The sequence below is a fragment of the Lynx canadensis genome, chromosome C2 (genome assembly GCF_007474595.2).
Source record: "Lynx canadensis isolate LIC74 chromosome C2, mLynCan4.pri.v2, whole genome shotgun sequence".
Lineage (NCBI taxonomy): Eukaryota > Metazoa > Chordata > Mammalia > Carnivora > Felidae > Lynx > Lynx canadensis.
In genome coordinates, this window is record NC_044311.2 from 71,402,401 (window position 1) to 71,471,971 (window position 69,571).

A 69,571-nucleotide genomic window follows, 5' to 3' on the forward strand; every position below is an offset into this window, starting at 1 on the left:
GACAGAAGTAGGATACCAGGGCCCAGCCATTAGACCCATTCTCAAGGCAGCACTAGAATACTAAAACTAAGGAGGAGAAACTGAGGCAGCTTACTGTGTTCTGAAACTGGCCGCTCAAGCACCAGGACTCACTCCCAGGGTCATCAAGCTCCTGGAGTCCAAGTTGGCAGCAAAGAAACCTGAGTCCCGGAGGCACTCTGAGAGAAGATGTAAAGGCTAGGCCGCTAGACCACCATAAAAGCTAGATCCAGCTAGACCTTTGAATCCCAGGGCTAGAGGAAGGAGCTCCACCAGATAGGGACAGGCATAGGAGTAAGGGGGATGGTTATTGCCTAGGGCTCATCAGTAGTGGCTCAAGAACTGACTTGAGAAGAGGGATGTACCTGAGAGGCTGGGGATCATCTCCACCTGTGAGCAATATCTTAATTAATGGCAGCAGCATCCACCCCATCAGTCACCCAAGCTGGAAGGGTGAGTCATCTCCTCTCCTTCATCACCACCTCCACCTCCACCCACCATCAGTGAGTCATTCCAGTCTGCTGCTAACTCCTCTGAACTATCTCTTGAATCTATGCCCTGCTCATTCATACTGGACCTGCTTTTGTTGAGTGTTCTTTTTCTCTCACAGGGCAGAGTGGAAAAGGCAGGAACTATAGAATCTGACAGCCTGGGTTTGAGTGCTAGCTCCTCTGGTTACAGTTGTGTGTGGGGTTAGTTGCTTAACCTCTCCATACCTTCATTTCCTCACCTGTGGAATGAGAACAGATACAAACTTCATGGGGTTGTTATAGGGATTGGTGGATGAACTTTGTAAAATCAAAAAAGCTCTATTAGTATAGGTATTTATAATCCGGATAAGCTTATGTTTCCTTAGATCTCAATATAGTGTTGCGTAGAAGGGAAAACAAATCCAACCTCAAAATTGTAAACGATAAACGCGAGCTTCTGGGGCACCCGGCTGGCTCAGTCAGTAGAGCATGCAATTCTTGATCTCATGGTTGCAAGTTCAAGCCCCATGTTGGGCATAGAGCTTACTTTTAAAAAATGCAAGCTTTCATTGAAGTCTCTTAATATTTGTTGCCTTAGCAAGCCAACTTCTATTCTCCCTTCTGTCGGTGCACCAATTTTCTTTTGGTACTGCTCCTCCTTCACTCTCAATTCTTGTCTTATTTCTCTGTCTCCAGAAGTGACACAGGAGACTCAGTCCTGGCCAATCAGAACATCACACTCTTTAGTCAAGTGTGTGACTCGGGGTGGGCATGTGACTTAATTATTAGTACCTGCCATTTTCACCACAGGGATGAGTAGTTGGCCCAGACTGTCCAGTTCACATGTACCATCCCTCCAGTCACAGGGACTCATTCAAAGATGAATACAAGGCCCCACCTAAGCAAATGAGAATTTTCTTTGAGAATGTCAGGGCAATGGAAGAGAACCTTCTATATTCACTCAGGGTTGCTAAGCTAGAGAATATGGGCCTTGGGCTATTGTCACCCCTCTAAGGCGTCTGTAAAACAGACAAGGAAAAGCAAAAAGATACAGGAAAGTTGCTTGAATGATGATGTTTGAACCCCTAGATCCAGCTGTGCCTGAAGCTATCCACTCCTGGCTATATTTCCCTGGTAAATGAGTCAATAAATTTACTTTTTGCTGAAGCTAGAGTTGAGTTTATGTCAATTTCTAAGCCATTTAGAAGTAACTATCCCTATTTTCTTCTTTCCTTTACAGAAACCTGACCCATTCAGAAACTTTTGAAGATAATGAAGAGAGCATGTGAAATTACCCACTTTATTTATTTATTTATTTATTTATTTATTTATTTATTTATTTTTTTAAGTGGGCTCCACACCCAGCATGGAGCCCAACGCAAGGCTTGTATTCATGACCCTGAGACCAAGACCTGAGCTGAGATCAAAGGTGCTTAAGCCACCCACACTGAGCCACCCAGATGCCCCCCCAAGCTTACCCACCTTAAATGCCTAATGATTTACAAAGGAGCAAATCAGCTAGAAAAACAAATTTGTTCTCTGTGCCAATTATTACTCATGAATTGAAGCCCAGAACTACCTACCAATATTGGCAGAGTTAAATTATCGGATGCCCATTATTTTGGCAACAGGGAAACAGGCCTCCATTTAAGGACATATTATACCAGTATTATCTCCGGAGCACACAACTAGCTGCCTGGCTTTGCAGCCACAGAGGCAAAAACAATCAGCAACTTCATAGATTACCCCATCTGATTCACCCAAGCTGAGAAATCTAGGTCACATTTCTCTGCCAAATTAAAAACAAAGGTGGGGGGTGGGGGTGCTGCAAAGGAAACCCCGCAAGTCATAACCCTGACTGGATCCCAAGCACCAAATGCAAAGATCTACTTACCCTCTTCAAAGCTGTGCTTTATAGCATGGCCTGTCGATCCTTACTAAGCCTTTGTTAATAAACCAAATGAATTTCCATTCACTCCTCAGGAAGAGAACTATAAAAGCTTAATTTCACAAACCAGATAGGTGCCCAGCCATGCTTCCATTTTGGGTGAGGTAATTCAGATGTGTGGGGTGAGAGGTCAGGTGTAAGACAGCAACATAAGCTGCCTGAGAAAATTTGAGGGCAAACTACATTCTCGTGTCCTAACACTTGGTACTGTGTCTCTTTCTATTTCCTTCCTGAAGTGTTTTCTCTCCTCAAGACGCTGATTTGTGGAGCCTCTTGCCTTGACGTGGATTCTGTGATTACAGACAACATTTTTTTAACTTTTATTTATTTTTGAGAGAGAAAGAGAGCGTGAGAAAGGGAGACACAGAATCGGAAGCAGGCTCCAGGCTCTGAGCTGTCAGCACAGAGCCCAATGCGGGGCTCGAATTCACAAGCTGTGAGATCATGACCTGAGCCGAAGTCAGATGCTCAACTGACTGAGCCACCCAGGTGCCCCTACAGAAACCATTGTGAAAATACAGTAATGGAAGTTCTGCTTTTGCATCTTCACCTGTGTCATCTCTTCTCTACAGGCATCCCGGGACACCTAGGCAGAGATAAGAAGGGGTAGAGTTTTTACCACAGAAATGTCAAGCAGAAAGACTCGGTACTCAGTCTCTGACATCCAATTATATGATTTGGGATCAACAGGAGCACCATAGATTTTGGAAGCCAGGCTTTGCAGGACAAAAGGATTTGCTAAATGCCTTTATGTTCCTTTTCAACAAAGAGGAAGCAGGTCTGGTGAATTCAGAAGTTTAATTTCTTCAAAACCATAGGAGGAGGTGGCTTCTTTTCCCATAGAACACAAGGCTGGTGGTGTAAGGTGAAAATCCCTGAAGGCTGTCTCAAGCCTGTGCCAAGGGGGGCACTGGGTAACTTCTTACCCACCTGAACTGGAGATACTCAGGGGTGAGGGCACAACCGGAGGGCTTTCCCATCCTGGTGCCATTAGCATTCAGGGCTAACTTTCTCTTCATTGAAATATGAATTCAGGAAATCAGAAGAATCCAAAACAGATCATCCACCCACAATCTCACTCCTCAGCTCCAAACTCCAAATTTGGAAAACGGACGGAATTCATTCCCACTTTGTTTACATCCTGTGTGTCTGTTTTGGGCTGATTTTGCTGCAGCTGTGACCCAAACTCCATGCTATTATATTCTGAAACTATAAACTTGGTTCCTTTTCCAGGGCCACATCTGTGACATTGAAAATGAGGCCAGAAGGTCGCTGAGTTGTTTCTCAGCATCCAAAGTGGGTCAAGCAGAGACACAACTATCTCCCCAGGTCCACTCACTCCAGCAGGCAAGACCCCAGTGGCATTAAGCAGCCTGAATACTCCCCAGCTCCCTCCATGTGGGAGCTCACCTCTCTAAGAGTTTTGCTGGATGCACAAAAACATCAATAACATCAATCCTTTGGGGTAGGGAGCAGGGGGGCTCATCATAACAGGATTAGGAAAATGGCCAAATCAACTTAAAATAAATGATAGGGCCAGTGTCATTCATTCAAAAAATATTTGTTGAGTAAGTATGTGCCATGTACCAGATGTCAGGATAAAAGATGTACAAGGCAGGGCACCTGAGTGGCTCAGTCAGATAAGCATCTGACTTTTGGTTTTGGCTCAGGTCATGATCTCATGATTTCATGGAGTCGAGCCCCACATCGGGCTCTGCACTGGCAGCACAGAGCCTGCTCGGGGTTCTCTGTCTCCTCTCTCTCTGACCCTCCCCTACTCATGCTGTCTCTGTCTCTCTCAAAATAAATAAAAATTTTAAAAACTTAAAAATTAAAAAAAAGATGCACAAGGTGAATCTACTACACCCACTCCAACCCATCCCCAGCTGAGCTGCTGCAGGACTGCTAAGGCTGTGCACTGCACACCTCAGGAAGGCACCATTCACACCAGCTACCATGTGAAAGGTGCCCCTGGCAGTTTACAACCCTACCAGAGGCATTCCTATTCCTGCGGAGGACAAAGCCACAAAAAAAATAATTGTGGGTGACAAGTATAGAAATAAAGGTATGTGCAAAGGGTCATGGGAACCTGGTCAAGTAATGAAATGGCTCTATCCATCCTGTTTGACATCCACAGCAGCCCAGGGTTTGGATGCCTCTGCACATTCCTGCATGGTTCATTCCTGTGCATCCAGGAAAGCAATTCATACCAGATCAAAGGAAGATTTCTTAGCTTCCAGATCCACTCCCAACGCACAGCTCCTGGGCAGTAGTGAGGTGTGGGGCTGACCTTTGATCCTCCATGGGGCCCACGGAGCAGATGACTCAAGAATCCTAAATGCTGATGACTCCTTTAGCCTTTTCTTCCCAGGATTCTGCTACTGATTGGCTGGTGTTAAAGCCTAAAACCAGGTCTCCCTGGGTGGCTCAGTCGGTTAAGTGTCTGACTTCGGCTCAGGTTGTGATCTCACGGTTTGTGGGTTCGAGCCCCACGTGGGGCTCTGTGCTGGCAGCTCAGAGCCTGGAGCCTGCTTTGGATTCTGTATCTCCCTCTCTCTGTTTCTCCACCACTCACTCTCTGTCTTTCTCTCAAAAATAAATAAACATTAAAAAAATAAAGAAAGAATAAAAACAACAGGTGGTTAAAAAAAATTTTTTTTGAGAGAGGGTGCGAGTGAGCGAGGGGCAAAGAGAGAGGGAGGAAGAGAGAGAGCATCCCACAAGGGGCAGAGAGAGAAAAAGAGAGAGAGAGAAGCAGGGCTCACCCGAAGCGGGGCTCATGTTTTTGTTTTTGTTTTTGTTTTTGTTTTTATTTTTGTTTTACCTGAAGCAGGGCTCGAGCTCACCCAATGCAGCACTCTAACTCATGAACTGTGAGATCATGACCTGAGCCGAAGTCAGAGGCTTAACAACTGAGCCACCAGGCGCCCAAACATTTTTAAATTTAATCCCTTGGGTGGTTTTCCCCATTTTCTAGAGGGGAAACCTTAGTGCCAAGTTCATCAGATCCTTTGAGCATCTCTACTGCTGGGGGGTGGCAGGGAGCAGCTGAGGACATCAAATGATGTCAGTCGCCTTAGTTGACTCAAGGGACACATAGAAGAATCCCACTTCAACCACCCACAGGGACAACATAACTGAAACAATCACCCTCTGAGACAAGATAATGTTTAGAGTTACAAGTCACAAGTTAGGATATTGTCTTTCCTGATTTATATTATAATTCTTTGCTTTACGCATCAAAGTGAACTGATTACACAGATACCAAAGAAATAAAGTAACCCTAACAGAAATCAGGCAAGAGATGAAAAGCGGCTCCAAAAAAGACTAGTTTTATGTGTCTGTTAAGTAATAATTGAATAATAATCTTAAGTAAGTAAATATTACAAGATCAATAAATAATAACAACCATTTCTCGAGCCCTCACCATGAGTGGAAGCCCTTGCCATCACAGGAGGAAATTTAGACCCAGAGAGGGCATGTCACTTTCCAAGAATACACAGTAGTGAGTATCATGACTAACATCCAAATCTAGGTTTTTCTCACCCCAGGGCTTATTTTTCTCATCACTATGAATAATCAATAATGATAAAATTAAAACTTGTGATGAATAAATAGATTCAATAAAACTAGAGTATGCCATAAATCTATTATCTTTAACATTTCAGATTGCCCCATTTCCTAAAGAAAGTGTTGTGTGGACTCCTTGCCTTTTTTATTTTTCAACATTCTGCCTGGGGAACTCGGTTGGTGATTAGACTCATGGGGAGGCCGTGAGGGGCCTATACAAAGTAGGATAACGCTGGCACCTGCTGCAGGGTTTTCTCTCATCTGCTTCCTCGGGAACCTCCATGCTCCACAGTGATACCCAGGACAGGAAGGCACGTGTCTTCTTTCCCAAGCAGTCTCAATTATGTCTTCCAACATTCCTACATCCAGAGGTCAGGACGCTTCAAAAGTCTGGACTACAACTAACTACAAAGACCGTCAGGGCAAAAGGAAGAGGGTAAAGGGAGAGAGATATGACCATATGCGGCTAGAAAGTGAGCACCTGGATCACATCAAGGATCCAACCTGAGGATAGCGGACTCCTGTTAACCAAGCCACCCATTTTCCGTGACCACCTAAACTCTTCTCACCTTGGCTCTTCATAAGGGCTGGAGCTTGTGCTAAAACCCTCATGTCCTGACTTCCTCTTTTGGTCCTCATGGGTATTAAAAATTACAATCAGAGAGATGAGACGATTGGAGAATATTTATTTCTACATGGTCACATGCACTTTGGTACCTTACATATACTATTTCATATAACCCTTACAACAATTCTATGAGGTAAATGTATTTATTCCTCAAATGAGGAAACTGAGGTCCATCGAGGTTAAGTAGCTGCCCCAAATCACACAGCTAGAACAGGGAGCTTACAACTCACAATCTCTTGTTAAATTCTTTGAAATTCATGCTCCAAGCCACTCAGAGCTGAACTTTTACAATAGCTACCTAGAACAATAGGCTGCATATCTGGGAGATGTGATTGAAATCATCTAACCCATCACTATCCAATTAGATATAATGTGAGCCATGTATGTAGTTCAGATTTTTCTAGAAGCCACATTTTATTTAATGTTTATTTATTTTGAGAGAGAAAGTACATGTGAGAGAGTAGGGCAGGGACAGAGAGAAGAGGATCCCAAGCAGGCTCTGCACTCCTGAAGCCAGGCTCCATCCCATGACCCTGGGATCATGACCTGAGCAAAAATCAAGAGTCAGATGCTTAAGTGACTGAGCTGCACAGGCAACCCAAATTGTAGCCACATTTTAAAAAGTAAAAAAGAGGCAGGTGAAATTAATCTTAATAACATATTTTATTTAACCCCATAAATCCAAAATACTATCATTTCAGTATGTAACCAATACAAACAGAAATACTATTAATGAGATATTTTACCATATTTTGCATACTTTGAAATGCAGTGTGTATTTTACATTTGTAACACATCTCAGTAAGGATGCCAAATTTTGAGCAGTTAAAATAAAATGTAGTCCTACCAATGTTATAAGGTTGTATTTAAGGAGCGCCTGGGTGGCTCAGTCAGTTAAGCATCCGACTTCGGCTCAGGTCCTGATCTTGCAGTTTATGAGTTCGAGCCCCACATCAGGCTCTGTGCTGATGGCTCAGAGCCTGGAGCCTGCTTCAGATTCTGTGTCTCCTTCTCTCTCTGCCCCTCCCCCAACTTGTGTTCTGTCTCCCTCTGTCTCTTAAAAATAAATAAATGTAAAAAGAAATTGTTTTAAGGTTGTATTTAAAAGAAAAAATTATTACACTGCTTCCATTTTTAATTTAAATTCAAATTCAATAAAATTAAATTAGAAAATTCAGTTGTTCTCAATCCCATCAACCACATTTCAAGTGTTCAATAGCCACACATGGCTGGTGGCTACTCTATTGGACAGTGTAGATCTAGCCCAAACCCTCTAGACTTACTTACAAAGAAACCAAAGCCCAAAGAGGTTGTGTCTCGCTCAGCATTGTTGCCAGTTGGTAGCTGAGCCAGAACTAACCCAAGCTTCCTAACACTGACCTTTCTACCACACCACCAGTAGTTAGGCACTATTGAACTTATAGGCTACTATGGTTGATTTGCTGGCATTTTGGGGATCATCCCTCAAACTAACCACATTCCTATCCCAGCCCTCTCCCTCCTTGGTAAGTTCATCAAGGTGATTCCTGCTTCCTCACCATGATTCACTCACTCTGCAAACCTCAGACACTGGGTGCCCCAAAGTTGAGTCCCATGTAGCCCCATTGAGAAAGAAAGCTAAAAGTATGAATAAAGATTTTTTTTTTTAATATATGACTAAATGACTTCAAAGTTAGTCCTTTTAACACTATTTTCAGGGACAACTTAACATTACATGTCAAGAATTTTTAAGCAGACTTCCATCCTTCAACAGGAAGAATATAATGAACTTCTCCTGGTAACATTACTTTATGGGTAGGAGAATGTGATGCTAAGAAATTGGGCAATCTACCTAAGATTATATAAGAATTCAGGAGCACGCTTCAGGTTGGGACATTTTCTATTTCTGCCCTGGGTCTAGCTCTCTTCTAAGTCATAGCATTTCTCTCAAATTATTTGTATTTTTCAAACAAGGAATGAGGTCTGAATTTAAAGCAGAAAAGATTGATGTGGAATAGCCCAATAATTGAGACTTTTATTGTCCAAACAAAAATCAAGGTAAAACTAGTATATTTAATTCAAGATGCCATTCATGTTAGTAACAAGGTGATGTATAAATAATACCAAGAGCAACAGACACAGCACTGTCTACAGAGACTAAATTTTCACATTGATTTGAGAAGAGTCCTTAGCAATAAGATACTCCTCAGGAGCAATGTGGAGGTCTAGTTAGTCCTGAAATTGATACACGTCTTAGATCTCATTTTTATAGACAATGGTAGACCGGTATTGTTTCTTAGCTGATTGTAGCATGGAATCCTAAGCCTTGAAATATGTATGGAATGACCCAGAAAGAATCATCATTCCCTAGGAAACAGATATGCTGAGTGAGAGCTGGAGTTGGCCTGCTGAATAAGGAACTCGTACACTGAACCTCAGAGAAAATAAGGGAATGAATAATAGGAGGAAATGAGGTGCCTCACAACAGATCCTAAGAAAAAATAAGACCAAAAAATAAATACCAAAAAATGCAACTTTTCTTATTTCCAGATTTTGGTTTTGAGATCAAGTTGTTCCTCTGCTGATGTGTGACAAATAAAAATCTGCCTGTTAGAAGCATCCACATAGTGTCTTCATCTGACTCCCCTGCCACAGGTTAGGTTTTCAAGTATCCAAAGACTACGATCTTGTCTCCTCCCCAAGACCTCTCCCTCTCCAGGTTAATCATCCTTGGTTCCTCAACTCTTCTTTATAGGATTGATTCATGCATTCAACTGACATGATTGAGTCCTATTATATGCCTCGTGATGTTCACTAAGAACACAAAGATGATTATGATGCTGCCCCACCCACACCCTTCCTGCCTCAGGGCTTATTTCCAACAGACAAAAAATGCTGCAAAGAATGTGTTGATTTGCAATGAATTAAATTATAATTCCAGGTAAACTGTGTTGAAACAATGTTCACACTTTGCACACTTTTTTGAAAACCTTTCATGTACAGAGCTATATTAGGCATTTCTAAGACACAGGATCCTTAGAAATAGAAGAGAGGAAAGCAGTTTTTGTCCTCAAGAACTAAAACTTTTCTTTAAGATATGACTGTATGTAGTTTTATGACTGTAAAACTATTCTCGTGCTCATTAGTTATTTATACACACTCTCCTCGAAAGGGCAGAAATTTTCCATCTCTTTGCCTAGAAAGTCATGAACACGGTCAAATCAAAGCAGTGACTGTGTGTGCCTGCATATGTTCACATAATAATAATCATCATCTTTGTTTCTTTCTGTTCTAGGCTATTAGCTTTCCATACCCCCTAGTTCCGGAAAGTCATTTATTCATTCATTTATTCAATGAATATTTGAGTGCCTGCCATGCACCAGACCCTGCTCTAGGCTCTGGAAAAACAGTGGTGAATACAATAGACCCAAACTCCTGCCCTTGTGGAGTTTAATCAAAAGCTGTAATTCCATTTTTCTTTGAGAAATAAAGATTTACAAAATTTCAACCATCTCAAGCATTATTAAAAAACAAACAAATAGGGGCGCCTGGGTGGCGCAGTCGGTTAAGCGTCCGACTTCAGCCAGGTCACGATCTCGCGGTCCGTGAGTTCGAGCCCCGCGTCAGGCTCTGGGCTGATGGCTCGGAGCCTGGAGCCTGTTTCCAATTCTGTGTCTCCCTCTCTCTCTGCCCCTCCCCCGTTCATGCTCTGTCTCTCTCTGTCCCAAAAATAAATAAACGTTGAAAAAAAAATTTTTTAAAAACAAACAAACAAAACACTCTTAATAAGAAAAACTTTTTTCTGGATAGAAAAAAAAATGTTCAAATGCAGAAACTACCAGTCATTATGTTGCAAAGTCAACCTGTCAACTCTGTTTAGAACAACATTTAAAGACGTACAGAAATGCTCCAGGAGCTTATTTATTAGTAACAGCAAGTAACTCTATCCTACTTTTCCTCTCTATCCTCCACTTTATTTAAGGAGAGGGAAGACACGTTCCTCCAGGAAATTGTTTCAGAGAATCCCTTTCTCATTTGACTCATTTCCCAAGTAAACATTAGTTTCCAGATGAACTAATTAGTCTGATGGGAATTTAAATGTCTTCAAAACACTGATTAAAGGGGATTCACCAGTTTGGGAATTGATCAGACCATGCTGTGCTTTTGGCTTCTAGGTAATAATTAACTGGAGGCCTTCCCCAAGCAATGAACATCCTTAGATGTCCTCCATTAAATGATTTCCTGATTGCAACGTGTAGGAAAGTTTTCCTGTGCCCTCCCTTGATGGCACTTACTCAAATCTTACCAAGAGTCACTTGCTCAGGCTCGAGGGTAGAAAATTCATGAACCACCTGGAGGTAACATCAGAAAAGGAGAACTGACCGGTTACAACCTCTTCCCCAAAAACTTAAACTGCTTTTGTCAGATTTCAAAAAGGTTGGCAATGACCACAAGACTCCATTCTCTGTCAACATCCACCTATATTACTCATGAAAGGAAGGACAGGCCAAATCTACTGAGAAAAAGGTATGCAGTCCAACAAATAAAATGAGTAAGACTTAAACAGATGCTTCACAAAACAGGAAATCCAAACTGCCAATGAAAAGGCACTAAATTTCATTAGTCATCCTGGAAATGCAAATGCCAACCACAACAATATATACTCTACTGGCAGTGGAATTGCTACAAAAAGAAGGAAAGGAAAAAGGAAAAGGAAAGATCAAATGTTGTTAAAGATGCAGAGCCACTGGAACTCTATTCATACATCGCTGGTGAGGTTGTAAGTTGGTACTGTCACCTTGGAAAACAACTTGGTAGTATCCAGTTAAGTTGAAGACCTGCATACCCAGTGATGTAGCAAGTATGTTCCTGGGTATATATCCTAGAGAAAGTATGTGCATGTAAACCAGAATACATATATGAAAATGTACATAGGAAGCAACCTATTTTCAGTAGAATGGATAAAAGTATATATTCTGTATACTCATGCAAGAATATCACTCAGCAACAAAATTGATAAATTTCAACTACATGTAACAATAATGGTGACTTACAGCATAATGTTGAGCAAAAAGCCAAAAGCAAGATGCAAAAGAGTATATACAGTATGATTTATATACAGTTTTAAAACAGGCAAAAACTGCACAGTGTTGTTTAAGGATATTGCATACATAAGCAGTATAACTATAAAGAGAAGCAAGAAAATGATTAACATAAAAGAAAGATAACAATGACCTTTGGGGAGAGAATAGGGGTTGAGATCAGAAATTAATACATGGAGGAGCGCCTGGGTGGCTCAGTCGGTTAAGCGTCCCACTTCAGCTCAGGTCATGATCTCCGGGTTCACAAGTTCAAGCCCCATGTCGGGCTCTGTGCTGCCCCTCCCCCCCCAAAAAAATTTTTAAAAAATAATTTAAAAAACATGAAATTAATACCTGGATTGGGACGAAGTGCTCACAATGTTCAATTTCTTTTTTTTTTTTAATGTTTATTTATTTTTGAGACAGAGAGAGAGAGAGCATGAACGGGGGAGGGTCAGAGAGAGAGGGAGACACAGAATCCGAAACAGGCTCCAGGCTCTGAGCGGTCAGCACAGAGCCTGACGCGGGGCTCAAACTCACGGACCCGAGATCATGACCTGAGCTGAAGTCGGCGCTTAACCGACTGAGCCACCCAGGCGCCCCACAATGTTCAATTTCTTAACGTGAGTGCCAGTTACATGGGTGTCTATAAATACTTGTTAAGCTGCACAGATACATTGCTGCATGTTTCTGAACAAATGTGCAATATTTTACAATAGAAGTGTTTTAAAAGCTGGGGGGGGGGGGGCGGTGGCAAGCTAAATAGACCATCAATCAACTGCCTCACCTTTCACCTGGATGGTTTATTAATTTTGATGTTTCTTACTTGGAATACCATTTTTTGCGTGTGGGAAGTGAAGAAATAACTTTTTTTCCTTTTCTTTTAACATTTATTTATTTTTGAGATAAAGAGACAGAGCGTGAGCAGGAGAGAGGCAGAGAGAGATGGAGACACAGAATCTGAAGCAGGCTCCAGACTCTGAGCTGTCAGCATAGAGCCTGACACGGGGCTGAAACTCACCAGCGGTGAGGTCATGACCTGAGCTGAAGTCAGAAGCTTAACTGACTGAGCCACCCAGGTGCCCCAAGAAATAAGAACTTTAGAGATGATGTTTATATAATAGATTCTCTATACATAATAGAAAAGCAGAAGAAAAGAGAGTTTAGCAGAATAAAAAAAAAAAAAAAGAATTCTATGACTGTGAAGCCTAAACATTCTAGTGCTAATTTCACTGCAAAGTCTGTGATATAAATCCCTGAGTTCTCTAAATCTCCATCACCCTGCAGTAAGGGAAAGTAGTGGGGGAAAAACACTTGCAAGTGAAGCATTCAGAGCATATAAAAACTTCATTCAGAAAAAACAAACTTCAATCAAATCTTCTATGAAAACAAACAAGCAGTGAAGCATGTGACTCTTGATTTCAGGGTCTGAGTTCAAGCCCCACACTGGGTGTAGAGTTTACTTAAAAAAAAACAAAGCAGAGTGACTTCAAGCAAGTGACTTCAGAAAAAAGAAAAACATGCAGGAAAAAAAATGCAAGACACAATCGCACCACTGAAAGTTTCATTACTTATTTATATCAGGGACTTCAATAAAGACCACTCCACTCACTCACTCACTTGCTCAGTCACTCATTCATTCAACAAACTTTATTGAGTCTCAACTCTGTTAGGCATTGCGGGGATAAAAACTGGTTGCTGTCCTGAAAGGGCTTATAATTGAGTAAAAAAGAACATGTATATGCACTTCTCTTGTTAGTTCCCAATTGCTGAAACTTATCCAAGTTTAGGGGCGCCTGGGTGGCGTAGTCGGTTAAGCGTCCGACTTCAGCCAGGTCACGATCTCGCGGTCCGTGGGTTCGAGCCCCGCATCAGGCTCTGGGCTGATGGCTCAGAGCCCGGAGCCTGTTTCCGATTCTGTGTCTCCCTCTCTCTCTGCCCCTCCCCCGTTCATGCTCTGTCTCTCTCTGTCCCAAAAATAAATAAACGTTGAAAAAAAAAAATTTAAAAAAAAAAAAGAAACTTATCCAAGTTCCAAACACTGTATGCTAAATCATTAATCATTATTATCTTGTTTAATCCTCATAAACAATCCTTTCAGGAGGTCGGCAGTTGTAGAAACAGACTCAGATAGATTAAGCAATTTACCCAAGGGAAAACACCCAGTAGGCTAGAACCTAGACTTGTCTGACCCCATAGCCCACACCTTTTTACTCATGGTATAGTGCTTTTTCGTTTAGAAAACACAAAGAGATGATCAGCTAAATGCTGTACATACAAACCAGATATTTGCTTCCTTAGTACTGGAATTTCTTACCACACCAACTATTACTCAAGCAATTTTCAATGAGAAAAAAACTATAATGCTTTGGAGTGTAAGGCAAACTTCACTTTAAATTACCTTAACCAGAAACTTCTATAATTTTTCAAAATCTTAATTTAGGGACATTTAGAATGGAAAGGTAAATTCAACCAAAACAATTCTTGAATTCTCAAGTTTCTGTAAAAATCTGGGACCTTAAAATTGCACACCCGACACTCTTCAAGTTTTCTTTCTGATTCTGGAGTAGGGTTTTGTGTTCCTGCTTCCCCTCTTAAATTTCTAATTTCACAACTAACACATGTGATTAAAGACAAATCATTAGGTTCCTCTTGTACTTTATTATCGCCACCTGGAAAATACCCTCTGCATCCTGAGTAAAGGAAGAGAGGGACACTCTAGGCAAAGCTATCGAGGGGTAGTCCTCCTGTTCCCCTCTTGTGTCTGGGAGCTGCCCATGGCCTCCTGCAACCAGGCACATGGGCTGTCACACAAGGTCAGCAGCAGATGGTGTGGGAGGACCCCCAGCTGAGGAACTACTCAATATGCCTGCCATCCCACTCCCTCCAGAGAAAGGGGAGCTTTTGTAAGCGGACATCTGGAATCTTGACTCACTCCCAGCTTTCTCTCACTCTAGGTATGTTCTGGTTGGAGCAACCTGACCTTGATGGTCAGCGTCTCCATGCACTCTAGCATAGGAACATATGAACATTTTTACAAACAACTTAAGCAAAATGAAAAATACAAGTGTACTTTGAACTCTTCCACTCCTCCCCCAAAAGTAGTTTTGACTACATTTTTCACATGTTTTGCAATAATTAAGAAGAGAGAATGAAAGAGACACCCTGGGGAATAAGAAGGTGGAGGAGGAGAGGCAAGGTTTCCCTCCATCTTCTATCAAAACTAAGCACATAGCAGACTGAGCAAACATAGCATGGGGATTGAGATGGGCAGAGATGGAGGAGAAGGCACCTCACTTGGACTTTTGAGGATATGGCACGACACACAGAGGGGGAAAGGAGGCACATTACGAGAAGAAAGCAGAGCACAAGACCTGTTGGAGAAATTTGGAGAAGTCCAGTTTGGCTGTCACCTAGCACAGACGGAGGATAAAAGGAGATAAAGCTAAAGTCTGAACAGAGCAGAAGCCCTAACCCTAGATAACAGTGAAAATCAGGCTAAGGCGTTCAAAAAACTCAGAAGGTAATTTCTTTTTTTTTTTTCCATATATGAAGTTTATTGTCAAATTGGTTTCCATACAAACCCAGTGCTCATCCCAAAAGGTGCCCTCCTCAATACCCATCATGCACCCTCCCCTCCCTCCCACCCCCCATCAACCCTCAGTTTGTTCTCAGTTTTTAAGAGTCTCTTATGCTTTGGCTCTCTTCCACTCTAACCTCTTTTTTTTTTTCCTTCCCCTCCCCATGGGTTTCTGTTAAGTTTCTCAGGATCCACATATGAGTGAAAATATATGGTATCCGTCCTTCTCTGACTGACTTATTTCACTCAGCATCACACTCTCCAGTTCCATCCACATTGCTACAAAAGGCCAGATTTCATTCTTTCTCATTGCCAAGTAGTATTCCATTGTATATATAAACCACAACTTCTTTATCCATTCATCAGTTGATGGACATTTAGGCTCTTTCCATAATTTGGCTATTGTTGAATGTGTTCTTATAAACATTGGGGTACAAGTGCCCCTATGCATCAGCACTCCTGTATCCCTTGGGTAAATTCCTAGCAGTGCTACTGCTGGGTCATAGGGTAGGTCTATTTTTAATTTTTTGAGGAACCTCCACACTGTTTTCCAGAGTGGCTGCACCAATTTGCATTCCCACCAACAGTGCAAGAGGGTTCCCATTTCTCCACATCCTCTCCAGCATCTATAGTCTCCTGATTTGTTCACTTTGGCCACTCTGACTGGCGTGAGGTGATATCTGAGTGTGGTTTTGATTTGTATTTCCCTGATGAGGAGCGACGTTGAACATCTTTTCATGTGCCTGTTGGCCATCTGGATGTCTTCTTTAGAGAAGTGTCTATTCATGTTTTCTGCCCATTTCTTCACTGGGTTATTTGTTTTTCAGGTGTGGAGTTTGGTGAGCTCTTTGTAGATTTTGGATACTAGCCCTTTGTCCGATATGTCATTTGCAAATATCTTTTCCCATTCCGTTGGTTGCCTTTTAGTTTTGTTGGTTGTTTCCTTTGCTGTGCAGAAGCTTTTTATCTTCATAAGGTCCCAGTAGTTCATTTTTGCTTTTAATTCCCTTGCCTTTGGGGATGTGTCAAGTAAGAAATTGCTGTGGCTGAGGTCAGAAAGGTCTTTTCCTACTTTCTCTTCTAGGGTTTTGATGGTTTCCTGTCTCACATTCAGGTCCTTTATCCATTTTGAGTTTATTTTTGTGAATGGTGTGAGAAAGTGGTCTAGTTTCAATCTTCTGCATGTTGCTGTCCAGTTCTCCCAGCACCATTTGTTAAAGAGACTGTCTTTTTTCCATTGGATGTTCTTTCCTGCTTTGTCAAAGATGAGTTGGCCATACTTTTGTGGGTCTAGTTCTGGGGTTTCTATTCTATTCCATTGGTCTCTGTGTCTGTTTTTGTGCCAATACCATGCTGTCTTGATGACGACAGCTTTGTAGTAGAGGCTAAAGTCTGGGATTGTGATGCCTCCTGCTTTGGTCTTCTTCTTCAAAATTACTTTGGCTATTCGGGGCCTTTTGTGGTTCCATATGAATTTTAGGATTGCTTGTTCTAGTTTCGAGAAGAATGCTGGTCCAATTTTGATTAGGATTGCATTGAATGTGTAGATAGCTTTGGGTAGTATTGACATTTTGACAATATTTATTCTTCCAATCCATGAGCACGGAATGTTTTTCCATTTCTTTATATCTTCTTCAATTTAGAAGGTAATTTCTTTAAGTGTATAGTCCAGTGACTTTTAGTATCTTCATAGAGTTGGGTATCTATTGTTACAGTCAATTTGAGAACATTTCATTACCTAAAAGGAAACCCCCTACCCCTAACCATCACTCCCCACTACCTCTTCTCCCTCCAACCCTAGATAACCACTAATATACTGTCTGTCTCTATAGATGTGCCTATTTGGGTCAGTTCATATCAATGGAGTCATGTGATAATATGGTCATTTGGAACTGACTTCTTTCACTTGGTATATTTTCAAAGTTCATCCATGTTGCAGCATGTTATCAGTACTTCATTTCTTTTTATTGATGAATAACATTCCATTGTGTGGATATATCAGATTTTATTTATCCATTCATCAGTTGATGGACATTTGGATTGTTTCCACCTTTTGGCTATTATAAATAATGCTGCTCTGAAGATTTGCATACAAGTTTTTGTGTGGATACATGTCTTCAATTCTCTTGGGTATAAATACCCAGGAGTGGAATTGCTGGGTCATATGGTTCCATGTTGAACTTTTTGAGGAACTGCTAGACTATTTTCCAAAGCTATTGCGCTATTGTATATTCCCACCAATGAACAAGGGTTCCAATTTTCCCATCTTATCACCAACACTTGTCATTATCTAACTTTTTTATTATAGCCATCCTACTGGGTGCAAAGTGTTATTTCATTGTGATTTTGATTTGCATTTGCCTGATGACTAGTGATGTTGAGCATCTTTTTGTCTGCTTATTGGCCATCACCTATCTTTCGGGAAATGCCTCTTCCTTTGCCAATTTTAAATTGGGTTATTTATCTTTGTATTAGGTTGTAATAGCTCTTTATATGTCTAGGTACAAATCTCTTATCAGATATATATTTGGAAATTTTTTCCCAGTCTGTGGGAAATGGGGGTGTCCTTTGAGGTACAGGAGTTTTTAATTTTAATAATGCCCAACTTATCTATTTTTTCTTTTATTCCTTGTGCTTTTGGTGTCAAGTCTAAGAAATCATTGTCTAATCCAAGGTCACAAAGTTCATACTTAGGTTTTCATCTAAGAATTTTATACTTTCAGCTCCTCCAGTTAAATCTTTGATCTGTTTTGAGTTAATTTTTGTGCATGGTGAGGAGAGGCAGAAGATCATTTTTTACCTTTAATCTTTTAAACACATCAATTTAGGTTTTAGAAAGATTTACCTGTCAGTAATATGTAGTATATATTAGTTTGCTAACAGACTAAAGGTGGGGAGGCTACTGTACAAGTCCAAACATACAGTTATAGAAGCAGCAGCTAAGGAAATCAAACTCCTTGAGGTAGGGGCATAGGCATCATTTTTTTAAAAAAACTCACAGGTGATTCTAATGTGTATTAAGTCCTTAGAGGAAGAGGTGGAAAAATACATTGTCGAATAATAAATGAAAGGCAAATGCAAAACGGTCCTCCTGAGGGGCCATGTCTAAGGATTAGTCCTGAGGTTGCTTTAGGGTGGACTGACCACTCCCAGGAAAAAGAAGAGGTACAGCAGGACCTCTTCTTACAGAAGGGCTGGAAATGGGGGTGCCTGGGTGGCTCAGTCAGTTAAATGTCCAACTCTTGATTTTGGCTCAGGTCATGATCTCATGGCTCCTGAATTAGAGCCCTGCATTGGACTCTGCACTGACAGTACAGAGCCTGCTTAGAATTCTCTCTCTCCCTCTCTCTCTCTGCCCTTCCCCTGCTTGTGTGAAAGAAAGAAAGAAAGAAAGAAAGAAAGAAAGAAAGAAAGAGAAAAGAAAGAAAGAGGGAAGGAAGGAAAGGCTGGAAATGCCCAGTGAGTGAACATACGTTGCTAAAATTTTAGAAAAATTACCTCAGAATTTAATAAATTTGAGTCCTTGTTTTAAATTACCTATAAAGCACATTTTTCTCTTTTGTAATAGGTAAAAATACTGTTTTGGACACCATTCTTATTTCATGAACTTACAATAGATCATTATCTCCACACGTTCCCATCAGTCGCATCTCTACCCCAAAATGATTCTTGAGGACCTGGTCATGGAAATTCACCTGATGAGACAACTAAGTTTAATTTGGAAGTTCAATTGCAAAGGAAAGAAGTGTCTTTGGGGAAATGCTTTCTCCACTCAGAAGCAGGAGACTAATTATAAGAAAAACACCTTAGCAGATTGAACTGAGGCATTAACATGTTGGGTTAATTAGCATTTCCACCCTGAGGAAGCTCAAAGACAGTTCAGCTGATCTTTGTGAACTAGGTTAAGCAAACACTGCATAGACTTTAATCCTAGGAAGTCTAATTGTAAGGTTGCTCAGAACACACTACAAACTAATTGAGTGACCCTCAATCCTGGCCACTCATTAGAACTTCTCACTGGGTTGTATTTCTTTCTTTTTAAAGCTCATTCCCCAGAGTTCCTTGTTGAGACATATTTGTAGTAGGCTCAGAGTAGCTCCATGTTTAGAAAGCTCCACAGGTGATTCCTATGCCAACCAGGATTTAGAATCAGAGAACCTATCTGGAATGAAGAAATCTGGTTCTCACCCAGGTCTGCCATAACTAGCTACTTTAAGCTTGAGCCATTCCCTGAAATCTGAACCTAGGTTCCTCATTAAGAAAAGAAAGATAGGGGTGCCTGGGTGGCTCAGTCGGTTAAGAGTCCGACTTTAGGGGGCGCCTGGGTGGCGCAGTCGGTTAAGCGTCCGACTTCAGCCAGGTCACGATCTCGCGGTCCGTGAGTTCGAGCCCCGCGTCAGGCTCTGGGCTGATGGCTCAGAGCCTGGAGCCTGTTTCCGATTCTGTGTCTCCCTCTCTCTCTGCCCCTCCCCCGTTCATGCTCTGTCTCTCTCTGTCCCAAAAATAAATAAACGTTGGAAAAAAAAAAAAAAAAAGAGTCCGACTTTAGCTCAGGTCACGATCTCGTGGTCCGTGAGTTTGAGCCCCGCATCGGGCTCTGGGCTGATGGCTCAGAGCCTGGAGCCTGCTTCCGATTGTGTGTCTCCCTCTCTCTCTGCCTCTCCCCTGTTCATGCTCTGTCTCTCTCTGTCTCAAAAATAAATAAACGTTAAAAAAAAGAAAGATAATAATGACCATAACAACCTCCCAATGACTCATGTAAGAAAAAACTGACATTCTAGTTTTCACAAAAGTGTTCCAAAATGTATTATACAAACACTGAGTCATTGTCATTATCAAATCCAATGGCCACCTTACTTTACTCAACAGTTCACCAGTATTAGACTCATTTGGCCTCTCCTTTCTTGAAACACCATCTTCTAGGGGCTTCTGTGACATGACAGTTCTCTCATTCTCTCTTACCTCAGGGACCACTCCTTTTCCATGTTCTTTTTGGCTTCCCTGCTCTGTTGGAGCTCTAAATGTTGGGCCATTCAGGACTCAATCATTTCCCTTCATGTTCTCTCTATGTACTCTCTATTGGTGATCCCAACCAATTTTGTGAGATAAGCATCTCTACAATCATGACTCCCAAAATTTATGTCTTCTGCCCCAACCCTTCAATCTTCTCTCTCTCCCTCTCTCTCTCTCTCTCTCTGTTTGTGTGTGTGTGTGTGTGTGTGTGTGTTCACAAGGAATTAGCTTCTTTGATTATGAGGGCCATCTAAGCAAATCCAAAATCTGCAAGACATGCAGTCAGGAAGGGAAGATCTGGCAGGCTCAAACTGTGAACTTCACAGGCAAAGGCTGAAGCCATCATTTTCTCTCTTCTTCTCTCTCTCTCTCTCTCTCTCTCTCAGGCCATCTGACAATTAGCCAATAATCAAATAATTCAGTGAACATTCTATGCTGACGTTTGGTATCCCTGGCATGTGGTATTGTGAAGCACTAGGACAGTCTTCTCAAAACTTCTACTTGAAGAGATTTTGGAGTCTCTCTCTCCCTCACTTCCTTCTGGTCCACACACTTTAGTAAGGTAGCTTGGTCAATGAATGTGGCTATCCCAAGATACAGATCATTTCCTTTTTCTTTGTTCACATTTCACTGAGTTGTATGGATATAGGGAATCAAAATTCGGATATAGACCAAAGTATCCTACTACAGTTAATTTGCCTTTCTGAATCATTTGCATGGTAATTAAGTTCACTTGGCTCCTAATTGTGTAAGATACCGTTTTGAAAACAAATCCTTTTTTCTTTATAATTTATAAATTGTGGGATTTTTTTTCCTGTAAGGTTCTTTGAAGTTCTATCCTAAAATATTTTCTTGAGTTAAAAGGAGAAAAGAATACCCCTTTCTTGAAAGTTTTCTCTCTTGAACTACAATTAATTTATAATATAGGATGCTTAACAGATATCTCTAAGGAATGATTTTTTTCTTTTAAGAAATAATTGACATATATTAGGCTCAGGTGTACAACATAATGATTTCACATCTGTATATATTGCAAAATGATTACCGTAATAATTAGTTTAGTTAACATCCATTGCCACAGAGTCACAATTTTTTTCTTGTGATAAGAAATTTTAAGATCTATTCTCTTAGCAATTTCAAATATACAATACGGTATTATATTACATATAATCTATAATATATTATAGATTATATAATATATACAATATAATATATAATCTATACTACATTATATTCATATAATAATCATACTATATTACATTATACTATATATATTATTATATACATACTATACATTATAATCATATATAGTTGCTATGCTGTACATTACATTCCCAGGACTTACTTATTTTATAAAAGGACAGTCCGTTAAGCGTCTGACTTTGGCTCAGGACATGATCTCACAGTCCGTGAATTCCAGCCCGGAATTGGGCTCGGTACTGACAGCTCAGAGGCTGGAGCCTGTTTCAGATTCTCTGTCTCCCTCTCACTCTCTGCCCCTCCCCACTCATGCCCTGTCTCTCTCTCTGTCTCTCAAAAATAAATAAACATTGAAAAAAAAATTTTAAGGATGTTTTTACCTTTTTACCACAATTACCCATTTCACCCACCTCTCAGCCTCCTCATATGTAAAGGGAGAGTAAAATATATACCACACAGGGTTAAGAGGTTTAAATAAGTACAATGCCTAGCATCTCGCAGTTTCATAATAATGATACTGTCGCTAATAAATGATTCTGCAGAATTTACAGATTTCTAAAATTTAACGTTTTAAGGCTTTTGATTTTAGGTTCTAAATTAAGTTTTAGAAATCTTTGATGCACATGAGAATTCTCAAGGAAACTTTTAAAAAACTGATGTCAGGCTTTACCCTTGAGATCCTGATTTACTTAGTCTGGAGGCTGGGCTTTTTAAACACACACACACACACACACACATGCACACTTTTTGTACATGATTGTTCATGGTAGATTCCTTTGTAATAGCCCCAAAATGGAAACAAGCAAAATGTCCTGAAACAAACAAACTATGGAATACCATTCCTCAAGAAAAAAAGAAAAATCTATTGATACAAGCAACAAGTTAATGGATCTCAAGGGCATTACACTATGTGGGGGAAAAAAGCCAATCTGAAAAGGTTATTGGTGCATGAATCCATTGATATGACATTCTTGAAATGACAAAATTATAAAGATGGAGAACAGATTAATGGTTGCCAGTGGTTAGAGATGGAGAAGAAGAGGGAAGGGGGATGGGGACCCTAAAGGGGTAACACAAGGATCTGAGTGGTGATCAAGTAGTTCTGAATCTTGATTATGGTGTTGGTTCTATGAATCTACACATGTTAAAATTGCATAGAACTACATAGACATTAACATACAAACGAGTGCACATAAAACTGATAAAATCTGAATAAGATCTGTGGATTGTACCAATGTCAGTTTCCTGCTTTTGACATTGTGCTATAGTTATCTAAGATGGTACCATTGTGGAAAGCAGGGGTTCTCTGTACTGTTTTTGCAATCCTCTGTGAATCTATAATTATTTCAAGATAAAAAGGAAAAGGAAAAAACTATCGCTTCACGCAACAGTTTGTATAGGTCTCAAGGGCATTTATGCAGAGTGAGGAAAGCCAATCTCAAGAGGCCACATATTGTGGACTCCATTTATATAACATTTCTCAACCTGACAGAAAATAGAGATGGAACACAGATTACTTGTCAGAGGTTAAATGGTAAGTGGAGAAAAAGGAGTACATGTGATTGTAAAGGGATAATATAAGCCAGAATTTTGTGGTTATGGAATAGTTCTATATTTGTACCGATATAGATTTCCTGGTTTTGCTACTGCACTATAGTTACACAAAATGTAACCATTAGGGGAAACTGAGTGAAGGGTACCCAGATGCTCTCTCTATTGTCTTTGCAGCTTCCTGTGAATCTACAACTATTTTGAAATAAAAAGTTGAAAAAAAAAAAAAGACCCCCCAGGTGATCTATATGAATACAAATTTTTGAGAAACACTGATTCTGTTAACTGAGTCACAAATATTAAATAAGTAGGAATACAATTATGATTTGCTCAGACCATTAGTTAACAACCTAGTTACCTGGAGCGCTAAAAAAAAATAAATATATATATATATATATATATATATATATGCGCCAAGGTAACTAAGTTAGATTCTGGCACAATGAATCTCAGATTCTGGGGTTTGAATTCTGCATTTCTAACAAGATTTTAGCGATAAATAGTGAAGAACAATTTCTGCCAAGAAAGGAGCACTACTAGGGGCACCTGGGTGTCTCAGTCTGTTAAGCCTCTGACTTTGGCTCAGGTCATGATCTCCTGGCTCGCAAGTTCAAGCCCCAAGTCAGGCTCTGTACTGACATCTTGGAGCCTGGAGCCTGCTTCGGATTCTGTGTCTCCCTCTCTCTGCCCCTCCCCTGCTCATGCTCTCTCTCTCTCTCTCTCTCTCTCTGTCAAAAATAAATAAACACAAAAAAAAAAAAAAAAAAAAGAATTCTAGATTGGATTTAATTTTCCCTTGCAATTTTGAAGGCATTGCCTTATGGTGGTCCAGCTTTCCTCTCCTTTGTATATGATCACTTCCCCTCTCATCCCTAGAGTTTTAGAACCTTCTTTTTAACCCTAACATTTGAAAATCTCACGATTTTTTGTTTTTGTGTGGGATTTTTGTTGTTGTTGTTCATTCAATTTGCTGGGCCCTCAGTGGGCTCTTTCAATCTGGAGACTCCTGTGCTTCTGTTCTGAGAAATTTTCTTGTATTTTTTTCCTTGATTATTTCCTCTTGTCTTTTCTATGTTCTGTCTTTTGGGAACTCTTTTATTTGAAAATTGGTTCTGGTACTTTCCTTATACTTTCTCTCCTAATTCAGACCTTTTTTTTCCTACTGTGAAGGAGAAGTCTATCTTCCAAGGCTTCTATTAATTTAATTTTTAGATTAGCTAATGTATTTTTAGTATAAAAAAAAAACACCCTCTTTCTTGACCACTGAATATTCATGTTTAAAGTACCGTTTTCTTATCTCATGGATTCAATATCTTCTCCTCGGATTGCTTCTTCTCCTCTAGATGTTTTAAATGTTTGTTTTATTTTCTCATCCATATTAAATACTTTTCTCAAGTCTCTCATGGTCCTCAGGTGCTGTCCATGTTTAAGAGTAAGGCACAAAAAAAGCTAGTTAGAAACTAAATGTGGGCTTCACTATAGGGTGATCAGGCTAGGACCCAGCTATTTCTTTTGGGGCCCACTTTCCCTGCTGCCGTATCTGTAAGCTTTTTCTTTGGAACAACTGGCATCCCGAGAGAAGAATCTTCCCATTTCTAATCCCAGAAATTAGTCTTCTGACAACTGAGCTGGGCCGGGAGGCCAGAGTCTAACTATTAATTGTGTAAACTTTCCCTCACTTCCAGTAGAATCTCCCTCCCCTTTGCTATTTCTCATATTCCCAAAACTAGTCTCTCTAATTCAACCTCTCTACAGAGTAAACTCTCCATCTTCTATTGAGGTAGTGAATTGGAGCCTAGGTATGTAGAGAAAAAAAGTTCTAGAGCCTTTCTTAATTTGTTCTGGCTGCTATTACAAAAATACATAGACTGAGTGTTTAAATTTTTTTTAATATTTATTTATTTTTGAGAGAGACAGAGACAGAGCATGAGTGGGGGAGGGGCAGAGAGCGAGACACACACAGAATCTGAAGCAGGCTCCAGGCTCTGAGCTGTCAGCACAGAGCCCAATGCGGGGCTCAAACTCACAAGCTTTGAGATCACAACCTGAGCCAAAGTCAGATGCTTAACCGACTGAGCCACCCAGGCACCCCTATAGACTGAGTGCTTAAACAACAAATATTTATTTCTCACAGTTCTGGAAGCTGGGAAGTCTAAGATCAAGAAATGAGAGGGGCACCTGGGTGGCTCAGTCAGTTAAGCACCTGACTCTTGGTTTGGGCTCAGGACATATCTCATGGTTTTGTGAGTTCAAGCCCCGCATCAGGTTCGGAGCTGACAGTGCAGAGCCTGCTTGGGATTCTCAGTCTCCCTCTCTCCTCTGCCCCTTCTCCACTCTCACTGTCTCTGTCTCTCTCAAAACAAATAGATAAACTTAAAAAAATTTTTTAAAAAGACATGGGCAGATTTGGTGTCTGTTGAGAGCCTGCTTCCTGGTTCAGAGACAGCTATCCTTTCACTGTGTCCTTGAATGGTGGAATTGACAAAGGAACTCTCTAGGGTCTCTATAAGGGCACTAGTCCCAAACATGAAGGTTCCATCCTGATGACCTAATCACCTCCCAAAGGTGCCACCTACTAATAACATTATATTATTGGTTAGGATTTCAACATATGAATTTGGCGGGGGGGGGGGGGAAGGGGGGACAGTAGTAGACAGAAATATTCAGTCCATAACAAGTCCTAACTCCTTTCTTAAGTAGACTTTAATTTTCATGTAGACTTTCTCAAATGTTCAGTCTCACTCATTCCTATGCCTGCTGTATCATTTCAAGTCTTTCCAGGATACTGCTGTGAAAATTGGCTTGCTTCTTGGAGTTACCCTCTTATAGGCAGTTGGATTTGAGAAAATGAAAATCAGCCCTGGTGGTAATCATACTGTGATATTCCTAAAAGAACATAAACAATGTTTCCAGTGGACAGGACAAGGTCACATAGACAGTATTTCTATACAGAGCTATACCACAGCTGCCAAAATGACTAACAATCTTCTTGGGACTGGTGCTTTGCTATCAGTGACATGCCCAGTCTGGTTTTGTTCCTTCAGTTTCCTGAACAAAGATTTCTGAGATATCCAATTGCTGAAATTCCCCTATTTCTCAACTACATCCCATCCAGCGATGGCACACTTCTTTCCTAATCCCCCTTTAGAATCATGCAGCACAGACCAATCCTGTAAGAATTCCTTCCCAATTCTTCCTTACTGAGATGCTTCCAAGATTCCTCTGGCGTGTGTTCTCTCTTGCTGCAGAAAACTAAATAAACATAACTTTGTTTAACTCCAGGTGTGTTTCTGGTGTGCTCCACCTGGTGAATGTTGACAGAACACAGAGCTCTCTGTGGTCTGCTAAATTAACTAACCCTTGTGCATCTACCTTCCAGATTCTAAAATATTGTTGACCTCTCTCTGAGGTTGTATTCTCTCTCTCCCGCTTGTTGTGGACCAATACTCTAGGGCTGAAGATGCTTTGTATTGGATTTCTATCACTTGCAATGGGTTCTTGCCAGTGTTAAAGGAAGAAAGTATACTGAGACAGGAGTCAATGAATGAACAAATCTGACACAGCATCTGCCATGCTAGCCATGTAAGCTATGGCACTGAATCCTGACCACATATGTATATCTTCAGACCTAGTCCTTCTACAAAGTATTAGACCTGCCTACCAAACTCCAATTGTATGTCAAATTCAACCGGATGAAAACTTAATTCATCCTCTTTTGCCACCAGGTTTGCTTCCCTCCCCCTTGCTTAAGCCAGTTAATCTATCATTCAATTAGTCACACAAGGCAGACACTGGGAATTCTGTCTGTGCTGTTTCTTCTTCCTCACCTCCAAACATCCTATTGTCACCAAGTTGTGACAATTTTACCTCCTAAATATTTCTTGAATCTGTGTTGATTCCTCCATCCCTAATGCTACTACCCTGTTTCAGAGTCTTTATCATTGGTCACCTAGAACATTGCCATAGCTTTTAACTCTTCTCTCTACCTCCAGGGAAGCAACTCCTATTCCATACTGTTCTTGGTAAAATGCAAATCTGAAGTTTATGCTACTGTTTATCAATAGGTTCCTACTGGCTACAGGATAAACTCTAAGCTTCTTGGTTAGATAAACAAAACCCTCCCATACTTGGTCACTGTTCCATTTCTCCAGTGTGAGAACGCATCCACCTTCAAATGTAACCCTTTCTTCCAGAAATGCCAAAACACGCTGTTTCTCATTTCCTTTGTATGTGCATTCTCTCTGGCCAATAAATTCTCCCCTCTTTACCACATGGCTAATTCCAGCCAATTTTCCAAGAAGCCCTTTCACCGTGGGCTCACCAGCCCAGAGAATATTTGTCTAACCCAAGAGACTATCAGGTTTTCATGGGCAGGGGCTTTCTTTTATTCAACTTTGCCTTCCCAAGTAGCAAAACACAGGCACATAATATGCATTCTACAAATTATTGCTATCAGTTTAAAAGAGGATGCTATAATTGTATATTTTATGTAAGCCTCATGGTAACCACAAAGAAAAAACTTATCTTAGATACACAAAACATTGTGACAAAGAAGTCAAAGCATATTGCCACCAAAACTCATCAAATCACAAAGGAAGACAGAAGAGAGGAAGCAATGAACAAAGGGTCCACAAAACAGCCAGAAAACAATTAACAATATAGAAATAATAAGTCCTTAACTATCAATAATTACTTTAACATAAATGGATTAAATTCTCTAATCAAAAAACATAGAATGGATGAGTGAATTAAGAAAAATAGATCTAATGATATGTTGCCTACAAGAGATTCACTATAGTTTTAAGGTCACATGTAGGCTAGAGTGAAGGGATGGAAAAAGATATTTATTCCAAGCAAATATTGACCAAAAAAAAGAAGAGCTAGACTTTACTAAAAGAGACTTTAAGTTACAAAATGGAAAGGAGGTGCCTGGGCCTGGGTGGCTCAGTTGGTTGAGCATCCGACTCTTGATATCAACTTAGATCATAATCTCATGGTCATGAGATTGAGCCACTCAACAGGCTCCATGCTGGGTGTGGGACCTGCTTATGATTCTCTCTCCCTCTCCCCCTGCCCTGCTCATGCACACATTGGCACTCTGTCTCTCCTCTCTCTCTCAAAAATAATAACAATAACAATAATAATAATAATAAAATTTAAAAATGGTCAAAAGAGACAAAGATGGTCACTATATAATGATAAAGTGGTCAATTCATAAAGAAGATATAACATTTGTAAATATTCTTGTACCCATCAGTGCACCTAAATATATATAGCAAATACTAACTGAACAAAAATGAGAAATAAACAGCAATGCAGTAACAGTCGGGACTTTAACACCCCACTCTAAACAATGGATAGATCAGACAGAGAATCAAAAAGGAGACTGCAGATTTGAACAGCACTATAGACCAAATGGACCTAGCAGACATATACAGAACATTCATTCCAAAGCAGCAGAATACACATTTTTCCAAAGTGCAAGTGGAACATCTTCTAGGATAGACCATATATTGGGTCACAAAACAAGTCTCAACAAATTTAAGAAGATAAAAATTACATGAAGTATCTTTTCTGACCACAATGGTATGAAACTAGAAATCATAACAGGAGGAAAGCTGGAAAATTCACAAATATGTTGATATTAAACAACACATTCCTGAACAACCAGTAGATCAAAGAAGAAATCAAAAGAGATTAAAAAATATCTTGAGACAAAAATAGAAACACAATATACCAAAACTTATGGGATGCAACAAGAACAAATCTAAGATAAAAGTTTATAGCTATAAATACCTACATTAAGGAAAAGGAAAATCTTGGAGCACCTGTCTGGCTCAGTCAGTAGAGCATCCAACTCTTTTTTTTTTTTTAATGTTTATTTATTTTTGAAAAAGAGAGACAGAGCATGAGTGGGGAAGGGGCAGAGAGGGAGGGAGACACATAACCCAAAGCAGGCTCCAGGCTCTGAGCTGTCAGCACAGAGCCTGACACAGGGCTCAAACTCGTGAACCACAAGATCATGACCTCAGCTGAAGTCAGATGCTTAACCAGCTGATTTCAAACCCCACCTTGGGCATGAAGACTACTTTAAAAAAAGAAAAGAAAAAGATCTCAAACAACCTAACATTGTGCCTCAAGACACCATAAAAAGAACAAACTAAGCCCAAAATTAGCATAAGGAAAGAAATACTAAACATTAGAGCAGAGATAAATGAGATAGAGAATAATAAAATAATAGAAAAGATTAACGAGAGTTAAGAGTTGGTTCTTTGAAAAGATAAAATTGACAAACATTTAATCAGACTATACACTAACAATGAAAAATCCGAAAAAACAAGGAAAACAATCCCATCCACAATAGCATCAAAAATAATAAAACACTTAGTAATAAACTTAACCAAGAAGATGAAAAAATCTGATCACTGAAAACTATAAGACATTGATGAAAAAAATTAAAGAAGATACAAATCAGTGGAAAGATAACTCATGCTCATGGACCAGAAAAATATTGTTAAAGTGTCTATACTGCCTAAACCATCTATTACATCTATAGACTCAATGCAATCCCTATGAAAATTCTAATGGCAATTTTTTTACAGAAATCAAAAAAAAATCCTAAATTTGTATGGAGGAAGGCCTTGAATATCCACAGAAATTTTCAGAGAGAAGAACAAAGCTGGAGGCATTATGCTTCCTGATTTCAAGGTATATCATAAAGCTATAGTAATCAAACTGTTACTGACATATAAAGAACTTATCAAACTCAACACCCAGAAAACAAATAATCCAACTTAAAAATGGGCAGGAGACATGAACAGACATTTCTCCACAGAAGACATCCAGATTGCCAAAAGACACCTGAAAAGATGTTCATCATCATTTATCATCAGGGAAATGCAAATCAAAACTACAATGCGATATCACTTCACACCTGTCAGAATGGCTAAAATCAACAACCCAGGAAGCAACCGTTTTGGCGAGGCTATGGAGAAAAAAGGAACACTTGTGCCCTGTTGATGGGAATGTAACCTGGTACAGCCACTCTGGAAAACAGTATGGAGGTTCCTCAAAAAGTTAAAAATAGAACTACCTCATGATCTAGAAATCTCCCTACTGGGTATTTATCCAAAGAACACAAGAACAGTAATTCAAATGATACATACACCTATATATTTATGGCAGCATTATTCACAATAGCCAAAATATGGAAGCAACCCACGTGTCCATCAATTGATGAATGGATAAAGAAGATGTGGTATACACCATGGAATATTATTCAGCCATAAAAAATAATGAAATCCTGCCATTTTCAATGATGTGGCTGGAGCTAGAGAGTATAATGCTAAGCAAAATAAGTCAGTCAGAGAAAGAAGAATACCATATGATTTCATTCATATGTGGAATTTAAGAAACAAAACAAGCCAAGGAGGGAAAAAAAAAGGGGGGAAAGAGAAAAACAAATCAAGAAACAGACTCTTAATTATAGAGAATAAACTGATAGTTACCAGAGGGGAGAGGGTGAGAAGATAGGTTAAATAGGTGTTGGGGATTAAGGAGTGCACTTGTCATGATGAGCATAGGATAATATGTGGAAGTGTTGAATCACTATATTGTACACCTGAAACTAACATAAAACTATATGTTAACTAATTGGAATTAAAAATAAAAACAAAAAAAAATATGGCAGTTCAAGAAAATGTAAACAAAAACCAGATACTGGCATAAAAACAGACACAAAGACCAATAGAACACAACTGAGAACCCAGAAATAAGCCAATGCATTTATAATCAACTAATATTTGACAAGGTAGCTAAGAATACTCACTAGGGAAAAAATAGTCTCTTTGATACATGGTGCTGGGAAAACTGGATATTCACATTCAAAAGAATGAAACTAAACCTCTTTTTTACATCACTCACAAAAGTTAACTTTAAATGGATTAAAACTTTAATGTAAGCCCTGAAACCATAAAACTAGAAGAAAACATAGGTAGCAAAGTCTTTCACATTGATCTTGACAATTTTTTTATATGACACCAAAACTAAGCAATAAAAGCAAAAATAAACAAGTGGGAATACATCAAACTAAAAAACTTCTGCACAGTAAAAGAAAATACCAACAAAATGGGAAGGAAACCTATGTAATGGGAGAAAATCTTTACAAACCCTTCTATCTAATAAGGGGTTAATATTACAAAATATATATGGAACTCATCTCAATAGAAAAAAAAAACCAATCTGATTTGAAAATGGACAAAAGACCTGAACAGACATTTTTCCAAAAGAAAGATATACAGTGGCCAAAAAGTATATGAAAAGGTGCTCAACATCACTAATTATCAGTGAAGTGTAAGTCAAAATCACAAAGAGCTATAACTTTGCACCTGTTAGAATAGCTATTATCAAAAAAAAAGATAACAAGTGCTACATGTATTTACAAAAATGGGAACACTTGTACACTGCTCATGGGAATATAAATTGGTGCAGCCACTATAAAAACACTATGGAGGTTCCTCAAAAAGTTAAAAATAGAGCTATCATATCATCCAACAATTCCACTTCTTTGTATACATCTGAAAGAAATGAAATCACTGTCTTGAAGAGATATTTACAGTACTATGTTCACTGCAGCATTATTTACAAAAGCCAAGACATAGAAACAACTTAAGTGTCCACCCATGGATGATGGATAAAGAATCTGTGGCATATATACACAATGGAATATTATTCAGCCATAAAAAAGAAGGAACTTCTGCTATTGTGACAACATGGATGACCTTTGAATGTGTTATGCAAAGTAAGTTAGACAGAGAAAGATAAATACTGTATGATCTCACTTGTATGTGGAATCTAAAAAAAAAAAAACAAAAACAAAAAAACAGACTTCTAGAAATGGAGAATAAATTGGTGCTTTCCAGGGACCAGTGGGGAGGTGATGAGGGAAGTAGGTGAAGGCGGTCAAAGAGTACAAATTTTCACTGATAAAATTTTCACTGATAAAATTTTCACTGATAAAATAAATTTTCACTGATAAAATAAATAAGTTCTGGTGATGTAATGTACAGCATGGTGACTACAGTTAACAATACTGTATTGTATACTTGAAAGTTGCTAAGAGAGTAGATCTTAAAAATGCTTGCTACATGCAAAAAATAAAATGGTAACTATGTGAGGTGATAGATGTGTTAGCTAACCATCTTGTGGCAGCCATTTTGTGACATACACATATAGCAAATCATCATGTTGTACACATTAACCTTACAGAATATTATATATCAATTATCTCTCAACAAAGCTGGAAAAAATAATTTAAAAATGGATCAAAGACTTTGGCAGAAAATAAAAACAATTTTGAATTTGCACTCTCCATAAAAATTTGGAACAAAATGTCACTAAATAATGTTAGCAAAAGTTTACCAAAATAATCAAATACATCTTTTTTTGGTCATTTTACTTTCTCTTTCAGTTTCAGCCTATGCGTATGCCTTTGAATTTGAAGTAAGTTTCTTATAAGCAGCATACTGTTGGATAAAATTTTATTTTATTTTATTTTAGTATAGTTGACACACAATGTTACATTAGTTTCACATGCACAACATAATGATTCGACATCTCTATGCATTATGCTATGCTCACAAGTGTAGCTACCTTCTGTCACCATACAACACTATTGAAATACAACTGACTATATTTCCTGTGCTGTGCCTTTTATCCCCTTGACTTATTTATTCCATAACTGGAAGCTTATATCTCCATCTCCCTTTCACCCATTTTGCTCATCCTCACACTAGATCAAAAAAAATTTTAATCCATACTGCCAATCTTTTAATGATATATTTAAACCACTCACATTTAAAGTAATTATTGATATGTAAGAGCTTAAGCATCATTTTATTATTTGTTTTCTGTTTGTTTCCTCTGTATTTCATTCCTGTTTGTCTTTTCCTACCTTCCTGTGGATTAGACACATAGGATTCCATCTTGATTGATTTGAAGTATTCTTTTAGTATATTACATTGTATGGATTTCTTAGTATTTGTTCTTTTATTAGAATATACATATGCAAGTTACCATAGCTTACTGGTATGAATGTTTTATCACTTCATGGGAAATGTAGAAACCTTATTTCATTTAGGTCCCTTTGCCCTCTCCACTTTTTAAAAAGAGTCATCTTATGTATTTCCTTTACACACAGTGTGTACCACATTAGATAACGTTATGATTTTTGCTTGATTTAAGAAACTCAGGAAGAGGCTAACACACACATGCACGCATGCGCGCACACACACACACACACACACACACACACACACATCTTGTGCATGTGTGACTTCATATTTGTGCTGGTATGTTTTAAGTGTAAATTTCGAGAAGTGGGATGTATCAATCGAATGGCAAATTTATCTGTAATTTTGCTAGTATTGTCCAGATTTTCCCCCAGGTGTTGTATCATTTTGCATTCATGAAATCACCTGTTTCCCCATAAACCTCTCTGAAAGAGTTCATTTTCAATTTTTTGGATTTATGTCAATCTGACAGTGAGAAATGATAGCTCAGGATAGCTTTAATCTGTATTTATATTATTATGGATTAATTTGAGCATTTTTTTCATATATTTAAGGGCCATCTCTATTTCTTTCTCTGTGAACTGTTTTGTCTCCATTTTTTAAAAGGTTTCCTTGATTCCTCCTCACAACCAACTGTGCTTACTTCTTATTGGCCAGACCTATTTTAATTCTACCTCTACCTTCAAGGAAGTCTGGAAAATACATTTGGCCTCACATCAAGTCAGGATTTAGTTCATAAGGAAGAAGGCAAGATAGGGAACTGAAAATCTCAGTCTCAATTTATCTTGATTTGCATTTAACCTTTAATTTTCAGAGGTCCTTATAGATGTAAAAATGAAGCAACCAGAGAAGGAAGAAGGGTTAATAGTGATAAGCTAGGAAAATGTGACAGAATGAATTATGCTGCACTCAATAATGTTTAGTTTCTCCTTGAAAAATGAGATTTCCCTCTCAGCTTAATATCATGAAGCCAAATAAATTAATAGAAACAGAGTAATTCCCTCTCCACATCCCCACCCCATAAGACTAGTTATTGTGTTTTGAAATTCTGCCTGCTTTTTGTAAACTGGCAAAGACTAAGAGCTGGAAATATTCCTTAAAGTACAAATCTTTGGAGATCTGTTTGTAACAAAATTTGAATATATGAAAGTAAAAAATTCATCTTTCATAAATCAATGATATGAAAAATGTGGGAAGGGGATTTCTCTGACTTAATTGAGACTATATAAACATGACAACTAGTTTTCATTATGGGCTTTATTGGATCTTGTTTTTGAACAAACCAACTGAAAAACGATATTTAGGAGAAGAGAAATTTGTGTCTTTGATGATACTGAGGGATTAATGTTCTTTTTATTAGGTGTGAAAATGTCCATATTATATAGAAAATTACATAGGACTGAAATGACCTATGATCTTCTTAAAATGCTTGAGACAAGTGAGAAAGGATAAAAGGAAGTAAGGGAGGGTGGGAGAGCAAAAGGAAAAAGAAAAGATAAAGCAAGCAAAGTGTGGCTTGATAATTACTGAAAATGGTATGCTGAGTATATGAGGGTTCATTGATTATTCTCTGTAATGTACATTTGAAAAAGTTTATAAAAGCTATGAAAAATACCCAAAGAGCATGCAGATTAAAAATGGAAAAAATAGGGGCGCCTAGATAACTCACTTAGTTAAGCATCCGACTTTGGCTTAGGTCACGATCTCACAGTTTGTGAGATCAAGCCCCACATTGGGCTCTGCACTGAGAGCATGGAGCCTGCTTGGGATTCTCTCCCTCTCTACCTCTCTCTCTCTCTCTCTCTCTCTCTGCCCTTCCCCACTTGTGTTCCCCCTTTCTCTCAAAATAAATAAGTAAACATTTAAAATTAAAAAAAAAAATAGAAAAAATAGGGTGTCCTGGGTGGCTCAGTTAAACAACCTACTCTTGATTTCAGCTCAGGTCACGATCTCACAGTTGGAATTATCTGTCTCCCGCTCTCTCTGCACCTCCCCTGCTAGTTCTATCTCTCTCAAAATAAATAAATAAACATTTTTTAGAAATGGAGAAAATAGGGGCACCTGGGTGGCTCAGTCGGTTGAGCGTCCAACTTCAACTCAGGTCATGATCTCACAGCTCATGAGTTCGAGCCCCGCGTTGGGCTCTGTGCTGACAGCTCGGAGCCTGCAGCCTGCTTCAGATTCTGTGCCTCCCTGTCTCTCTGCCCCAACCCACTCACATTCTGTCTGTCTCTCTCAAAAATAAACATCAAAAAAAATCTTTAAAAGAAATGGAAAAAATAAATTTAAGTGAGATTCTCATCCAAATAAACTAACCTTTGAATATATCAAACCCCATCATTTTTATGAACAAATCAATGACGTAATCTCTTTAAAAATTCTTTTTTTTAATGTTTCAAGTTTTTATTTAAATTCTAGTTATTTAGCATATAGTGTAATATTAGTTTCAGGAGTAGAATTTAGTTATTCATCACTTACATATAACACCCAGTGCTCAGCACAAGTGCCCTCCTTAATACCCATCATTCACTTCCACCCACCTTCCCTCTAACAACCCTCAGTTTGTTCTCTATAGATGAGTCTCTTTTTTTCCCTTTCCCCTATTTTCATCTATTTTGTTTCTTAAATTCCACGTATAAGTGAAATCATATGGTATTTGTCTTTTCTCTGACTTTTTTTCTCTGAAAAAAAAAGTGAAAGTGCAGAAGCTTTTTATCTTGATGAAGTCCCAACAGTTAATGTTTGCTTTCATTGCCCTTGCCTCGAGAGACATGTCTCGTAAGTTGCTATGGCTGATGCCAAAGCAGTTGCTGCCTGTGTTCTCCTCTAGGATTTTGATGATTTTCTGTCTCACATTTAGGTGTTTCACCATTTTGAATCTATTTTTGCGTATGGTGTAAGAAAGTGATCCAGTTTCATTCTTCTGTACGTTGCTGTCCAGTTGTTCCCAACACCATTTGTTAAAGAGACTGACCTTTTTCCATTGGATAATCTTTCCTGCTTTGCCAAAGATCAGTTGACTATAGAGTTGTGGGTCCATTTCTGAATTTTCCATTATGTCCCACTGACCTATGTATTTGTTTTTGTGCCCGTACTGTACTGTCTTGATCACTTCAGCTTTGTAATATAGCTTGAGGTCCAGAATTGTGATGCCTCCAGCTTTGTTTTGCTTTTTCAAGATTGCTTTTGCTATTTGGGGTCTTTTGTGGTTACATATAAATTTTAGGATTGTTTATTCCAGCTCTGTGAAAAATGCTGGTGATATTTTGATAAGGATTTTATTAAATGTGTAGATTGCTTTGGGTAGTATAGACACTTTAACAATGTTTGTTCTTCCAATCCATAAGCATGGAATGTTTTTCCGTTTATTTGTGTCCTCTTCAATCTCTTTCATAAGTTTTCTATAGTTTTCAGAGTATATAGATCTTTTACCTCTTTGGTTAGGTTTATTGCTAGATGTCTTATATAGGTTTTGGAATTGTAATTGTAATTACAATTGTAAAAGGGATCAATTCCTTGATGTCTCTGTCTGCTGTTTCATTATTGGTATATAGAAATGCAACAGATTTCTGTACAATGACTTCGCTAAAATCGTATATCAGTTCTGGATGGGTTTTTTTTTTAATGTTTATTTATTTTTGAGAGAGAGGGGCAGGGGGGGGGGAGGATACACAGAATACGAAGCAAGATCCAGGCTCTGAGCGGTCAACACAGAGCCTGACGCGGGGCTCAAACCAACGAACCATGAGATTATGACCTGAGCCGAAGTTGGACGCTTATCCAACTGAGCCACGCAGGTGCGCAAGTTCTGGTTGGTTTTTGGTGGAGTCTTTTGGGTTCTCTAGATAGAGTATCATGTCATCTGCAAATAGTCAAGTTTGACTTCTGCCATGCTTTATATTTCCATGCTTTATATATCCATGCCTTATATTTCTTTTTGTTGTCTCATTGCTGGGGCTAGGAATTTCAAGACTATGTTAAATAACAGTGGTGAGAGTGGACATCCCTGCCTTGTTTTCGACCATAGAGGATAAACTCTCAGTTTTTCCCCATTGAGGATTGTATTAGCTGTGGGTCTTTTGTATATGGCCTTTATGATGTTGAGGTATGTTCTCTCTATCCCTACTTTGTTGAGGGCTTTTATCAAGAATAAAAAGAGCTATACTCCAGCTCCCACTGATGGCAGTGAGCCAGCGAAGGCTCCCATTGGCAATGGAGACATTCCCAGCCAGTTTATACCAGTGATGGGCAAAGTGTGCACCCGGCTCTTGGTGTCCCGACCAGACCAGGAGAACATCACCAGTTACCTCCAGCTCACTGAAAAGTGCCTGACTCATGAGGCATTCACGGAGATGCAGAAGAAATAGCTGCTGTCTTAGAAACAGCAAGTGCTGAAGTTCCTCAGGATGGTCCCACACAAAGCCGCATTAGAGATGCAGAACTACCAGCAGCAGAAAGGCTGGGCATTCGGCTCCAACTCACTTCCTGTACCTGGGTCTGTGTGGATAGGGATGGCCGGGGGGGACCCAGCGGTGGTTCCCCATGCCTCCCCAGGCCTTCCCGCCTGGCAGGATGGGCCATCTGAGCCCTTCAGGCATTGGGGGCGTCTTTCCCCGACATGCCCACACTAGCCCCAGCCTTGGGAGTCAGAGCCCACAGAACCTGTGGTTTGCCAACTCCAGAGGCAGCAACAACATGTCTAGCCAGAGCCGCAGCTCTGTGCAGAGCACCCATTCTCTCCCTGTCCATTTCTCACCCCAGGCCATTCTCATGGTCCCTGGGCCTGATCACTCTGAAGTCTTTTTGTCTGACCATGACAGAACACACCTTGGGTGGTGAGCATTTCCTCTTTCCCTGACCCAGCTCCCACCTACCCAGGATCATTTCCACTTCTGAACTGAGCAACTCAGAGGATCCTGAGGGGTCCCCAGGGGAGCCCAGCCTCCAGGGAGGACCTGACTGGGATGACAGGCTACCTTATCTTGGGCCTCCCACCAGTTCCTGATCTTCCTCCCTTCCTCCCTTTCCCACCACAGATGGGACAGACAAAACCTCCACCATCTGATGGGACCCACAGCCCAGCGCACGCACAGCTTCCCTGGGTGGGGGTGGAGAGGGGGAGGGCTAACCCCCAAAGGGCTTCTCCATGACAGTGAGAAGGTGAGCTGGCTCAGCTATACATGCTAGTAATTCTCTACCTTCTCATCCTTTTAACTTTTGTTTAACATTGGCACATGCCTTGCTCACCCCCAGGCTCAATGAGGGATCTCTGTGGAGGCTCAGGTAAGTAAGGAGCAACCAGGATAAAGGGGGCAGGGACCAGCCAGCCCAACTGCCCCTCCTTCCCTCCTTCATCCCCAACCTGGCCCCGTCCCACCCCTGCTCTTCCCAAGGGAGCAGCTTCCTCCTATCTTGTGGGGCCTACTCAGAACCATCTGACATTTGCAGAGAGAGAAGTGGGGTAGATAACCTGCTCTCCTGGATGTTATTTGAGAGGAGCTGAGGAGAAAGTGGTGGATGAGGGGAGGAGCCTCTTTCTCTCTCCTCGCCACTTTCTTCTCCTTCCCCATTCCCATGATTCCCCGAGGACAGGAGCCACCCTCCGTTCCCTCACTTCCTTTCTGCCCTGTTTATATCAGAGGTTCTCTACAATTAATTTCTTTGGCCTATTTAAGATGCATATTTATATAGTTCTTAATGGTTTATCTCTCTTATCATTCCCTCTCATTTTTAGAATCCCCAGGCCTCTCTCTGAGCCAAGAAAGTGGCAGAGGAGCCTGAATTTTACGAGGGGAAAGGGCAAAGCAAGACCCTCCTCCAGATCCCCTAGACCTTCCCCACTTCCCGCCCCTCCCCCAGCCCTGGCTCTCCAGATGCAAAGGTTGAAGGCCAGAAACTAGGGCAGCAAGTGAGGTCAGGAAGTCTGTTGCCTTAACATCCCCTTCCCACAACCAGTACACACCCTTGTCCACTCCCAGGTCTTCTTGCTGAAAGACATGGGGGTAAAGAATAAGGGAAAGAGGATTGTTTGGCTTTTGGTTTCTTTCCCCACCCACTTTTCTTTGATCCTTTCCCCACCCCCTACTCTGTCATGACCTCACTTAAGTGGAACACTATATCATAACCCAGAGATTTGTCCCAGCCATGGAGTCATACAGACCCTCTGGTCTCTCTATTCCTGCTGAAGAGTTGTGCTGGAGCCCAGGTGGAGGGAGGGGATATGGGGGTTCAGGCTGTAGGGAATCAAGGGCCCCCTATTCCAACCCCATCTTCCTACTCAACCCACCCCCACCCCCCACTGGGACATTCTCAACATTTTCACACCAAAAAGTGGGAAAATGTTATTTTTAGGTATATTTTATGAATAACTTTCATTATGAATATGGTTGGTAACCATTGTGTATGTTATTAAAGATACAAAATGTTGGGGGAAAAATGAATGCTGTACTTTGTTAGATGCTTTCTGGATCTATTGACAGGATCCTGTGGTTCTTTTCTTTTGTTAATGTGGTGTATCACGTCTATTGATTTGTGAATATTGAACCACCCTTGCAACCTAGGAATAAACCCCATTTGATTTTGGTGAATGATTCTTTTAATGTACTGTTGGATTTGATATGCCAGTATTTTGTTGAGAATTTTTACATCCATTTTTATCATGGATATTGGCCTGTAATTCTCCTTTTTAGTGCAGTCTTTGTATGGTTTTTAAATCAAGGTAATGCTGGCACTGTAGAATAATTTGGGAAGTTTTCCTTCCATTTCTATTTTTCAGGACAGTTTAAGAAGAATGGGTATTAACTCTTTTAAATGTTTGATAGAATTCCCCTAGGAAGCCATCTGGCCCTGGACTTTTGTTTGTTGGGAGATTTTTTATTATTGATTCAACTTCTTTGCTGGTTTTCAGTCTGTTCAAATTTCCTATTTCTTCCTGTTTCAGTTTTGGTAGTTTATATGTTTCTAGCTTTATCCATTTCTTCCAGATTGCCACTGGACTTTTGTTTGTTGGGAGATTTTTTACTATTGATTCAACTTCTTTGCTGGTTTTCAGTCTGTTCAAATTTCCTATTTCTTCCTGTTTCAGTTTTGGTAGTTTATATGTTTCTAGCTTTATCCATTTCTTCCAGATTACTATTAGCATTATAATTTTTTATAATATTCTAATTGTTTGTATTTCTGTAGTATTGGTTGTCATCTCTTCTGTCTCATTCATGATTTTATTTATTTGGGTCCTTTCTCTTTTCTTTTTGATAAGTCTGGATAGGGGGTTATCAACTTTATTAATTTTTTCAAAGAACCAGCTCCTAGTTTCATTGATCTGTTCTACTCAGTTTTTTGGTTTTTTTTTTAATTTATATATCATCTTTTTCTGCTGTAATATTTATTATTTCCCTTCTTCTGCTGGCTTTAGGCTTCATTTGCTGTTCTTTTTCTATTTCTTTTAAGTGTAAGGTTAGGTTGTATATTTCAGATTTTTCTTGCTTCTTCAGGTAGACCTGTATTGCTATATACTTCCCTCTTATGACTGCTTTTGCTGCATCTCAAAGGTTTTAGACTTGTCATGATTTCATATTTATTTGCTTCTATGTATTTTTTTTTTATTTCTTCTTTAGTTTTCTGGTTAACGCATTCATTCTTTAGTAGGATGTTCTTCAACCTCCATGTATTTGTGGTCTTTCCAAACTTTTTTTGTGTGTGTGTGGTTTTGACTTCAAAATTTCATTGTGGTTGGAAAATATGCATGGTATGATCTCAATCTTTCTGTATTTGTTGAGGTCTGGTTTGTGACCCAGTATGTGATCTATTCTGCAGAATATCCCATGTGCACATGAAAAGAATGTGTATTTTGCTGCGTTAGGATGAAATGCTCTGAATATCTGTTAAGTCCATCTGGTCCAGTGTGTCATTCAAAGTCATTGTTTCCTTGTTGGTTTTCTGCTTAGATTATCTGTCCATTGATATAGGTGGGGTATTATAGTCCCCTACTATTATTGTATTATTATCAATTAATTTATTTGTTTATTAATCATTTTACATATTTAGCTATTCCAAGTTGGAGGCATAAATATTTACAATCGTTAGGTCTTCTTGTTGGATAAATACCTTTATTATGATAAAGTGGTCTTCTTCATCTCTTGTTACAGTCTTTGGTTTAAAATCTAGTTTATCTTGGGGCGCCTGGGTGGCTCAGTCAGTTAAGCGTCTGACTTCTGCTCAGGTCATGATCTCACGGTCCGTGGGTTCGAGCCCTGCGTCAGGCTCTGCTGACAGCTCAGAGCCTAGAGCCTGTTTCAGATTCTGTGTCTCCCTCTTTCTCTGACCCTCCTCTGTTCATGCTCTCTCTCTCTCTGTCTCAAAAATAAATAAACGTTAAAAAACAAATTTTAAATCTAGTTTATCTGATATAAGTATGGCTACTCCAGCTTTCTTTTGACATCCATTAGCATGATAAATTGTTCTCCATCCCCCCACTTTCAATCTACAGGTGTCTTTAGGTTGAAAATGAGTCTCTTGCAGGCAGCATATAGATACATCTTTCTTGCTTTTTTATCCATTCTGATACCCTATGTCTTTCAATTGGGGCATTTAGTCCATTTACATTCAGACTGATTCTTGCTAGATATAAATTTAGTGCCATCGTATTACCAGTAAAGTCAATGTTTCTGGAGATTTTCTCAGTTCCTTTCTAGTCTTTGTTGCTTTGGGTCTTTCTTTCCCACTTAAAGAGTCCCCTATAATATTTCTTGCAGGGCTGATTTAGTGGTCATGAACTCCTTCAGTTTTTGCCTGGAAAACTCTTTATCTCTCCTATTCTGAATGATAGCCATGCTGGATAAAGTGTTCTTGGCTGCATATTTTTCCCATTCGGCACATTGAATATATCATGCCACTTCCTTCTGGCCTGCCACGTTTCCGAGTAGACATGTGCTTCTTCCCTTATAAGTTAGGGACTTCTTTTGCCTTGCTGCTTTTAGGATTTTTTTTTATCTCTGTATTTTGCAATTTTGATTACAATATGTCTTGGTGTTGGCCTGGTTTTGTTGATTTTGATGGCAGTTCTCTCTGCCTCCTGGATTTGGAAGTCTGTTTCCTTCCCCAGATTAGGGAAGTTTTCAGCTATAATTTCCTCAAATAAACTCCATTTTCTCTCTCTTCTTCTTCTGGGACTTCAATGATACCAATGTTATTACATTTCATGGAGTCACTAAGCTAAACTTGCTTCGATGTTACCCTCTCTTAAGGATCCATATCAATTTTTCTATTTCAGAATGAATTTCACATTTCAAAACACATTTTGGAGGAAAGCTTAAAGTGAGAAAATGGGACTAAGTAAATTTTTACTATTAAACATAGTTTGAACACACAAAATGAGCTAAACATTTTACCAATATTTACCTGTGGTACAGATTTCAGACATCCTTTCCTTTTTTTCCTTCATTCACACAATAAATATTAAGTGATTACTCTGTGTCAACATTGTGCTAGGCTTCAGGATCTACATTCAACAAGGCAGACTCATTTCTTACCTTCACAAAGCATACAGTCCACTTGGGAAGATGCCACAGAGCTCCTATCCACCCCCTCCCAGAAGTGGTATTTTATGATGATTAGCATTCATAATGAATAATTATGCCTTCAGCTTTTTGACTCCCATTGCCAACAAGGAAAACAATGCTATTCATTTTGGGCTAGTCAAAGTTTGAAATAGGTAAGTCATCTGGATATTCCCAATCATCAAAAGCAGCCCCCATGGTTATCATTTGGTATATGGCACCACTTGGTGTGAAATGTGAGAAGTGCTACATGAAAAAACTACAAGAAAATTATAGTTCTAATAGATTTACATGGATTTTCAGTGTGACCTGGTAAGACTGCCATAAAAGTAATCAAAAACATAGTTTTGTTTTTTCCCCTCCACAGTGGCTACTATAGTTATCTTACAAATGGTAGGCTTTCATAAATGCTTGTTAATTGAATAAATAATTGAACTTAAAGTCCAAAGACACTCTAATGGAATACAGATTTTAATAGATTCTGTTCTTTCGCCTCAGACCACAATGAAGGGAATGTATAAATTCAGAGCGTATATCAGTCAGTGATTATTGATGAATTAGTGATTCTTCAATAACAATCCCAAAGCTTATCAATTTCATACAACAAAATTTCTTGTTCATGTCATGTCTGTTATGAGTGCTGATAGCTCTTCAGTCAGAGGAAGGGGAGGCTAGGGAAGCAAGTGCTAGAAATGAAATGCTTCCACCTAGAAGTAACACATAACACTTGTACAGACATCTCAATGGCCAATGCACATCATGTGGTTCTACCTAACTTTAAACAGGGCAGGGAGTATAATCTCCTGTATGCCTGAAAGCAGAGAGCACCAGACATTGGATATTGTGCAACAATAGTAACACCTTCCGCAAATCTATACAATCAATGAGTTTTCTTCCTAGGGACAACAAATATACCTATTTACTGGGAAAATGCTTCCTCTTTGTCATCTATTAATCTCAATCTCCCTTAATATGGTTCAGTCTTCAGATCTTTGCAGGTATATATGTCTGAGTTTAAATCTATCAAATGGATACAACTCTTGACCTTCATTCCCAGATGCCGTAAGGTCAGTACTCTAGAAAATAAAAAGTGCTGTACAGTATACAAGTTATTATTAATATTATAATAAGGAAATCTAGTCAGATTTTATCATTCATTAATTTGTTCATTCCATTAAAGAAAAAATAAAGACTAATAGCAGTTGAAGATTCAGCACTGAGTGGAAAAGTTTGATAGCCAAGCAGAGAACTTGATCCAGAATACAGTCTAGGTAGACTCTCAGTGATAAGGTTCAGGGAAGGGAAGATGGAGTGTCTTTTAAAGCTAAAAGACTGTCTCTGTTCCATTTTAAGGAAGCAGAGTGTGAGTGGGCTGACTATGTACATCTGGTTGCTGGTTTTGAAAGCATTGGGCTGGGGCGCCTGGATGGCTCAGTCAGTTGAGTGTCCAACTTCGGCTCAGGTCATGATCTCGTGGTTGGTGAATTCAGGCCCTGGGTCGGGCTCTGTGCTGGCAGCTCAGAGCCTGGAACCTGCTTTGGATTCTGTGTTTCCCTCTCTCTCTGCCCCTCTCACACTAGCATTCTCTCTGTCTCTCAAAAATAAATAAACTTACACAAAAAAAGCACTGGGCTGGCTGTTTAGAGGACCTCTGTCTCAGTGGTTCAAAATTATGGAGTCCAGTTGTCTCTATTGGGGATGTAAGGTCCCTGACACTAGGCTATGGCATACAGCTGCCTCATGTCTGAGTCATAAGTATGTCACTCGGTCAGGTCTGCACTAGCATCAGCAAGCTAGGTGGCCAGGACAATAAGTTGAATACCTAGATTCTCTACCTGCCCCATCCTTTTATTTTTTTTTTTTTTCTGCCCCATCCTTTTAGACCAAGTAAGGCAACCTGTCATATGGTCCCATAACATTTTTCACTTACTTTATATAAGTTTAGTCATCACATTCTAGTGCCATCTAATTGCCTATCTTCCCTACTGTACTATAAAGAGCAGCAAGGCAAGCATATGTCTATCCGGATCACACTGTATCCCTAGTACCTAGTATAGTGCTGGACCAAAGGTATATGTGCAGTGAATATTTTACCTAAAAAATGAATGAGTTGGGCACCGGGTGGCTTAGTCGGTTAAGCATTTGACTTCTGCTCAGGTCATGATCTCACAGTTCATGGGTTCATGCCCCACATTGGGCTCTGCATTGATGGTGCAGAGCCTGCTTCGGATTCTCTGTCTCCTTCTCTCTCTGGCCCTCCCTACTCTCTCAAAAATAAATAAATATTTTTAAAAAAATTTTTTTAACATTTATTTATTTTTGAGAGACAGAGCATGAGCAGAGGAGAGGCAGAGAGAGAAGGAGACACAATCCAAAGCAGGCCCTAGGCTTTGAGGTGTCAGCATTCAGCCCAATGCGGGGCTCAAACCCACAAACTGAGATCATGACCTGAGCCAACGTCAGATGCTTAACCGACTGAGCCACCCAGGCACCCCATAAATAAATATTTTTAAAAAAAGAAAACATTTACTTTATTTTTTAATTTAGATCCAAGCTAGTTAACATACAAAAATAAAACACTTTTTTTAATTAAAAATGAATAAGGGTCTATGCAAGACACTGCTAAGCAGGGAGATGGAGCAGACTGGAATATAATACAACCAGAATTCAAAGTCTGTGGAGAAACAATATGATAAACAGGGGTGAAGACAATGTTTGTGAGAAAGGAAGTTTATGCAAATTGGGGGAGCCAAATTAAGAAAAAGAATATAAAATTATAAATACAAAATGTGATTTAATTTAAATACAAAATTACACAAGAATATAAAATTACAAATACCTCATTTTGGAAGAGGCTCATGCAATTGAGGGGACTTGAGGCTTAAGCATTGTTTCCTTCACAGTAAATGCATCTCTGGTGTAATTGGACCAATGTACCAAATACTGTTGAGTGTCTGAAGAGTGATAAGATATCCCTGCTAGGGAAAGTCAAAGATTTCACAGAATAGATAAACTGTGAGCTTGATCTTACAGACAGAAACAAGGTAAAGAAATTGCTGGTAGAAAAAACATGCTGAACCACACAGGCAAGAAAAGCTAGAGCCTGTCTGTGGAAGAGTGAAAAGCCTATTTGCTAGGATGGGGTTGGGTGGGGAAAGCCTTGGGACAGTGGCTCTCAAAGCATGATCCTAAGGTCAACAACATCAGCAGCACTCAGCTCCAGCCCAGATTTATCCAATGAGAAACTGGGGCTAGTGCACAGAAACTTACAGTATGACAAGACCTGCTAGTGATTCTGATGCAGTTAAAGTTTGAAAACCAATGCCTTAAGAAGTTAATTGAGCATCAGATGAAGCTACTCTTACAAATTTAATTTCAGTCTGCTATCCAAGATGGAGAGAAATGTGAAAAAAGTATTATGACAGAAAGAGGGTGAGAGAGTTCTCTTCATCTCACACCCCAAAATAAATTACAAACTAAAAAGCTAAAGTAAAAAATGCAACTAGATATTGGATAGAAGAAAAGTTTATTTCAGCATAAGGCCAATAATAGAATCTGTAAAGGAAAAGATTAATAGACACGATTTCACAAAAGTTTAAAACATTTGCACCATTAACAAAATTGAAAAGCAAACAACAAACTAGAAAGAAATATATGCAATATATATCTCAGGTAAAAGGCTAAAAATTTCCATTTTCTTTAAAAAGATAAATAGCCTATAAAAAATGGACAAAGAATACCAACTGCAAATTCTCAAGAGAAATATAAATGGCCAATAAACACGAGAAAACATTCAAGTTCACAAAAAATATATATATAAATTAAAGTGGAATACTGTATTTTACTTAGCAAATTGGCAAGCATTTTTTAAAATAGAAACAACCTAACCATCCACTATTTAACTGTATGTTTGCTTATAGTAGAATTCCAAGGTGCCATTAACATTAATAGCATAAAAAATATTCATGCCATATTTGAGTGGGGGGAAAAGCTGTTATAGAATAACATAAACAATAATATCCAAATTTTTAAAACAAATTCTAGATGGATATAGATTTTTAAAAAATGTACAGCTCTTGAGCAAAATGTTACCATTAGTTAGCTCTGGTTGTAGGATTATGATACCTTTTCCTTTTGTTACTCATAGCTTTCTAATGTCTCTATTATGGAATAAAGATGTATGCCTTTTCTAATCAGGAAAAAATTAAGCTGTGCTACAAATGTGATTTTAAAAAGTTGGAAGAAAGGATGATTCAATAGCCCTTTAGTCAAAATTATAGATCGCAAACTCTACAACTTGGTACTTTTTTGAGATCTGAGGGTTTCATCCCTGCCGCCACCACCCTCCCTTTAAAAGGAAGGATTGGAAAAGGGAGAGGCAAAAAATGAAACTGGAAAACATACTCCACCTAATCAAAGAACATCAAGTAGCCTCTGCCTTGTGATTATGCTAAAGGACATGTAAACATTGTGATGCTCTTATTTACTTCTCTGGTTAAGGGAAAATCATGTGGGTTTGTTTGTTTGTTTAAGTAATGCGCTGAAGTGGGGGGGTGGGGTTTTCTCTTACTGCAAAATGTTTTGAAATAAAACTTCAGCCTAAAATGTAATGATTTCGTTTGGCACAAGGCTAAGCGTGAGCAAAACAGTAACTTAAAATGGTCCCATACCACCCCCTTGTGGCTTCCACTGTGTCACATCCGGAAACAGCCCAGCCAGAGGAGAGAAGGAGGCATACTGTTCTTCATAAATTCAACAAACGTGTCCATTCCCTATTCGGTGGCAGGTACTAACTATACTAGGATTAAAAGATACCACTAAATCTCTTCTTACTTTATTCAGGCCATGGCTGCATTCGTAAACATTCACTTATTTGGGCTGAGCATACACTTAAAAGTTGAGGTCATAAAAATTGAGCCTCACAAACTGTCTCTTTAAAATAAGGCTTTATCTTCTGGGATACAGCTGGAGGGATCGGAGTAAGGTCTGTGATTATTACTCTCCAGCGTTTGGTTGGGTAGCATGTGGTAATCACAAAAAGCACAATGGCCATGGATGAAAAGACACAGATTGCGGCCCTAACCATCCGAGTGACCTTGAGCATGTGATAATCCACATGGGCCTTATTCATCTACTTAACAATTATTGTAACCCGGGTGCTGAGGTTACAAAAATGAATAAAATCTAGTGTCTAGTCCTTTGCTTTTCTAATTTGTAAATTGGGACTGACAACTTCAATTTACTATTAAAGATTAAACATATGACCACACTTATACAGAGATCATTTATGAAACCGTGTTCACAAATTTACTTATGCTTGTTCAATTTAATCCTCTCTACATCTGCTCCTAGAAGCTCACAGTCGGGAAAAGAATTAAATAATCAAATCCAATCCCCTATTATTTCACATTCATTCCACCGGGATTTCTTGAATCAAGGCTTCCCACTGAAGCCTAGTAACGACTCATCGATCTTCAAGATTTTCACCTTCTTGCCCTGGTAAACAGATCCACAGCCCTGCGTAGTTCTTTGAAGGGGCCTCGGTAAAACCGTGACTCTGCCATCTCCCTTTACATACGCAGCAAGCATCTGCCACTCTGGGGGTTGAAATGCCATTTGCCACGCCTAACCCGTCCCAGACCACTCTAGCACGCCCCCTGGAGGAGCCGGGTGGGAAAGGGGCCGCTGGCAAGCTGCGCTTCTCCCACTTCTCTAGGGGCGGGAGAAAGGGCTGAAAGCCCGCCCGGGGCGGGGGGAGTCCCCTTGGTGGCCTCGTCGGGAGCAATTCTAGGGAGTGGAATCACCCGCTCCGCATGGGAGGGGCGGTACCCCGTCCGGAAGAAGCCTGCGGCGGCGCAGAGGTGCCAGCAGGGGGCGCGGGCCGATGGGCCACCCCCGGGGCTAAAGGCCGGTGGTCCCTCCCAGGTCTGGAGTGCGGCGTGGCCTCGCAGCCGGATCCCCCCCCCCCCAAGCCCTCCCCCCTCTCACTCTCACCTAGTCACCTCCCCGCCTAGTCGGCGGGCCCCTGAGGTGCGCGGCGCAGGCGCGGAGCGAGGCGGTGAGTGCGGCAGCCAAGCCTGGGCCTGGGGCCTGGCTGGCAGGGCGTGAGGCGCGCGGGAGGGAGAGGGGCTGCCCTGCAGGAGCGCCCGGGAGCGCGAGGGCCACAGTGGCGCGGCCCCTCCTCCCGCGCTCGGGCGCCTTGGCCGCCGCCGCCTCGAAGCTGCGCCTGGGCTGGCCGGACAGGCCCTGGGGTCCCGGTGAGTGTGAGGGAAGAGCGGGCCGGCGGTGTGCGGACGCAGCCTCCCACGCGAGAGGACATGGAAGACCGGACGGCGTCTTTTAAACTGAAACCCTGTCTCCGTTTTATGGCGGGATGCCGGCCCCTCCCCCATCCCGAAGGCAGTTCCCCCTCCCGGGGAGGACGCCTAGGCCCCCTGCGGCTCTTTTCCTTATGGCGCCTTTGGGGCCGGGGTTTGGGAGTCCCCGCTGGTCACCCGGCCCCTGTGGGCCTGGCGCGTGGCACGGGCGTGGAGGCGGCTGGGTCCCGGACGCTCCTGCGCGGCCCCTCCGACAGTCGTGTCCTACGGCGGCTGGGCTCCCGCCCCCGGTCGTGCGGGGCGTCTTCGAGACCCTCTGGCGGCGCATCCCTTGTTCGCCCCGAGCCACAGCCGCAGAAAGCAGGCGTTGGTTCTGGCGCTCCAGTCTCCGGGCGGTGGCCTCGGCCCCTCGTTAGGGTGCTTATACACCCCTTTGGTTTTCTTCTTCAGCATAACCTGGGACGCAAGTAATTTGAAGCAGTTTCTCTCTTTACAAAGAGATAAAAATTTGTATTTCAGGAAAGACTGACACTCAAGTTGGGCACACAGTTGGTTCTAGTTCAAAGACTCTCCCGAAACATTTTTATGTTTCAGTTCTTTTAACATCTGGAGTTTATATACTTATTTTGAAATGAGGCTAGAAAAGAACTTGCTGTTAAAATGCTGTTGTAAAAATAGAGCTTTTGATTGTAAATACTTGCCTTATTTTTGTATCTGCTAGAGAATATTTACACTGAGTGAAAGGCCTTAAATGTTGATCTTTTTGATACAGGTACTAACTGCCTGTTAATGTGGTGTTTTGTACATTCTTATTGAAAAAAAATGACAGGTGGAAAGAGGCTGATATGTATTTTGTAAGTTGCTTTTAAAAAAAATTGTTTCATGTGTCAAACATGAAACATATACATTTTTACAAAAATGTAAAATGTTTATATATACCTTAACATAGGGAAATGCCTAGATGTCTATACCCCAAAATGCTAATGGTTTTTCTGGGTGAATAGATTCTAGGTGATTTAATTAACTTGGTTTCTAAACCTTTTCTTAATTTTCCTGCAGTGACATGTATTACATGTGCAGTTTAAGTGGAGAAGAGGGAGTGAATGATAAGTTGCACATGATTCAGAATCTTACCCATGAGAGGAAGACTAGTGAGCAAAGGTTTATGTGACATCTCTGAGTAAAAAGCCAAACTTCTTCATCAGGGTAGTTATGTATACAAAAAGTCCATAAGAATATTTGCTGAAATGAAGGATGGATAGCATTTTTGGTCTTGAGTAGGCATCTTAGCATCCTGCCAAAGCGGGGGGGGGGGGGGGGGGGGGTCTGATAAATGTTTGGATATTGTTCAGCCCTGAGTAGGAGTCAGACCTTTCCTGATCAAGATGATCCTCTTCCTCTCACCTGAATCCATGCCAGCTTGCAACATCAATTTTAATGCTATGCTTGGTTTCCTTTCCTTACTTTTTTATTCTTCTGGTTGGAAAGAATTTGAAGTGTATTCTGAAATTGCAAGAAGATACTATAATGTTCGGCTGACAGTTTTAGAGCATTTAAAACATGAAGTGTGATGCTCTGGGCTTTTTAAATTTTAGAAGCATACAGAAGAGGTATTAGGAATAAGTCTTGAAATTTTAGTTTATTACATAATCGGAAATTTTTGATTTTTTAAGGCACTTGACTGGGAAGGGTTCAAGGAATGCTATTTGTGGTAGGTGAGGCATGATAGATAGATAGATATAATAGATAGATATTTCTATAAATCTCACTGTTGTCTGTTTCTTTGGGTGATTTCCTTCCCTTCCTCCCGTTGGTGGCTAAGTAAGAACTGGAACCAAGATGTAACTTACTGGTAATAGTGATTAGCAATGAAAATTACTTACACAGAGTTAGTTGTTCAGAACTCAGAAGGCATGCTTTTTCATCTCTGGTTCTGCAACTTAGATGACTTGACTTTCCCTGAATCTGTTTCCTCATCAGTAAAATAAGATCGAGAAATGTTCAGTAAACTAAAAAGCACTGTCTTAATACTGTGTTATCACATCACCTGTAGTGCTAATTAATACACCCAGAACCTAGTGAAGCAGCAGACAGTATGTACACTTATCATTAGAAATGAGATGGTCTCTGGGGCGCCTGGGTGGCGCAGTCGGTTAAGCGTCCGACTTCAGCCAGGTCACGATCTCACGGTCCGTGAGTTCGAGCCCCGCGTCTGGCTCTGGGCTGATGGCTTAGAGCCTGGAGCCTGTTTCCGATTCTGTGTCTCCCTCTCTCTCTGCCCCTCCCCCGTTCATGCTCTGTCTCTCTCTGTCCCAAAAATAAATAAACGTTGAAAAAAAATTAAAAAAAAAAAAAAAAAGAAATGAGATGGTCTCACTAATGGTACCAAGTTCTACCTGCTATATATATTGCTTTGATGGTAAGAAAAGCAGCATGTAAAGCTGGCGGAGAAAACTTCAATATCTTTTTCTGACATTCCTTACTTGCCCATTTCTACAGTGAAGGAACACTAACCTGAAATGGAAGAGGTAGTTCTGATTCTGACACTAATCTGTTACTTGAATTGGGGTGATCTCTTTATTTCCCTATTTGTTTTCAAAGCATGTGCTTTAAAATTTGATCTTTATTCAAATTCCAACTCTACCAGTTATTAAGAATAGTCTTTATTTAATCTTACTGTGCTTCAGTTTTCTCATCAATAACAAGGGGTAAATAATTTTGAGAGACTGTTGTACATTTATCATGTTATAGGATTAAATAAGATAAAGTAGGTGCACAACCTGTTACGTGATTGGTGCTCAGTAAGTGGTCATTGTTCTTATATTGTTGGATAATCTATAAGGACTTAAACAGTTTGAAGTCTGATTTGGTTTGCTTTCATTCTATTTGCTTTCATTATGGCTGAATAAAGTAGGCTGATTTATATTCCTGTTTTGGTGTTAAAATATAGCTATAGCTTTAGAAGGTAAGTTTATTTCAGAGAAATATGACACATATATATTTATCAATTTTTAGTGTTTATACAGTATATCCAAAAGCTTATTTATACTTGAATTATTTCCATATAATTTTCCAGTTAATTAAAGACCTGGTGCCATTGTATTCTTGAGTCTCAGAAGTGAACTACATTTTTGCTTATATGACTTCTGTTGTGTATTTTGCTACAGGCTATTTTTTTACCATCTGTGAAAACTTCCCTGTAATTCATTTCTCCTCACCACAGTATTAAGAATTATACCAAGTAAGTGGAATGTGGCAAAACCAATTAGTCAATTTTGTAACAGTCTGTGGAAATTCAATCACTTAATGATGATTTGATTAATTGTTTGAGTAAATGATTAATCATTAAATGATTGCTACCTGTTTTGTTCTCAGTAGAGTGTTGAATGTGACCTTACAAGTAAGAAAAGGATTTTTTCTTGAAAATTGTATTCTGAGCTTCTATGTGATGAGTATATTTTTTGAAAGTCAGGAGATAAAGATCTGTGACAGTATTTTTTGAAGGCATTATATCCACCTTTAGATTGAAAAGTGTATCAAAATATTCTCAGTTGTAAGAAACGGACTTGTTTTATTCTTAACATGGTACCATAAGAGCAATTTTTTTTAAATAAAAGCTAAGAGTACGGCTTATTGTAATTGTCCAGTATTCACAGTTACATCAACATTTGAAATGAATTTCTCAACCTCGCCAAGAGAAAAAAAAAAAAAAAAAAACAACGCAGATATTGGTGTCCTACTTTTAAACTTGATCAGAAAAATAAATCCAAAATACAAATGGAGGCATTATTTAACATTTCTCTTAGGAAATAGGTTTTCAAGTGGCACACACATTTCTTATTGCCAATAAATTCTTTGGTTAGGTGGAATTTTTATAAAATGTTAACAGTTTTTATTTTTGATACTTTTGTTAAATTTTTCCATTTTCAGATTGAAAAGATATGAATGAATATCCTAAAAAAAGAAAAAGGAAGACATTACACCCTTCTCGTTACTCAGGTCAGTAGACTTTTAAAGTTGGGCCATGGATTAATTCCCATACAATTGTATTCTTACCCATTTTCTCATAAATGGATCAAATAACAGTTAAATATCTGGGTCCGTTTTCAGGTAAGAGAAAACTTTAAATTCTCTGAATATACATTGTTCATTGTCTACCATGTGCTAGGCACACATCGGAACTTTACAAACATTATTTAATACAATTTAATGGTTGATAGATACTTAAAATTAGATACCCAAGGTTGCATGCTTATACAGCATAATTGAGATTTGTCTGTGTGATTCCCAGACTTGTTCTTAAGGCACAACATTAACCTTGGTGGGAGATATTTTGCATGATTGCGGAAAAAAATGTTTTATCCTGTACATTATTTTCAGAAATGTGAACTTCCATTTTGATTGTATTATCTTAGATCTTTTGGTTGAGGTTGGCTCTGCTGTCTTGGCAGCAAGAGAGGTCTTAAGAAGAGAAGTCTTTGTGACCACATGTATTTGAGACAGTCTCTAGCATACCTGTTAACCCACCCAAGCTACACATTCTTCATATCTGAGGACATTAAATCTCGTTCAGCGCTTGCCAGCTCATCCCAGACAAGACTTGAAATGACTCTTCAGAAGCCCTAACTGATCCTCAGACCATTTCCCCTATGCCTTGGGTTTTGTCTTCACTATATGGCAGATCTTGGTAGTTAATTCAATGTTTTTTGCAGTTAATACATTATCACATATTTATAATTTGTGGAATTCTGACTGTAAGGCAAGTCTATTTTTGTGTGCTTCAAGGTGTTATATTGTAAATTGTGTAATTTGTGGTTCTTTCAAAGCTCAGTTCAGTATCAGGTCTGAAATGTAGAAGCTTTCAGAATTAAGGGAAATGTTAATACTTTATTACAAATATGAAAATTTCAAATATGAAAATATGTTGGATAATGGGATGGCTGTTATTAAGTGTATGTATGTTTACCTGGAATTTGTAAAATTTTGCTCTTATGTTCAGATTCCTCTGGAATAAGCAGAATTGCAGATGGATTCAATGGAATTTTTTCTGATCATTGTTACAGTGTTTGTTCTATGAGACAACCAGACTTAAAATATTTTGACAACAAAGGTATATCTAATATTTTCTAAAATATTCTTTAAGTTGCTTTTATGTATTTGTATTTCTTTGAAAATGTGGGTGAAAATGATGATTTCTAAGTGGGCAAGTGTTTAAATTTGTTTAAATGTAAGGAAACAATTTTTTGTAAGAAAACAAGTATGTGAATTTTTTATTTTTAATGTTATTTCAGACCTATAAATAAAAAGCACATTCTCCTAAGTCCATTTTAGGTGGCTAGGAGTTGATGGCAAAGTGAGACCAATCCAGAGTTGGGAAGATTTATGAAGAAAGGTTAAGAATAGTATTACATACAGTTCTTCCACTTAGCTGTAGTCTAGAGGGCTAATGGAAGGAAGAAACAGGGTGAATGATTTAGTGTTTTTCAATGTTGCATCTTCTATTGAGGCTTTTCTAGAGCATTGGGTAAATGACAACAACTTGCATTTGTTCTTTCTTTGCAACCATCAAAACTGCCAGTTTCCTTGAACTCCTCTCATAGACACAGAAACATAAATTTTTAAAAAACATGAGGCGTTGGAGACATCTGTGTGAACTCCTGTTTGGCTTAATAGAGACATAGATGGTTACATACAGAGATATTTATAGATATGTCTCTGTATATCTGGCAGTGTACACACATTTTTGGTCTGTTAGCTGAGAGGGCCTAAAAGAAATGACACCCCAGTAGGAGTGAGCACACCAGTGCCCAGATTTTGGTTTCTAAAACCATTCTCCAGTAAAAAGAACTGGTACTTAGAGAAATGGCTGATTCTAGTTCTGAAGCAGGAAATATATGAGACTGGAGCATTTTGTAGTGCCAGAAAATAAGGAGGTACTCAAAACACACATACACACACAATACAGGTATGTCAAAGAAACACAGGGGCTGACTGAAAGAGCTCCCAGCAGCCAAAGCTGAAACAATTAGAGAGGAAAAAAAAAAAAAAAGAATTATAACCCAAAGTATAAAATAAATACACATGAGTTCATACTGATATGACTAAGTAAATAAGAAAGAAATCTTTTTTTTTTAAGTTTATTTATTTATTTTAAAACAGAAAGAGAGCATGCATGGGGAGGGGGAGAGAATCCCAAGCAGGCTCTGCACTGTCAGCACAGAGCCTGATGTAGGGCTCAAACTCAGGAACCATGAGTTCATGACCTGAGCTGAAATCAAGAGTCGGATGCTCAACCGACCAAGCCACCCAGGCACCCTCATGTAAGAAAGCAATCTATACAGAAGAATTCCAAGTTATTTATATAAACACTCCTCCCTCAAGGAGGTGGAGCATGACTTCCCACTCCTTAAGTAAGGACTGCAAGCAGGGACTTCCTTCCAAAGTAAAAGAGTGACTTTACAGCAGAGAAACCTGCTAAATACTACTTCAACCAGGTAATCAGTCTATAGTAATAAATCATGTTAATAGTGTGTACCCTTTATATGATGTGGTAAAAATGGTAGTTTGCCTCTCTGGTCTACCTCCAGTAACCCATAATCCCAGTCTAATCATGAAAAAAACAACATTTCATTAATGGGACATCCTACAAAATACCTGACTTGTACTCCTCAAAACTGTCATGATCATCAAAAACAAGGAAAGTCTGAGAAACTGCCACAGCTAACAGAGGCCTAGAGAGAGATGACAACTGAATGTAATGTGGAATCTTAGGATCTTGGAACAGAAAAAGGACATTAGGTAAAAACTAAGGAAATCTGGATAAGTATGGACTTTAGTTAATACCATCTTATCAGTATTGGTTATTAATTGGAACAAATGTACCATCTTTTTATAAGAGAATAGAGAAACTGAATTCAGGTTATGTGGGAATTCTGCGTACAATCTTCTCAAATTTTTTTCTGAGAACTTCTAAAAATTTAAAGTCTATTAAAAACAACACTGACATGATGTTGAAGCCCAGCTTTTTCTATTGACCTGTATTTCAGTTTCCCCATGCTAACTTTAAAACATTGGGGCTGGGCTAAGGGAATAAAGGTTTATTCAAAGTCAGAAATTTAAACTTAAAATTCCTAAGTAACTTTAAAAAGTAGATTGTAGTACAAATGGGGCGCATGGAAGCAAAAGCAGTTGCTTGATTGGACAGATTTTTTGGGTATCTGTGGTATATGGATAACATCTCTTTTCCTGGCTAAATCTAAGTCCTTTAGTTCCTATCAGAATTCAAAATTGTATTGAAAACACTTAGTGCTTTAGTAATAATTAATATTTAATATTTTGGTATAAATAATAAGTATTTTTCCAAATCTCTTTCTACAGATGATGATTCTGATACAGAGACATCAAATGACCTGCCAAAATTTACAGATGGGATCAAGGCCAGAAATAGAAATCAGAACTACCTGGTTCCCAGTCCTGTACTTAGAATTCTAGACCACACTGCCTTTTCTACAGGTTAGGGAAACTAGTTAATCGCATTTATTTATTTTATATACATTAATAAAATGTGTAAAATAAATTTTGTACCAATTATTTATTTAATAGGTCTTATTTAATGATAATAATAGACTTATTACATTTTTTCAGAAAAATCTGCTGATATTGAAATTTGTGATGAAGAGTGTGACTCACCTGAATCAGTCAACCAACAAATTCAAGAAGAGAGTCCTATAGAAGTTCACACCGCTGAAGATGTTCCAATTGCTGCAGAAGTGCATGCAATTTCTGAAGATTATGATATAGAAACAGAAAACAATTCCTCTGAGAGTCTCCAAGACCAAACTGATGAGGAGCCGCCATCTAAACTTTGCAAAATTCTTGACAAGAGCCAAGCTTTGAATGTGACTGCCCAGCAGAAGTGGCCTTTACTGAGAGCTAATAGCAGTGGCCTCTATAAATGTGAACTTTGTGAGTTCAACAGCAAATATTTTTCTGACTTAAAGCAGCATATGATCCTGAAGCATAAGCGTACTGATTCAAATGTATGTCGAGTATGCAAGGAAAGTTTCTCTACCAACGTGCTTCTGATCGAGCATGCCAAACTGCATGAAGAGGATCCCTACATTTGTAAATACTGTGATTATAAAACAGTGATTTTTGAGAACCTCAGCCAGCACATTGCAGACACCCATTTTAGTGACCACCTTTATTGGTGTGAGCAGTGTGATGTACAGTTCTCCTCAAGCAGTGAACTCTACCTACATTTCCAGGAGCACAGCTGTGATGAACAGTACTTGTGTCAGTTTTGTGAACATGAAACAAATGATCCAGAAGACTTGCATAGCCACGTGGTAAATGAACATGCATGTAAATTAATTGAGTTAAGTGATAAGTATAACAATGGAGAACATGGACAGTATAGCCTCTTAAGCAAAATTACCTTTGACAAATGTAAAAACTTCTTTGTATGTCAAGTATGTGGTTTTCGGAGTAGACTTCATACAAATGTTAACAGGCATGTTGCTATTGAACATACTAAAATTTTTCCTCATGTTTGTGATGACTGTGGGAAAGGCTTTTCAAGTATGCTAGAATATTGCAAACATTTAAATTCACATTTATCTGAAGGGATTTATTTATGTCAATACTGTGAATATTCAACAGGACAAATTGAAGATCTTAAAATTCATCTAGATTTTAAGCATGCAGCTGACTTACCTCATAAATGTAGTGACTGCTTGATGAGGTTTGGAAATGAGAGGGAATTAATAAGTCACCTTCCAGTCCATGAGACAACTTGATTATTTTCTTTAACTGCCATAATATTAATGTAAAATAATAAATTTGACTTTTGGAGATGTTAAAATAGATGATTTTAAGCAACTTATGAGAATCGTCTTTAACAAGTAAGATTTTTTTTAATTGTCCCATTTTCTTAGCATTGCTCCATTTTTCATTACATTTATAATGGTATCCTAAATGTGGTATTTTCAATGCAGGTAGTTCATAGTTTTAACCACTATTGGTGTTGTCTTATTTCTTACATAAGCTCTGATTTCATGAATTGATGAGAAAGAGATATACTAAAGAAACTAGACCACAGTTTTCCTTCTGTAACCATGAGTGCTATTAACTTTTTTAAACTCAAGACAAGCTCAGTTTTTTATATGTAAAGTCATTAAAATGCAACGTAACATACAATTAAGTCCACTGATACTCCCATTAATAAGAACCCAGACTCTCCCTCTTGCATGCCCCATCAGGAATTATCCTCAAGGCTGTCAGTAGACTCTCCATCTGTGTAATTCTTTTAATAACACTAGGAGGCAAATGTTACAATAGGAAGCGAAGATCCAGTTTTGTTGGCAGTCTTTATTTTATTCTGTTTCAACCCCTATCCATGAGTTAAATAATTTAAGATAGGAGTGAGGAGGAACTGGTAAGGGCATTGACAATAAAAAGTAACATTTTATAACTCACAACCTGTTCACAATTTATTTTAAGTTATGCAACAGCAAAGTCAGCCCAAACTTCCGATGTCAAATCATTTATTGACTGAGAAAACCCACTATAGTGGGTATATTAACACTGTAGTGTTAACATAGAATTATGAAGATCTGAGAGATAAGGTGTTCCTGGCCTTTCTTCTTGGCTTGTAGATGGCGGTCTTTATTCACGTGCTGTTCTCTTTGTGTACAAGTCTGTCTCCCAAATTTCCCCTTTTATAAGGTCACCAGTCATAACTGGATTAGTGCTAACGCTAATGATCTTATTTTAACCTAGTAAAGACCTTATCCCCAAATAAGCTCATATTTTGAGGTACTGGGGCTCAGGACTTCAACATATGAATTGGAGGATGGGAGGAAGAGACATAACAACTACAATTCAATAGCAGCTTCTTAAGTAGCAGTATCACAAAAATAGAATTTTGTCTATCATTGGACTCCAATAAACACTGCTGCTAACAATATTCTTGTTCAGGAATATTGATATAGTTGAAGAGACCAATTTACAACATACGGTTCTCCCACTACAAGAACCATGGAAATGTAGCCTATTTTGAGAATGGTGGCAGCAACAAGTTTTTTAAAAACCATTTTTATCTCTACAGTTGTCATATATTGTATAGTTATATTCCTAGAAACTTATCTGATTGGAACATTCCAGGTAGGGTTACCTGATAGAAATGTTTCTTAGAAGACTTAAAATCATAGTGGTTTAAACAGGCAGGGAATCTTAGAAACCATTTGGTGTAAACCCTCCAGTTTCCTATTGTAGAAATAGGCCAAGGTCACAACATCAGTTGTAGCAGACAGGAGTGGAATCCAAGTTATTTGGCTTCTAGTCTAGTGTTGTTTCCATTACACCATGTTACATTAAGATCTAAGGTTTGTCCTTGGTGTGTTTTCCATGACTACTTGACTTAGCCACTCGGCTACCTTCTTGGTAATTCTGTTTTTATGCTTTTTTGATATACGTCCAGCTTCAGGAATTTTATTTTCAGGAAACAAACTTTAAATAAGTAATGCCTTGGTTTTGTTTTGTTTTTTTTTTTTTTCCTCAGTTCTGTATTTTACTGCTTTACATTTGATCACATTAGTAATCAAAGTGATTATAAGGAAACCTCAGGAAATATTAATCCAAGTTTCAGAACCATATATAATTTTGTACTTTTTGATGAATCTGCAGCTTAAGGCCACATCTCACTGACAGTTTGTCCAATAAAAACTTTTTACTTTGACTCAGCTTTCAGATAAGTTGATGACACCACAAATTGCTTGGATAGCTGGTCTATATTTCTAGCTTAAAAAACTTCTTTGTAAAAACAACCCTACTTAAAAAGAAATTTTTCTCGTTACTCTGGGTTTTTTCTCCTCAGAAACAATTCCACTGATCTCTTTTGTGACTTGAACCACATTTCAAGTCTAAGAATACATAACTGATAATGATGTTTATTAGCACTACAATAGAATTCTTGGCATCAAGAATTCTTGGCAGTAGTGTTGGGCCATTTTTTTTCTTGCTTTTTTTTTGTCTTCACGTTACTATTAGTTATTATGAAATTCCAAATTTCCCCTGTACTCCAAAATTTGGAAGTGATTGTGCACTACTCAAAAGCTTCTCTTCCTGCCTGCAAATTTGCCAGTTTTACCGTTTAAAATCACCTGTCTTCGGTTTCCTGAATACATGTCATCACGTATTAACCAGTTTCTCCATTTCACAGGGCCTATAGCCTGTTAGGTGATTGCTGAGTTGTTGGCAGGTGTAATATATACAAGTTTTTATTTTTTGGTTGTTTTTTTTTTTTTTTTCCAATAGACTAACACTGTCCCTAATTTTTAAATCTGATTTGCAAAGCACTGTATTACTTAATTCCTGGCACTTTACCATTAACCTTACTTTGCTTGTTTTTGTCAGTATAACTACCTTTTGCAAGAAGTTTAATATATTTCCCAAACTACTATGATTAGTTTTTTAGTAGAATTTTTATGTCTAAAAGCACTACAAGCTATAATTTGAAAAAGCTAATAAAAATCAAATGGCCATGGGGTGCCTGAGTGGATCAGTCAGTTAAGCATCCAACTCTTGATTTTGGCTCAGGTCATGAGTTTGTGAGTTCAAGCCTCGTGTTGGGCTGAGCATGGAGCCTGCTTGGGATATTCTCTGTCTCCCCTTCCCCCCTCCTCTCTCTGTTTCTCCCCCACTCATGTTCATTCTCTCTCTCTCTCTCAAAAAAAAAAAAAAGCCTTAAAAATAAGTAAAAAATCAAATGGCCACATTCGGAAAGTAGATTGGCTTACCAAATATCAATACTCGTTAAGAATTTAAGTGAAAACAAGTAGTTAAGGCCAAATGTTAATCCCAGTGGAGAAGCAAATTTGGTTGGTCAGGTTTACCCTACAATTAGCAGTCTCATTCCTATAAATTAAAATGAAATTTGGGGATATATATTTCTTTACCTGTAACTTTCAGTTCTGATGACCAAAGATAGAGTATTTACAAGAATTTTTAGACATGGTACTTCGGTTATGGATTTACATATACTCCTTATATTGGTTTAACTATCCATAAATTAATCTTTTAAGACAACATTCAAATCTAAGAAGAATGTGTACATTTGTATTGTATAATATAAATTCACAAAGCTTAAAGTTGTCAGGTGCCTGGATGGCTCAGTCATTAAGCATCTGACTTCAACTCAAGTCATGATGTCCGGGTTCATGAGTTTGAGACACACATGGGATGAGCATGAACCCCGCTTCAGGTAAGTCCCGCCTCTCTCTCTCTCTCTCTCTTTTTCCCTCTTTTTCCCCTGTGGGATTCTCTCTCTCTCTCTCTCTCTCTCTCTCTCTCTGCTCCCCTTGGCCCCTTGCTCACTTGTGCTCTCTCAAAAAAAAAAAAAAAAAAAAAAAAAAAAACGCTAAAAGTTATGATATGTAATTCACGTTTATATGAAGTGATATGTTCAATTTGTAAATTTAAAAACTAAAAATTTTAAGAGTAACAGTTGTTTGAAGCCTACTTCCATACAAGTGATGGAAAAATAATTTTCCTGGATAAAGACTTTGCATTTTAAAGCATCAGTTACCACACTTCCTTAAGTTCATTCTCCTTAATAATCTTAGTGTTAAACAGGTAACTACTCAAACCCAAAATAAATCACATTTGTGAAGAGTAATTTCTTCTAAAAAGAAGCAATTTTCTCACTTTGCTACATAGGAATATTATATTATCTACTAGTATTATTCCCACAGTTAAAGAAGGATGATTATTTAGACAGTTTTTGTTTTTTAAGTAGGCTCCATGCTCCAACACGGGGTTTGAACTCAAGAGATCAAGATCTAAGCCGAGATCAAGAGTGAGATGATTAACCGACTGAGCCACCCAGGCACCACTATTTACACAGTTTTTTTAAAGAATCTTTGTTACCAAAACCTTTAAAATTGTTACTTATTTTTGGTTTTAAAAAAGCAAATGAATATAACTTGGATAGGCTTTCTCTTGCTAAAAATATTGAGCTGAATGACTTATGCCCTGAAATTTTTAATAAAAAGTAGGTTTTGAATGAAAACTCAAAAGTTTTCTAGTTTTTAATCTTACCCAGATAGTGTCCACTACCAAAAAACATTATAGTTGAAACAATTGACACTTTTGTTGCCCTTCTTTTTCAGAGTAACCTGAGACCAAGAATTGGAATCATACCCATCAAATGTAATTTCTGGTGGGTAATTTTTTCTTCTTTAATTCTCTATTTAAAGGCCATTCACCATTCTGTTCTGAATTTTGATTGGCTGAAGTTTGAGAACATTAAATTCTCTTCTGCTGTCTACCCTGTTCGTTTTATTAGGGTTGCCTCTTCTTTTTATGGCCTTATTCCTGTTTCTGAAACATATTCCTCAGACAAAATCTATGGTTAATTACCCTCATCTTTGCAACTCTTACACACCTCCATTTGAGTCTCCAGAAGGTCTAAAAGAGTAAAGTTTTCCCAATGAACAAGGTGAGAGTAAATTTTTCTTTAATTCTTCTATTCCCCTAACTTAAAATAAGTTACTTCCTTCATACCATATACCACATCACTTTTTTCTATACACTATAAATATTTTATATGTTCCAATCTAACAGCTGTTTGGCTGTACTGAATTTATAAATTTCAGCATATCTATCTTGGATTTTATGAAGCAGAATATCATGGCACAGATCTTAATAAATACTTCTTTATGGTTACAAGATTATAGTTAAGTTCCTTATGGCACTGATCAGTTTTGTTTACTGAATAATTAAAATGCTCAGGTAGAGGAACTAACCTAGAATGAAAGAATGTTAGTCTATCTGGGAGGGACCTCAGAGGTCATCTAATCCAAACTCAAAGTGCACAACATATAAACATAATTGTATGTGGTATAAGTTTTATTTTCATGGTTGTAAATTATATGTTAACTATCACATCAAATCTAATTATTAATATTTTTACTTAGGACAAAACTGATTTTTTAAGAAAAAACAAATTGATTTGAAGAAAAATATGAAGTAAATAATAATGATACATGGGCATGGAAAAAGGAGTGTATGTGATACATGAAAGACTAAAATTTGAGAATACAAAATCCTGATCTAAGCTTCTTGTTTATAGCTTAGAAAAATGGTTCTCTAATACCATTAGTCAAATGTTTTTTAAGCTAGAATAAACAAAACTAACTCCCCACTACACTTCAAAAATTTTTCTTTAGAAAAATAAAATGTGCCCTATTTGGGGGGCACTTGGGTGGCTCAGTTGGTTAAGCCTCCAACTTCAGCTCAGGTCATGATCTCATAGTTCATGAGTTCAAGCCCCATGTTGGGCTCTGTGCTGACAGCTCAGAGCCTGGAGCCTGTCTCAGATTCCGTGCCTCCCTCTTTCTGACCCTCCCTAACTCATTCTCTCTCTCTTTCTGTCTCTCTCCTCTGTCCCAAAAAATTAATAAATATTTTTAAAAAAAATTTTTAATGTGCCCATTTTTTTCACAAAATGTTATACCAGACACCTAAAGAGAGAAAATGACATATTAGAGAGTACTGGACCAAAGCATATGACTTTGATATTTGATCCCTGTTTGCTAACTATAATTGTGTGACTGTAACCATGGACAGTGGATGTAATGTTACTAAATTTTCTCAAACAGTTCATGGACTCTGCAGCTCCTTAAAAACGTCTATTTCACTACTCTTCAGTTTGACAAATAGCTATAGGATATTTACTATCAAGTTCAGGAATATAAGAATAAATAAACTACGGTTCTTGTCCTCAAAGAGATTTACCACATAAGGTAGAAAACGCTTCTCTGTCACCTTTCTGAAGTCAATTCAGTTAAATATCAAACTGAGTGACTTTTGCACTTCTAAGTATTTTTTTAATGCACGAGACTGTCATAACATTCTTTTATGTGTTGAAGTTTTTTGGGTTTGTTTTGGTTTTCTTTGGGGGTGTGTGGGTGGGTTGAGTTATATACATACACATAGTATACCTGTGATTGAAATACTTCCAAAATATTATCCAGAGTAGCTAAAGTTTATATCCCCATCAGCAGACCATATTTCCCTACATCCTCACCAAATTAGTATCCTACCACTTTTTAATTTTCTGCAGATCGTAGGGGCATAAAGTAGTACATTATTATTATTTGAGTTTGCATTATCTGATTGCTAACAAGATTGGAAATGTCCGTATGCTTATGAGACATTTTGGTTTCTTATTTTGTGGACTGCCTCTCCTGGTCGATTTTCAAAAGTTCTTTATAAATTGTAAATATCAGTCCTTTGTTTTCTATATACACTGCAAAAAAAATTCCCAGATTGTATGTTACTAATGTCTTTTGTTGAACAGAAATCTTTAATGTAGATAGATCCATTACATTTTCCCTTTACAAGTTATGCTTTCTGCATTTTGTTTACAGAATCTTCTCTAACCCCAGTGTCATAAAATTATTTTCCTACATTTTCCCCTAATAATTTTCTGGATATACCCTTCATGTCTACATCTGAGTTTCTTTGTGTGTTAGTATGATTCAGGTTGTTTGTTTTTTCATTCAAATGTGACAATTTCCCTAATACTATTTGTTAAATAATGCATCTTCCCCCAGTGATCATGATATCAATTTTATCATATATCAACTCCTCATGGGCATGACTGGTATATGAATCTTTGTACTTATTATATTCCTCTGTTCTAGCAACAGTATCACAGGCTTTAACAGATACAGGATGCTTAAAATATTAGGGCTTTGCAATATGTCTTAACATCAGGTAGTGTGAACTTATGTCCTCTACTCTTTTTTTTTTTTTTTTAATAATCTCTAAACTCAACGTGGGGTTTGAACTCACAACCCCGACATCAAGAGTTGCATGCTCTTCTGACTGAGCCAGCCAAGTGCCCCTCCTCTACTATTCTTTTTGAGAACTTTTTAGTTATTGGTGGACTTTTTTCTTCTTCCATGTAAATTTAGGATTAGTTCTAATTCCATCTAAAGTCTTGTTGTAATTACATGAAAATTATAAATCATTTTGGAGGGAATTAACATCTTTACAATGTTAAAATCTTTCCTTTTGTAAAAATTGTGTATTTCTCCTCTTATGTCTCTTTTTAACATTCTTTTAAATTTTTTCATAAAGGTCATTTGTAGTTTTTGTAAAGTCAATGCCTGGATTCTTTACAGTTTGGGTTGCTTTGACATGTTTATTTTCTAACTGGTTATTACAGGTATATAGGAAGGCTTCTGGTTTTTTAACCATTGATTTTGTATACAAATACCTTGTTCAGGTTTTTGTCTTCTTAGTTCTAATAGCTATCTTTGCTTAATTTGTAATGTAAATAATCATATAATCTGCTATAAATGACATAAATTTAAGGAATTAAATGTCCCTAATAGCTCTTTTTTTCTTATCACAGAATTTGGTAGTAACTTCCACTATTATTACTAATGAGCACCATTAATGAGGAGAAGTAGCAATAGCAGGCATTCTTTTTGTTTGTTTGTTTCTAGTCTTAGATGTAAGACTCCTAAAGTTTCCCCAGTAAGTATATTTAAAGTATATCTACTATAGGTTTTGGTAGGTAGTTTTATCAGTTTCCTTAGTTTTCTAAGAACTTTTATTATAAGTAGGTGTTAAACTTAAGCAATGACTTTTTCTGTACCTATTAAGATAAATATGTGAGGTTTCTCCCTTACTCTGCTAATACAAATTACATTGGTTGATTTTCAGATGTTGAATTATCTATGTATTCCTAGGAAAATCCTATTTAGACAAAAACTTTGTTTTATTTTGTTTATTTTGAGAGAGACTGAGAGCGTGAGTGGGGGAGGGGCAGAGAGAGAGGGAGAGAGAATCCCAAGCAGGCTTCACACTGTCAGCATAGAGCCCGATGCGGGCCTCGATCCCACAAACTGAGAGACCACGACCTGAGCAGAAATCAAGAGTCAGAATCTGAACCGACTGAGCCATCTAGCCACCCTAAAAGCTTTTAATCTAATGTTGGATTCAGTTAGCCAACGTTTCATAGAGAATGTTTGCCTCTGTGTTCTTAAGTGTAATTTTTCTGGGAAAGCTGGAAGACAACGGGAGGGAGAGTTGCTGAGTCCCGGACGACAGAGCTCAGCTTGGTGGGGAACAAAGGCGCTCGCCCGCGCCATCTCCCTCGCCCATCCCCCAGCCAAAATCCCAAAGGGAACCAGTTCCTGTCAGGGAACTTGCTTAAGTGTAATTTTCCTTACTTATATCGCCTATCCAATGTGGTATCAAGGTTATCCTTTCTTTCTTTTTAAGTTTATTTATTTATTTTGAGAGAGAGAGAAAGAGAGAGAACACACAGGCAAGCCAGGGAGGGGCAGAGAGAGAGAGAGAGAGGGAGAGAATCCCAAGCAGGCTCCTTGCTGACAGTGCAGAGCCCTACTCAGGGCTCAATTCCACAAAGCACAACATCATGACCTGAGCAGAAATCAAGAACCGGACACTTAACCAGCTGAGCCACCCAGCTGCACCTCAAGGTTATTCTACTCTTCTAAGTGAGTTGGCTGTTTCTTCTCTTCTGTTCTCAGGAAAGAAAAAAAAAAAGTTTGAGATAAGATTAATCTCTTTTTAAAAGATTTGGTAAAAAGTCACCTCTAAAATGATCTAGGCCTGGCTTTTAAAAACACACACACTGGAAATTGCCATTTCAGTTTTTTGAATGCTTATTAACTTAGTCAATTTTTCTTTTTTTTCCTTGGGACAATTTTGGTATTTGATGGCTTCCGAGAAATTTTACACTTCATTTAAGTTTTCAAATTTATTGGTATTTATAGTATATATCTGGAGTTATTTCCCCCTTGCTTTATGTCTTCTCTTGTTTTTGACATTCTCGAAAGTGTGCTCACAAGTAGGGGAGGGGCAGACCAAAGGAGGGAGGGAGAGAGAGAGAGAGAGAGAGAATCTGAGAATCTTAAGCAGGCTCCATCCTCAGTGCAGAGTCCAATTGCAAGCTTGATCCCACAACCCTGGGATCATGACCTGAGCCAAAACCATGAGTCAAACATTCAACTGACTGAGCCACCCAGGCACCCATTTTTTACATTCTTGAACAGATTGGCAGTGGTATGTCAAATTTGTAAGGTTTTGGAACAATTACATTTTAGTTTTTGTTAATCTGTATCTGTTTTAGCCTTTATATATTTTTTCTTCTTTTTAAAAAACTATTTATTTACTTTTAGAGAGAGAGAGAAAACGAGCAGGGGAGGGGCAGAGAGAGAGAGAATCCCGAGCAGGTTCCATGTTCACCGTGGAGCCCAAATGGGGCTCGATCTTAAGACCCCAAGATCACAACCTGAGTGGATATCAAGAGTTGGACACTTAATAGACTGAGCCACCAGGCACCCCAGTTTTTGTCTTCTTTATGTTTACTCTGTTGGTCTTTGCTTACAAAGTCTGCTCCATTAAAAGAAAAGCAATGAATTAAATTATTTACTACTTATTATATTAAAATATTTATTATAATATAATTTATAACAATGTGATTTTTACTTTAAAATACAATAATTAGGGGCACCTGGGTGGCCCAGTTGGTTAAGCATCCGACTTCGGCTCAGGTCATGATCTCACAGTTCGTGGGTTCGAGCCCCATATCCCATTCTGCTGACAGCTCAGAGCCTGCAGCCTTCTTCATATTCTGTGTCTCTCTCTGTGCCCTTCTCTCTCTCTCTCTCTCTCTCAAAAATGAATAAACACTAAAAAATTTTTAAATATATATATAATACAATAATTACATTAAGCATGTAATTATTGTTTACAGAACTAATCATGATTTTTACTATGATGATTTTAAAAATTCAAACAATATAAAGTGAAAGTTCCCTTTGAGATTCCCTATGCTCAAAAATGATTTTAGTAGTTAAGGATTTCACATAGCTATTAAGTGGCATAGTCTAGACTTGAACTATGGTCTTCAGATTTCAAGTTGCACACTTTACCATTAAAAGATTTCTCCTTAGGGGCGCCTGGGTGGCGCAGTCGGTTAAGCGTCCGACTTCAGCCAGGTCACGATCTCGCGGTCCGTGAGTTCGAGCCCCGCGTCAGGCTCTGGGCTGATGGCTCGGAGCCTGGAGCCTGTTTCCGATTCTGTGTCTCCCTCTCTCTGCCCCTCCCCCGTTCATGCTCTGTCTCTCTCTCTCTGTCCCAAAAATAAATAAATGTTGAAAAAAAAATTAAAAAAAAAAAAAAAGATTTCTCCTTAAATAGGTATTTGTTGAATGAACATATGAATAGATCTTAAAAGTGGTAAAGGCTTTCACCCTCCACATGCTGGTTGATGCTTGAAATTCATCCTTAAAATTTCATCCCTCTGGTTAATGCCTTGACACCATTGTAAATTATAGTACTTACGAGCCAGTATTGGTAATAGACATGTATATGTTTTATTAAGAATTTAAAAATATAAACTATGTGGGGCGCCTGGGTGGCTCAGTGGGTTAGCCTCTGACTCTTGATTTTAGGTCAGGTCATGACTCACAGTAGGTTTGTAAGTTTGAGCCCATGTCAAGCTCTGTGCTGTCAGTATCAGGACTCTCTCCCTCCCTCTCTCTCTCTCAAAATAAATAATTAAACATATAAAAATTTTAAAAATAAACTATGTATTATATTTTCTCATTGTAGAAATACATGCTCAATATAGAAAATGTGAAAACCGAGAAGTACAAAGGAAAAAAAATCACATGTAATATCGTCATCCAGAAATAAAATATATGTATTACACATAATTTATGAAAATATTTTTATATACTGGTGAATAAGTCTGTGTAAGTATTTTTCTAAAACAATCTTTAATGACTATATCATATTCCATCCTGTCCACATACCATAATTTATCTAAGCCCTCTCCTCTGGGGGAACACTTAAATTGTTCACAATTTTTCATGGTTTTAAATAATATTTTACTCTATATTTCTTTGTACTTTTATATATATTTATAATATTTGGTTATACATTTCAAGGTTTTTTTGTTTTGTTTTGTTTTGTTTTTTTATTTAAACAATCTCTACGCCAGGGCGCCTGCATGGTTCAGTCGGTTGAGCATCTGACTTCCACTCAGGTCATGATCTCGCGGTTTGTGAGTTCAAGCTCCGCATCAGGCTCTGTGCTGCCAGCTTGGAGCCTGGAGCCTGCTTAGGATTCTGTGTCTCCCTGTGTCTCAGCCCCTCCCCTGTTTGCACTCTGTCTCTCAAAAATGAATAAAAACGTTAAAAATTAAAAAAAAAAAAAAAAAGGGAGGGGGGACCGCCTGGGTGGCTCAGTCGGTTAGGCATCCAACTTTGGCTCAGGTCATGATCTCGCAGTTTGTGAGTTCCAGCTCTGCATCAAGCTCTGTGCTGACAGCTCAGAGCCTGGAGCTTGCTTCAGATTCTGTGTCTCTGTCTCTCTCTGCCCCTCCCCTACTTGTGCTCTGTCTCTCTATCAAAAATAAATAAAATGTAAAAAAAAAAATTTAAACAATCTCTACACCTAATGTGGGGCTCAAACACAACCCCAAGATCGAGTTGAATGCCCCTACTACTGAGCCAGCCAGGCGCCCCAGTTATATATTTATAG

The 69,571-nt window shown here is 38.7% G+C and overlaps 1 protein-coding gene and 1 pseudogene across 2 annotated transcripts; both read left to right on the plus strand.

Annotated features, from left to right (window-relative positions):
- The first annotated feature begins 14,493 nt into the window (after nt 1–14,493).
- LOC115522863 lies at nt 14,494–37,966 on the plus strand (annotated as a pseudogene).
- Nucleotides 37,967–48,453: 10,487 nt separating this feature from the next.
- ZNF639 (zinc finger protein 639) lies at nt 48,454–59,717 on the plus strand. Of its 2 annotated transcripts, none has more exons than XM_030329760.2 (6): nt 48,454–48,720; nt 52,147–52,220; nt 52,910–52,978; nt 53,979–54,089; nt 56,357–56,491; nt 56,624–59,717. In XM_030329760.2, the coding sequence occupies exons 3-6, from the start codon at nt 52,921–52,923 to the stop codon at nt 57,775–57,777; spliced, it is 1,458 nt and encodes a 485-aa protein (XP_030185620.1). In that variant the 5' UTR covers nt 48,454–48,720; nt 52,147–52,220; nt 52,910–52,920; the 3' UTR covers nt 57,778–59,717. The 2 variants fall into 2 exon arrangements, with proteins under 2 accessions (XP_030185620.1, XP_030185622.1); XM_030329762.1 differs by lacking the exon at nt 48,454–48,720 and adding an exon at nt 48,740–48,919.
- The last annotated feature ends 9,854 nt before the right edge of the window (nt 59,718–69,571 follow it).

What these genes read in the sequence shown, in the direction of transcription:
- ZNF639 (XM_030329760.2), top strand. Translation starts at nt 52,921, where the DNA reads ATGAATGAATATCCTAAAAAAAGAAAAAGGAAGACATTACACCCTTCT. An exon ending in ACACCCTTCTCGTTACTCAG is followed by an intron (nt 52,979 to 53,978) that starts GTCAGTAGACTT and finishes TCTTATGTTCAG; the next exon opens with ATTCCTCTGGAATAAGCAGA. An exon ending in AAAATATTTTGACAACAAAG is followed by an intron (nt 54,090 to 56,356) that starts GTATATCTAATA and finishes CTCTTTCTACAG; the next exon opens with ATGATGATTCTGATACAGAG.